Consider the following 71,831-nt stretch of genomic DNA (forward strand, 5'->3'; position numbering starts at 1 on the left):
ATGCATAAAGTCTGCAATTTAATGCTGTATCACTTAACTCCTGTTTTTAATGTTGGTCGTGGAATGCCATGGAGTTGGCCCTCAGGATCCCTGCTCAAAGAGGAGGTTTTGGTCCTAAGACAAGGAAACACAAGCCAACAATATGGGGCATCCAAGAGCATAGGAAAGGGTCAAACATGAAGTTCACTTAACCTAAGCTGACTACCTATACCAGATCAAAATAAAGATTGAAGGATAGTGACATAAGAATTGTTCTTACTCTGGGAGATTGATTCTTCCTGCTCCAGAGAGTTTGGAGTACGTGGAACAGTTCAGAAGAGGGGATGCCAAAGCTGCAGCTTGGTGTTTGGTGAGGCATCCCATCACACTGCCTCAATTCTGGGTCCTTGTTGGCATCGTGTGGCCAAGTTTCTTGGGAAAAAAAAATGCAGTACAGAGGGATATAACACAAAGACATGAGTTGCAAACAAAAGTAAACTTGGATACAAGGGTTCCCCTCAGTCCAGCAACACAGAAAACACTTGGAGTGGCTCCCTTCTCCAAACACCCCATAGAATGTGTGAGACTTGTTCTGGGAGGACTAGACTGGGTAAAACTGGATATGAGCTGGAATGTGTGGGCTCACAAATTGGGATTCCTGCTGTCAAAAACTGGAAAGTACTGGAGATAACTGAGTGGCATTTGAGCTGATTTTTTATCATGATTAGACAAATCAGTGTGTTCAGTTTTGGGCCCCTCACCACAAGAAGGTGCTGGAGTGTGTCCAGAGAAAGGCAATAAAGCTGGTGGAGGGCCTAAAGAACCAGTCCTATGAGGAGAAGCTGAGGGAGCTGGGGTTGTTAAATGTGGCCAACTGTTTGGACCCATCCATAGGGGCTCAACACATGTGGCTGAGCCTTCCTGACTTCCTAAAACCTGCTCCTGATGTCTTTGTTGCTGCTGGGTTTGGTGATTCTTCTCATTGAAGAATGAGCACTGGTGGGGTTGGGAAAATGTCAAATGACAGGGACAGAATTTTTGACAGGGACTGGTAATGACAGAACAAAGATTCAAGGTTTTAAACTGAAAAAAAAAAAAAAGGTTAGGTTCAGACTAGATATAAGGAAGTAATTTTTACAATGAGGATAGTGAAACACTGGGCACAGGTTACCCAGAGAGCTTGTAGGTGTCACATTCCTGGAAACCTTCAAGGTCAGGTTGGGTGGGGCTTTGAGCAGTCTCATCTAGTTGAAGGTGTCCCTGCTTACTGAAAAGGGTTGAAGTAAATGACCTTTAATGTCCCGTTCCAACTCCAATTATTCTATGATCCTGCAATTGTATGATTCTATGAAAAACCCCTATTATGTCTGCAGAGGTGGTAGGAAACTTAATTTACCAACAAACAATATAGGAAGTTGGATTTTTAAGAGAAGAGTCTTGGAATTATTAACAAACAAACAAACAAACAAAAAAGTATAAAATCATCACCAAAGCAATGATTTTGTAAATCCATTAATAAGCAGTCAGTAAATTTTAAGCTACATTTTGAGATACCTGCAATGTTATGTGATTTCCCCTGTGAATCAAATTGCAAAGCTTTTTAATAAAAATAACTGAATTCTGAAATACACGTGAGAACACGTGGAAGAAAATTGTCAAGGAAAAAAAAATAAAAGAGATAGTTTGCAGGCTTTTGCTAAAACTCGGAACTATGAAACCTGCCTTTACATGAGAGCAGCGAGCAGCAGAGGGCGCTGGGATAAACGGATTTGTTTTAAATTCCAACCAACAACACGGATCTGCTGAGAGCTGGATACTGAGGGAAATAGATTTTATTTACAGATATCCACATTGGATTTAAAAGGCAGAGCAGGACTGAAAGACCATTTCTGAAACGGGACCTTAACTAAGGACAGGAAAAGTTAAAAAAAGAACAAACAAACAAACAACAACAACAACACAACAATAATCTTGGAAACAGGACATGAAATGAGGGCAGCATAACTTGTTCACGAAAAGCAAATTTTTTTTTCGACTTCTCACAAAAGTGACCATCATATTATTGCAGGTCCTCTCCCTCCCAGAGCTATTGACAGTTATCTCATTGGGATGATTGGGATACTTGACCTAGTCTATATGCTAACCATCCTACAGTGAGTAATACTGACTGTATTTAACAGTGGGGTGTAAAAGATTCATTCTAATTATAAGGTAGAGGTTCAAACACTGAGTGGCCTGTTAATTAAAAATCAGTGTAAGTAAGAACCTGTAACTTCATCCTTATAGGGCAAACGCTCATAACAATGTCATTTCCAGCAGAGGAAATGTTTAGGTGATTGTGAATACCAGTTATGGATGTGGACCTTTTGGATCAGTCCAGAGGAGACCACAAAGATGCTCAGAGGGATGGAGACTGCTCTGGAGACAGGCTGAGAGAATTGGGGTTGTTCAGCCTAGAGAAGAGAAGGCTTCAAGGAGAACCTACAGCCCCTTCTGGTGCCTAAAGGGGCGGAGAGCTGGGGAGGGACTTTGGACAAGGGCATGGGATGACAGGACAAGGGGGAATGGCTTTTCACTTCCAGAGGGCACGGTTAGATGGGATATTAGGGAGAAATTCTCCCCTGTGAGGGTGGTGAGACCCTGGCACAGGTTGCCCAGAGAAGCTGTGGCTACCCCATCCCTTGAAGTGTTCAGGTTGGACGGTGTTTGGATCATCCTGGGATAGTGGAGGGTGTCCCTGCCCACGGCAGGGAGGTTGGAACCAGGTGATGTTTAAGGTCCCTTCTAAATCAAACCATTCCATGATACAAGGGGCGGAGGTGCGGCGGATTTCGGGAGCAGCTGCTGCGGGAAGGGAGTCCCCATCAGAGGGCGCCGCTGTCCCGCTCATCGCGCTCCGGCGCTCCCCGATCCCGCGGGGCCATCGCCCGCATCGCCGGAGCTGGAGCGGTGCAGGGGGGCTGGGGGGCTTCCTCCGGCATGGGCAGGGCTAGATGTAATGCTATCCTTTTAAAAAAAAAAAAAAAGTATAAAATATTCCTTTGCCATCGCAGCTGCCAGGCTGAGGCTGCAGTGCCCCTGCCCAGCTCACCGCTGAAAAAAACACGGGGTTTTCCTTGAAAGAGATTGGAAAAACACTCGCCAAACTGCCCGAAAACGGCTGTTTTCCACCTTTTATTTTGCTAGTCTTGAAAGTATAGGTTATAATGGTCACTATATGACGTGTCACCTCTTGGACTCAGGGTTTGTTGCACATTTGAGATATAAACCGGTGCAAGTGTCGCTGTTTGGAACTGCTGAATTAGACTGAAGGCAGCTGCCTGGGTGCGGGTTGCAAAACAAGCGCAAAAAAATTTGAGAAGAACCTTTGTTCGGTTTGATTTTCTAAATGATCTCTTGTTCGTTTGTCGTGTTTTGCAAATGCAAGAGAAATGTAATAACAGTGGGGTTTGAAAGTCAGAATTTACTGTCTATACCAATCTGTTTGCAAAGAGCCAGTGGACGTCAAGTCTATTTTAGCTTCTTTCTTTCTTTTTTTTTTTTTTTTCCCCACTCCTCTCCCCTCCCCCAGCACTCAGAGCATATTTAATTCAGGGTGCCTCGAAATTGAAAAGCATTAGCCGCCACGAAGCACATTCACTCTGCCCTGTGCCAGCCTTCATGACTCAAAGACTTTAACAAAAGTGATGGCAAACTGTCCCTTTATGAGCTTGGCATTTTTCTAAGAGGGTCATTCAGATCTATAGGTGGATAAGGGTGCCTGCCTGGGTATCTCCGCACATGCACATGCAAACCAGCACACATCCTTTCTCCTTTTTCAGCAGTTTTTACTCTGTTACTTCAGTTGGAATGATCAGTCCAACCCACCCAAAGATGTGCTCTTTTTCTCCTCCTCAGTGCAGCGCTGGCTGTGCTAAGAAAAACCTCGTATCTGCCTAAACAACTTCCAGCAAGACCGTTGTCCAGCTCCTCCTGTAATATCTGGCTGTTATTTGCCTCTTGCCTTTTGTGGGTCGAGGTTTTAGAAGAAGATGTACGCTGTGAAATGGGGAAGGGTGGCGGGGTGGTGCAGAGGCTGAAGGGAAAAGGGATGAATTTATACTTTCTGCCTTAATTTGAGGCCAAAGCGAAGAGAAAAAGCAAAGCCCACCCTTCCTACCAGCCAACCACGCACCAGCAAATGTGTCTCCTGATAAAGTTCTCTTCGTTTCCGAGATTATATATATATATAAAAGCGTCTTTACCTGTAGGACCTTTGAAAGTACAAAGGACACTGTGCACTTTCCCATAGGATCCCATGCAGAATAACAAAGATTTGTAGGAACCTTATAGGCAGAGCTTGAAATTTCCAGAGACAGGACCTTGAATTTAGAAACACCTTCTTTCTCTCTGTCTCTCTGCCTCTGTGTCTCTTTTCTCCACCTTTTTTTTTTTTTTTTTTCCCTCCTGGTGCACCAGCCCACTGCAAATCTCGATTGTTTCCTTTCAAAGGCAGAGATGGGCTCTGCTGCCTGTGCCGGCTCTTTGCCGTTCAACGTGTTAAAAAAATCGGACAATGCGAAGGAAGGTTCGCCCGGAGGGAAAAAAAAAAAAAAAAAAAAAAGGTTAAAACTGGTCCAACTCCTCCTCTCCCTTTCCAAACCGAGGGGTACCAGGGAAATGCATAAATCCAACTCTGGTTTTAATTGTTTTCTGAAAGTAGTAATCGCTATTCAAATATGTGCAGAGAAGGGTTTACTAAACTCCTTTCCTCCTCCTTTCCCCCCCCCCGCATAAAAAGTATCTCTGAGTTATAAAATATGCAGTCTAAGCCTGAAGTATAAGTCTTTTCAGTGGAAAACATTGATCTAAATTTACTCCTTTTAGATTTGCTTGAATGTGCTTTGATGAGACTCTGTTTTGGTGTTTAACTGCATATGAGAAGATAATTTCTGGACATGTAAATAAAAGCATATTGCATGGGGGGGGAACATAATATCTCGTTGTAAATGATGAATCGCTTAGTGCAGAGGCAAATTATTCTTTATTTTATTATAGGGAGGATCGAAAATATATTAATTTGATTTCTCCATTCTATCTATCTATCTATCTATCTATCTATCTATCTATCCATCCATCTATCTACTAAAATAGCTGATATATGCACTACATAATACATATATTTAATCCCTCTATGTCAACATATATATGTGTATAACTGAATACACAAATATGCATTTAAACACACTCCTATATAAACTGACTAGGTTTGTGTGTATATGTGCACATATAACGTGTAGCATCCATGTGCCTGCATGTGCAAAAAATATATATAATTTACATATCTAAATGTGGGAATTAGTAGGTCTATAGGTGGGAAAAGTTGTCCGTTCAGAGATCTGTGTGTGTATATGTGCATGTATGTGCAGTCTGTGTATGTGCAACTGTGTATATGTATATATTTTATATGCTGCACATAAGTCTCTATATGTGTATATGTCTATATCTAGTCACATATATGTCTGTAGCTATATGTAACTGTGTAACAGATAATGTTTTTTACTATCCCATTGAGGTAGGCTTGTGCAGCCTATTGTTTCAGACAACAGATATAAGTTGCGATGGAAGAGGAACGTCGGATTTGGTGTCTGTCCCCCATTTCCAATTATAGATGGATCATTACAGACAGAGAAGTACTGAGAATCCAGACATCTGCTCTTCACATGAATGCACTCACCTCCTAGAGAACAGCCTGCCATCATGCTCTGGAAACTGGTTGAAAATGTCAAGTATGAAGATATCTATGAGGTGAGTATATAATATGCATATGAGTAAGAGAGTATATGTATATTTAAATATACATCTAGTATATAGATACAGGCATGACTTTATAATACATATATACCTCTACATATACATCTAGGCAGAAATAGAGACATACACCAACACACACCAGTATAGAGATGGGAAACTAAGAGTAAATGCTTAAATGCTTATTTATTTGCATATTTGTATTCAGCATGCCAAGCCTTAAACTTTTTTTTTTTTTTTTTTTTCATGGAAAAGCTGTTTGATGCGGTTTAAAACATCAAAGAAATGATCTGGGGATTGGAATGAGGCAACTTAAAGGCAAGAGTTTGATTGTTTAGACCTCTAATTAGATATAATTCGATTAAATATGGACAAATGTCGAAGGGAGGGAAAAAAAGAAAATAGAAGAAAAACACAATCTGGTATTCAGGGACCGGATGCATTTAGTTTTTTCATTTTTTTTTTTTATTTTGCAATTCCAAACTAAGCTCAACCTGAATGTGGATTTTTTTTTTCCCTTTTCTTGTTTTCAGAATCGGATATTTTTTTTTACGACTTTTTTGTGCCTCTATAGCAATAGATAAGATGTGCATGTGTACATATACTCACATTAATTAAGTGGCACGCACATTCTCGCACGAATGTGAGCACACGCACCCGAACCGATACAGTCAAAGGCAGCTCCGCACAGTCCGCGGGCACGAAAAGTTGGGAGCTTTATCCAGACCTCATTTTCGAGGTCAAAAAGCAAACCAAGGGTGGTGGGGGGGCGAAAATCACAGCTCAAACACTGCGAAACCTTTCTTAATTTTGCACGGTTTCCTGAACCGGATCTTTCCCAAACGGGCTGCGGGAGTGTATTTCTTGTAAGTCAAACCAGCGTGCGGGATTTGCTCAGAAACGGGGGGGGTTAATATGTGTGTGTAAGTGAGGAATGGCTGTCCACAAAATGATATTTTTTTTTCCATTGTTTTTATTTTTTAATTAAGAGGAAGGCATTGGCTCAGCGATCTCGAGGTGGGGGAGATTTTCAGAAGGGCGCAATCCACCAGCTCCGGAGCGGGAGTTACTCCGTGGGGAGGTGGCCGGGAAGGAACGGGGACAGGGCACGAACCGGGGACCGGACAGGGGTCGGGGAGGGACTGGGCACTGAGGAGAGATCAGGAGTCGAGCAGGGACCCGGCAGGGACGGAGCAAGGACTGGGCAGAGACTGGACAGGAACTGGGCAGGGGCTGGGAATCGAGCAGGGACCGGGGACAGAGCAGGGACCGGGTACCAAATAGGGGCCAGGGAGGGACTGGGCACTGAGCAGGGACCAGGGAGTGCGCAGGAGCTGGGCAGGAACCGGGCACAGGGGCTGGGCAGGGGCTGGGGATCGAGCAGGGACCGCGGATCGGGCAAGGACTGGGGCTGTGCAGGGACTGGGTACCGAGCAGAGACAGGGCACTGAGCGCGGGGCTGGGTACTGGGCAGGGGCTAGGCAGGGACCAGGCAGGAACCGGGGACCGGCCAGGGGGTGGGCAGGGGCCGGGCAGGGCTCAGGGTACCGGGCAGCGGCCGCAGCCCCTCCAGGGAAGCGCCGTCGGGGCCGCCCCGTCCCCTCATCCCTCCCCTCCGGCACTTACAGAGGGGAAACTCCCGGGAAAAGCGGAGAAAGAGACCGAGGGGAAGGTACAGCTGCGGCTGTTCCCGGCCGGAGGAAGGACGGGATGGAGGGAAGCGGGGAGGGGATCCGGCGGCCGCACGGGAGAAATGTCTCCATTCCCAAAAGCTGCCGTCAGGATAACAATCCTTGGCAAAACCCGGCATCTGCAGAATGAACGCAGAGCGTGCACACGTGTGTGTGTGTGTGTGTGTGTGTGTGTGTGTGAGAGAGAGAGAGAGAGAGTGTGTCGGTCCCCATGTGTGTGTCCCCGCGTGTCCCCAGCCCGCGGAGCCCTCGCTGCTTTTCCCTCCCCATCCCCAGGCACAGCCCGGCCATTGTCTCTGCCCGCAGCAGCAGGCGACAAAACATCTCCCCTCCCCGGCTGCCGAGGTCGGGGATGAGGGGTTTTATTCCACCCTCTTTTTCAGAGGGATTTTTAAGGAGCTATGAACTGACGGACACTCGTGTTTGTAGGTTGCCGTGGGAGAGAAGTGGAGTTGGGGAGCGGTTAGGGGGGATTTGGCTGCGGGCTGGGTATTCCCGAACTTGGGGGTGCGCTCCGAGGCATCTTGTAACGTGCAGCATTAAGGGGGGGAAAAAAAATTGTTGCCGATTTTTTTTTTAAGCGCTGAAACTCTCTAGATTTATCTTAAAGAAATGTTTCCCTCTCTTCTTTCCGATTTATAATTAACAACACGATGGTAGAGGCGTCTCAGCCACTTAAAATGAATCTGTTCTTAAAACAAAAGTGTGTGTGTGCGTGTGCGTGCGGGGGGTGGGGGGGCTGCTCTGGGAAGTGTGAGTCTATTTAGGAAGGAACGTAAGTTGAACTTTAACAGAAATGGCAGACAGTCCAGTTGAACGGGTTCCTGCAACATCAAAAGGGTTTTATATCGCCCCTGGCTTTGCCTCAAAACTATAAATTTACTATCCTTTAAAATTCACTCCATACATTCGCATCTGGGTGAAAATAGGGAGATCTATGTACATATATATATATATATTTTTTTTCCATATCGGGCTGTAGAATAGGATTCGGGGAAAAAAAAAAAAAAAAAAAAAAGAGCCAAACAACGTAGATTCAAGTACTTATTTGCCTATTGCAAATAAATACGATCTGTAACACACACCAGAAGGGTTTAATCTTCGCTCTAAGTAGGCATCTATTACAGTGAGTGCACAGATCTTCTTCCATGTCTTTAAAAATAACAACAAAAAAAAGGATTAGAATAGCCTCTTTTTCTTCATTATTTGTTTAAAAAACAAACAAACAAACAACAAACTAAAAGAAAAAAGCACCAAAGGCAATCAATTCCTCGTATTAAGAATGTATAATTAAATATAAATTTAAAGGAAAAAAAGGAAATATGTTTTTCTTCTTCTCCTTCGCCTCTAGCATTGCTTCATCTCACTTCCTTGCTCCAGCTCAGCAGTGTCTACTTTCCGCATCTTCCTCCGCTCGAGTTAATTGAAGTTCTGCCTCTTCCTTGCTAAACTTTTTCCCCCCTCTCCCTCTCCCCAAACTCTGCCTCTGCCAGCCCCCCTCGTCTGATTACATCTAGTAATTCTCCACTGAATGAACGTCATTTACAATAGTAGGGGAGCTCTCGAGCTGGCTGCCAGCTTCACGCTCCATTTGGTCCTGCATTCTCCCTTTAAAGTAGTCGTGTAATATTAATAGTCATGAATATCAATTATTATGAGGCGGTGTAGAGAAGGAAAGGGAGGAAGGGGTAGCGGAGCAGTCTGAGCCTAGCCTTGGGTTGAAGAGGATTGTATTTGGGAGCTCAAAGGCAAAAAAAAAAAAAAAAAAAAAAAGGCAACAAAAAAAACCAACAAAAAAAGGAGGAAAAAAAACCGAGAGGGAGGGGTAAATCATATATGTAGATAGAGGTTTCCAGGCTCGGTTTTGGGGGCATTGGTCTTTTTTTTTTTTTTTTTTTTTTACCTTTTTTTTTTTTTTTTTTGATGGATAGACTTCGAAATATCTCAAGCTGTTCTCCTGTGTCCAACACGTCCCTGTGCAGATCTCCTTGATATTTTTCCCTCCAGTTATTAGTATTATCACCATTATTTTATTTTTAGCTATTACAAGACTTTTTTTATTTCCAGATGTTAGTCCACACCTATTCCGCCATGGTGAGTTTGGATCCATGTTGTACTAGAATTGCATGTTCTCTCTCTCTCTCTCTCGATCTGTTGTCTCTCTCTCTCCCTCTCTCTCTCTTTTTAAACGCCTTTGGCTTGGTAATTTAGCACAATAATTGGAGGAGGCTTGCAGCTGCTTCTCCCTTTTTGCATTGTGTGTTCTCGATTTGAGCGAGGGGAGTCTGGGGGGGAGCAGGGGGAAAAAAAACTTTTTTTTTTTTTTTTTTTTTTTTTTTTTTTTTACCATGTGTGCCATTGCTTGTGGGGGTTTGAGGTACACTTTGTGGAATAGATATTTTTGTTGTTTACTTTAGCCATCCCACCTTCAGTGCAAGGGAGTTGGACAAAACTCCTCTCCCACCTTTTCTCTGAAGCCTCTACACACTCCCCCACACACCCCCGTCCCCCCACACACCCCAAAGACTTTTCATTACAATTAACCCCCACCCCATACTCTGGAATACAATATTGGAAAAGGAAACAAAAGACACTGGAAGTTGCTGCAGAAATCATAGCGACTGGATTTGTTCAATATCGATGTTTCATTTTTATTTTGTTTGATTTCTTTTTAATTTATTTTTTAAGGGTTAGACTCTCTTTAAGCAAAGATCCCGCGTGGTTTTTATTTTGGGTTTCTTTTTTTTTTTTTTTTTTTTTTTCCCCCAAGTCCTTGTTTTGCACAACTTCTCGTCTCGGAGTCCTCCGAGAAGTGCAACTTTCTTTTTGGGCTTTCCCACGTGAAAATGGGTCGGTGATTTTGAGTTACAGGACTTCAGCAGTGGGAATAAACAAACGTTTGGAAACTTTAGGCAGGAGAAGGGGTGGGTTGTTTGGATGGATGGGTGGTGCGCTGCTCTTGATTTTTTTTTTTAAATATTTTTTTTTTTTACCTTTTTTTTTGATATGGGGGGCTGTGAGGGGAGAATTATATTACTGGACTGAAATTGCAGATCATATATGCATATGGAGCACTAGTCCTACAGTTTTAATTATGACATTTAGCAATTCTCCTTCACACCCCCCGCCCCCTTCCCCCTTCTTGATGGTGGGAATAGACACAATGTGGGGACTAAACACTGTAACATTTCTAATCCGTGGTGGGGGAAAGGGGCACATCTGAACCCCAGTTTCCAACTGTTTACAGTTTTATTTTATTTTATTTTATTTTGGGGTGGTTTGTGCTCTTTTTACTTTTTCTTTTTTTTTAAAAGGTCTTCTTTTTTGTTGTTGTTTTTATGTCATTCCGCTTGTAGGACCGGCATGATGGAGTGCCCAGCCACAGTTCCAGGCTGTCCCAGCTGGGATCCGTCTCGCAGGGACCCTACTCCAGCGCTCCTCCGCTCTCTCACACCCCATCCTCGGATTTCCAGCCGCCTTATTTCCCACCCCCCTACCAGCCTCTTCCTTACCACCAAAGCCAGGACCCTTACTCCCATGTCAATGACCCCTACTCCCTAAACCCCTTGCATCAGCCCCAGCAGCACCCCTGGGGACAGAGGCAGAGGCAAGAGGTGGGATCAGAAACCGGGTCACTGCTGCCACAGCCTCGGGCCGCCCTGCCCCAGCTCTCGGGACTGGACCCCAGGCGGGACTACCACTCAGTAAGGAGGCCAGATGTCCTCCTGCACTCAGCTCACCATGGCCTTGACTCCGGCATGGGGGACAGCCTTTCTCTGCATGGCATCGGACACCCAGGGATGGAGGAGGTCCAGGTAAGGCACCGCGTTCCTTTCTCCTGGGCAATTGCAGCTGGAGCCCCCATGCCTGGGCTGGGAATGATCAGTGAGGGATTTCCAGCGATATTGCTGTGGGTTGCCATTCTTTTTTTTTTTTTTTTCCTTTCTGGGATTATAACTGTGATACTCCCCCTCCCTCTCCCTCTATTTTTTTTTATATTTTGTTTATAAGAGAATTTATTTCCTTGCTGTCACGCACAGGCTGTGCTTTATAAACCCTCCCCTACATGGCAAGCCAGGAGAGTGCATTGGGAAGGCAGACATGCTGCTCCAAATATTCCACGTGTTTCAAAAGCTGGCAGAGTTCAAGGCTTTTCAAATTCCAGTTATTTCCCATGCAATCTCAGCTTCCACCCCACTCCACCCCCCAACCAATTTCCTGTCGTTCAGGGATTTTGATGAAACTGTCGAATTACTACATTTTTCATCCGGGAGGGAGGCAAAATATAAACAAAACCCAAACCAAAAGCAATAACTTGTAATCAGAAACAAGTCCTGTGTCCACCTCCCCACTCCCTCCTTATTTTTTAAGTGTAGTTGGTAGGGTAGCATCGATTTTAAATAGTTTTATTCCCTCCTTTGGGTTACAAAAGAGTTTCGCCGGGCTCAAAGCACAGTATTTCCCAGCTTTCTTCCATCCCACGCGAAACTCATCATCACGTGTTATTTCCTAAAAGCAGAAAGGGCTTTAACAGCTTCGGTGCTGGGCTGGTTTGCACCTTGCTGGAGCTGGGTATGCACAGCCCGTGGGGACCCCCGAGCCCGAGGCTGAAGCCTCCAGGGGCCAGGTCCTGCATTAGACTGTACTAACCGGGATTCTGGGGGTTCCCTTCAATTTCTTTTTCGTTTTTTTTTTTTTTTATTTCAGAATTTCTGTAACTCATATATATATATATATGACACATATATTTAGTCTTGGGATAAAGACAAGAAACACTGAATGAAATACGGTCTTCAAAGATACAGAAAGGGAAAAAGAAAGGAGGAAAGAGGAGCCTGAGAAGAAAAAAAATAGCCGTGAAAAAGGATGTGCTGAACATTATAGGAATCAGCGGCAGGGAAGCGCAGGGGATGTATTGCTTTGGCTTGTAGCTTATTTTGTTTTAGGGCTTCACGGGAAAATCCCCGAGCTTTGCTGAGTCGAGATGCTTTAGGAACAGAAAGGTTTTGCTGTTTGGATTTGCTTCTGCCTCCGAGCTCAGTGACCGTCGGGTCGCTGGTTCCTGCAGGTTTCCAAGGTGGCTTTGAGACCTGGGGGTGGCCCCTGACCCCCACGGGCGCGATGTGCAAGTCCCGTCTCGCATTCCTGGCTCAGACAAACTGGTCTGCAAGTCAAGGCGAGTTTTACCTCTGTGAATGCAGGAAGGAGATCGCTCTCCTTTCTCTCTGCAGCCGAAAGGCGTTAAGTGCTGCTTGTGCTTTGATATTTACACTTTCCCCGAAGAAAAGCCGGTAATTGTTGTGCTTTTGTGAAGGAAAAAAAAAATAGAGAGAGAGAGAAAAACAGAAAAGAGGAAAGAGGTAAAAGGGAGAGAAGAAAATGATAAAATGCAGAAAGGGCTAAAGGAGAAAGAAAAAGAAGAAAAGGTGGAGGAAGGAGAGAAGGAAAGGAGGGGGAAAGATAGGGAAAGGAAGAGAGAAAGACGTAAAGAAGGAAGAAAAGAAAGAGCGGAAATAATAGGGAAAAAGGACCTCAAATGAAGCAGCTTTCCATCCGTTTTCCAATAAAACATCCCTTCTGCGGGCAGGGCACAGTGCTGGCGGGAAGTGCCTCCCCCACGATGTCTCCGAGCGCAGCGGTGACGACCAGCGGCCATCCCCGACCTGCTCGCCCGGGCTGGCCTGGCCTAGGGGGTGGGATGGGATGGGATGGGATGGATGGGACCGGGATAGGATGGGACAGGCGAGGCTGTGGACCAGCAGAGCAGGGGTCCTTATTTTGGGGTCCTGAGACAGCAGGAAATTAAACAGACCCTTTATTTCTGAAAGTTTGGTGTCAGGTTGGGGGAGGAGGGTGTCCCAGGGAGAAACACATGAAGGAAGAGGTGTTCAGCTAGAAATCAACACAGGCAGGAGGGAAAGCAGCCCAGAATTCGCTCCTATCGCTCAGCATTTTCTATTCTTGTCCCCCCACTAGTGACAGATGAAGTTGGGCAGTTTTCCATCCTGATATTCAATACGGATTTATTCTAGATTCGAGGAATCCGTTCTAGCTACAGGGATTTTTATTTAGACCACATATACTTATTATCCGCCATCACTAGATAGAATTTCCAGGGAGGGTTTCAAATACTACTTTTTAAATAGTCCAGAAAGTTGAACCGATATCTGGATATACAGTTGGATAAAGATGTTTCTCTTTGCTTTAGCTTATGCATGTCTTATCAAATATGTGCCATGAGGATGGGCTGGGCTGAGGAGGAGACAGAGAAAGAGAGTGCGTGACAGAAAGAAACAGTGGTTATTTTATAAACACCAAATCCAGGCCATGTGTGAGCCATTGTCCAGGGCTAGAATTAAGTGATTGTAACACGATAGCGCTCTGTTATTGTAAACAGGACATATTGTATTGCTATTGCTGCCCCTTTCGAGAGGAATTTTCAATCTGCGATTTACAGCCTTCAGACAGGGAACAGAGAAGCCAAGACCTACTTATTGAAAACAAATTTGCATCATCTAATAGGGATTCTGAAAAAAAATTAAAAATCCACCATTGCAACCCCAGATATTTCCCCCCTCCCCACCGGCTGGGTAAAAGCAGGGTTATAGTAGTAAATGATACAATGAAGGAATTATGAAGGGGGGAAATTCAGACTCTTTGAAGGAAAACAAAGGCTGGGTTTTTCAGGTTTTCCCTCGGATGTCTCCGTAGCTGATAAATAAAATGATTATAGATAGTATTTAGGAAGATCCATGCTATCAGATTATTGGAGGAGGGGAGGGAGGGGAATCTTCCCCTCCGGATTTTCCAAGTATATCTGGAAACTCATCACCTTTCCCCTCCCTGCACACACACCTCTGCTCCTCCTCCTCCTCACTCACACTGCTACTACGTGCCAGCTAGAGACAAGGAAAGTTAAGTTGCACCAAAACACCCAAGTCTCTTATAAAGTAACCCCTGGTATCACTTTTAACTAAAGAAGTCTAGTAATTAAAAGTCTGAGTTGTTTTTCCACGTTTCCGCATGCAGTCCTAATTAAATCTTTACGATCCTCTCTGTGATTATTAACTGCCAGCATGCTGAGCGAATATCCTGTACAAAAACCCAGCAGGAGGGCGTAATTAGATAGAAAATCAGACAGGAGTCTTCTCATTAACTACAACAACTAACCCACGTTGCTGATGGAGCGAGTGGAGTGCACGCACACGCATAAAGGGTGTGCACAACCATCGACTCCAGAGATAGGGCGAGATAAGGAGGAAAGATGGGGAAAAAAAAATAAAAGGGAAGGTGGTGTTTCATGTTTACCTCCAATTTTGTGCCATCGAGGTGCGCCACGCTGCACTCCAGCAGGCTGCAGGATTTGCTCATCATCCCTCTTCGGGAGCTGCTCAGGGAAGGGAGGGAAGACTTTGTAATTTTATTTTGTGCCCTTTAGGTATGTAGGCTATTGATTATGAGAGAGAGACACAGCCATGCCCAAGCACATCACATAAGGCAACCCTCTGCGTGTGTGTGTGTGCTCGTTGGAGGGTGTATTCAAGGAAAATGAAAGGAAAGCTCTCATAGAAAATATTGTTCCGTCACGTTTTTGGGGAGATGTAATTTTCTTCTAAATCATATTCCATCTGGAATGTCTCCGCTGAGCACAGAGAGGAAGATAAGGGCTGGATCCGGATAAACTCAGCCTCTCGGTGTAGCAAAGATGAAGTTAAAATAATAGCGAAGAAAATCATTGCTTTGCTGTGAAGGTGTTTTCCTTATCAAGGAAATATGTAACAACTCCCCAAACATGCAATAACACTGAAAACCCCAGACCCTAAACAGTAATGAGAAAAATAAAATAATAAAACCAAGAAACCCACAGGTCCCTCCTTTCTCTAGAATTGGCCCTAAAACGGAACCTGTCGGGATTCTGCATTAAATTGCTCTTATGACATCTCTTCTCTTTGGGAGATGATTTTACTCTGCCAAACGCAGATTCAGGGGTAGTTTTGGTTGTTTTGTTTGGGGTTTTTATATATATATATATCTATATATCCCACTTTCGTATAGAGAAATGAAACCCAGCATTTGTTGTGTCCTCTGTGCCCGTCTTTGTTCTCCTCCCTGTCAAAGAAGTTAATGCCATAATAACAGGTGTGCTCCTCAGCAGGCTGAAAAGAAAGGGGGGGAAAGGGTGAAAACACGGCTTAGAAATCGGGACCGTTTTTCCTAGGCGATCAATTTGATGGTTCATACTTTTGATAATGTATATTCCCGCTCCTCCCTCCCCGTCCCCACTAATTCAGGACATGGAAGCAACCTCGGGAGCTGTAAATCTCTTTCTGCTCGTCCCCTGTACAATGTGGGCGTTGCGCTGCACTCAGAAAGGCTCAGGCTTTAATTAAAAGTCCATAATGTAAACTATGATATATAAAAAGTAAATGGCCCTTGAATTATTAAGATGTAGCAGGGTTAAACAAACAAACAAAAAAACAAAAAAGAGGAAGGAGGAGGGGGAGGAAAGGGGAGGGAGCATTTAAGTTGTCCTTAATCGCGTTCATTTATGTCATGCAATAGATCTTGCAGATGTTGCCAAATTGCCACATTTTCAAAGGAAGAAATATAAAGCTTTATGGAATGCAAAGAAGTCTATGTGATATCTATGTTTTATAAGATAACAAAATCACTATTGCACCCCATATGCTTCACACCTCCTTTTGTTTTATTAGAAGACTATATAATTTGTAAGAATTTCATTTCCTTGTCGATTTGGGGAAATAATAATAACAACTATAATAATAGTAAAAAAAAAAAATTCATCCTCCCCTAGTGAATTAATATAAATGGAAATAACAGGAACTCCAGTTTGGAATGACATGATTTATGTACGCGATTCTTTAATATCCAGTCAATTTGAATAGTGATGTTTTTATATCCACAGTCAGTTGAAGATGCCAATAACAGCGGTATGAACTTATTGGACCAGTCTGTCATTAAAAAAGGTATGGATTATTCCAACAAGCTAGACGAACTTTTACTGTGTAGCAATATCTTCATGATATATTTTGACTCTGGGGCAATTAATTTCTCCGGGAAGCAGGAATACATGGCAGCAAGATGGATAGTTGATTGGATCAGCAGATAGAGCGAGGGGATAAGATATGCGAAAAGTTTATATCCCCACCTCCCCCGTCCTTCAAAGGGTTTAGTGACACAAATGCTCTCTAATGGAACACCCCATGCTCGAATGCAGTTTCCACGGGCTATCCTCTCCTCTTTCCCCCCCTCACCTCGAGAGTCCTCGATGGGAACCCCTTGGCTTTTATTGGGGGAAGGTGGTTGATTCCCTTTGGGGCTAAAATGCATTTCGCAGGCGAATCAAACGTGGAGAGACAGAGATGCCCATGGAAAGGCAGCCCCGGCCCCCTTCCCTGCTTCCTCCAAGATTCCTCCCTTCCCCCTTCCTCCAAGATTCCCCCCTTCCCCATGCCCATTTTTTACATCTTTCTACATATGCGCCCATGATTTAGTGTAACTGCAGAATCACCCCATACTGTTAAAGGGAATGTGATATTAACAAATGTTTGCAGTCTCTTGTACAGCTGTAAGCAAAATAATTAACTAATTAAACTAATTAAATGTAATTACAATAACTCATTTTGGGCGTATTGCAGCTGCTTAATTTTTTTACATTTCTCTGACAGTCCCTGAAAGATGCTCGGCGATTAGTGTTGTGTTATGCTGATAGACATTAAACAGATCACACGCTGCAAATGGAGGGAAAGCTATCTTTAATTATCTAAGGAGTTTCTATTTCTAGATTCAATTTTAAGTACCAGAGATGAGGCTTAGAAATGCTGTCCCTTATGCTTACTATCAGCAGCACTTATCTCCAGGACCCTGTTGTTTGTCAAATGCTCGCAAATGGTTTAATAGTGATGATCTTGCAGGATGTAAAGCAAAATAACGGGGAGGGTGTTTATTTAAAATGTGTTGAAGACAGCACGAGGTCCTTCCGTGTATTTGTTGTTTGTTTTGTTGTTGTTTGTTTGGGTTTTTTAAAAATTTAAATTTTCATGTGAGGTGTTTCTTTCACACACATGATCAAGGTCTAGTTATTTGAGGGAGGTCAGATGAAAACTTGAAGACCCTTTGGCAGCACCATTTATGACTATTGGTTGAAATGTCGAAGATTGTTTTTTGGGCTTTTTTTGTTTGGTTGGTTTTGTTTGTGTTTTTTTTTTTTCCTTTTTTATTTTTTTTTTTTTTTTTAAGAAACAGAATGCTACTTGCCTTTAAAAAGTAAAAAAAAAAAAATTTCTTGTTTCTGCTGTTTTGGATCAGTTTGAATGTTTAGTAGGGTATCTACTCAGGGTCTGTAACCTGATGGTTTCTGATTGTATTTTTAACCTTTTTTCCCCCTCTCGCTCTCCTCCCCCTTCCCCACCCCCACTTGACACCTCATACACGGTGTTGTCTCTTGTGTGTATTTGATTTATTTGATTAATTGGGGCTTGATTTGTGGTCGAGAGACTCCTTTCTAACGTTGTTCCGCGCTGGTATTTCACAGAACACACAGTCCAAAATACTCTTTTTTTTTTTTTTTTTTTTTTTTTTTAAACATACATGTCTGTGTCTCTCCCTCCTTCAGCTGACGAGGACAGCAGAGACATTCCATGTCTGTGCTGGGTGGTACAGTTAGAGAGCGAGTAGCACTAGAATGTGACTGTCAATGATTATATCCATCAGGTATAGATTTTTATGTATATTAGGTATATATTTAGGTGCGCTTTTTATGTGTGGGCATTGCAACGGCCCCAGGTCGAGCAGCTGCCGCCTAAAGAGACCCCTTCCCTTCTATATGGGATTACATGTGCCTATTTGCAGCCAGAAGAAGAGATACTCTGAGTTTACACATGATGAGCAGGAGGCATGTGCACTTTGGAAATTAAGTTACTAAAAAAGACCCTGAGATGTGTTTGCAACTGTTTAAAAGTCACTGCAGCAGAGTTTTCTTCCTTAAAAGTAATGCTGAGCTCTGAGAGACTTTCCAGCATAAAGGAATATTGTATTTTTTAGCACAGCGATTTTCCTGGGTGCGGAGGAAGAGAAATGGGTAATAAATAGCAGGTCACACTTGTGGCAGTCAATATTTAATCAAGACGAGAGAAGGGGTAACACAGAGAGTGCTCAGTATCAATTTCGCTTTGTTCCCTGCAGTTTGTAGCTGTGAGGATGTACTTTGAAGCAAGAATAAGTTATTTAAACTCTATGAGTCGTTATTGCAGGCAGATGGCACAGATAGATAGAGAGACAGAAAGGTATTGACTGATTTTTGTGCAGTGGAACACTCCCATGATACATATTTGCCAGTCGAGGCTTGGAGGGGGTCTACCTCACCAAATCCTAGTTCAGCGTCTAAAATTCTTTAATTACAAAGCAGTGGGAGAAGTATGATGAAGACTTGGAGTCTCAATTATATCATCCAGACTGTGTCTGTTTATGATCTTTCAGGCCTGCAGAGGGAATTATCTATCTATGCAAAAGCTTTGGCAAATTATTAAGGAAATTATATAAGGATTCATACACGGCTATTGATTTATCTCACGTATCGATCCCCTACAATAGATTACACATACCCAGCCTCTTGTTATGTTTGCTATCTGAGCTTACTTGACATTTCTGAAGTAATTTAGTTAAGAGGAAATGAGTTGTTCCCAGTAGAGAGAGCAAACGAGTGGAGTGAAGGTAGCCAGCGTGATAAATGGCTCTTTCATTTGGAGATCTCCAGAGCTCGTTTAAGGCTAATTTTCTGTATTAGCCCCCTTTGAGCTATTAATGCAATAGGCAGGGACCGTGGCCCCTCGTCTCTTAGCTGCCCCATTAGAGCGAGCATTAAGCTACCAAGCCTGAACTCCACCGTGGTGGTGGTAGTGGTGGTGGCGGGGAAATAATGAAAGGTGCTTTTTAAACTCCCCTAATCTAAACTGGCAGAGGGTGGTTAATACGATTTGAAGGGGGCTGGTCAATGAACAATCAATAAACTAATAATGAGAAGGATGCGGTACATTAACAGCCTAAAAATGCAACGAGACATTAAAAAATCATCGTTAACTCCTAGTTCCATTAAGATTTGGGTGGTGGAAGTGGGAGGGAGGGAGCCAGATAAATCATCAAGATGATAATAATAATAATAATCACCAAGAGCATTAATATCAGTTATAACTAAGCTTTCAGAGCTTACCGGCTGCACTTTTAGAGGCCTTTCCCTCGATTTCTGATGAAATGAAGGGAAAGTTTTCCATGTGTCAGGCATAAAAGATAGAGTTCCCTTGTCAACTGCTCATCTGAAATCTGCTTGGCACCGTTTATGGTGAAAGAAGTTGTCCTCTTGCAAAATCTTGTGTGACCCTAGTCCCGAGTTAATTTTTTGTGACTCTGGGGCACAGTCAGAGTCTTAAAATTAATCTGATGTATTTATTTACTTTCAACTCTTTCTAACGATCGTCTGCACGCTCACACCTGATTTAGCATGAAAGGCCATTTTAAGTCGAACACCTTAATTCGTGGTCTCCTTCCAAGCATTGTTCCTACTATTTTGAGGAAACATATGAAAGAAGGTGTCTCAACCTTTTGCTTTTAACTCTAAATAACACAACACGACTTTCCTCCCCACCTCTTGAAGTTTCGGATAAATGATTAACTGAAAACCACTCTGGCCTCAGTTTTTCAGGTGATAGATCTGGGAATCGGAGATGGCGCTTTGCTGCCACTCAGCTTCGTGCTCATTCCTGGATTACCCACTGAACCTTAGGATCCCCTTTAATTGAATGCACAACAATTTCGAGGGAATACATTTCACTTTGAAATTCAGTCCCGGCTTGCAGAGGAAAGAGACTGCGGTTGGAGGAGAGGGGCGGGAGGAGAGGAGGAGACGAGGGCGACAGGAGGAAATGGGAGATGAACACACACTTTCCGTATTTGTTCATTAAAATTAAAATAAGATCCGGGTCTTTTAGATCCAGCGTGTAAGATGCTGCTCCGGAGTTTTTAGGCTTGGCCACTGAGTCAGATCAAATCACCAGTTACAGCAAAGTCCTGTTGTTATACCAGACAAAGACCTTTCTCACTCACTTCAGGCTCAGTAGGCAGATAAAAAAAGTTGAAAGCAATTTGGCAGTTGATTAGTAATTAATTTTTCCGTGATGTTTGTTAGTAAGAAATATAAGAAACATTTCCTCTGATTGATTGATTGGTTGACTATCAGATTATTCACCGGGGTTATTGCAATAATATGCATAGTTTAAACCCCTATTATTCAGCTATTTTCACGACATAAATCTATTATTTCTTTATATTTAGTGTCCATAAAATGGCTTTTATTTCCATTTCCTCTCGTGCCTTCACATTTGTGCGCATTTTCACACGTTTTTGGCAAACAACCCAGCAGAGAACCACCACCACCAAAAAAAAAAAAAAAAAAAAAAAAAAAAAAAAGGAAAAAAAAGGGGGAAAAAAAAAGAACCGTAAGACTTAATGTATGCACAGAAAATTGTAAACATGTAAAGAACTGAAAGCTTCACGCTGAGTTTCGCCATGCTCCATTTCCCCACCATTTCCTGCTGTCGTTTTAAAGCGATCTCACTCATCTAGAGATCCCGTTTGCAGGAACAGTATGCTTATAATTACTAACAAATCAAGCGGCTACTGTTGCTCTCCCGGTTTATTGATAAGCTGAAGAGAAATGGAAGGGGGAGAAATGACAAAGAGGCTGGAAGGAACCACAGGAGGAGAAAGGGGAAAAAAAGAAAAAAAGAAGGAGGGAGGAAAGAGAGAAAAAGGGATGGGAAAGGAGAGAGGAGAAAAGAGAGACAAAGGAGGTAAATAAAGAAATATAAAGGAAGGGAGAAGTCAGGGATTATAAAAGGGGGAATTATGTATTTGTGAGTGCTCACATACGCACAGCAAATAGAGTTTGGCAGTGAAAGAAAATCGAACAGTTTCTGCTGGGGATAACAAGGACTAAATGGGATGAAGTGAAAGCAGGAGTGGTGGGGACGCTGCGTGGATATGTGTGTGTTATTCTGTTTTATTCCAGCAGTTGTGGCAATCCCCAGCCAACTGGGAAAGTTGACATCGGCTAAAAATATACCCTGCGTTAGGGTTTATTTACATCCACGCAGGGATTTGACACATGCAGCCGCACACACGGATCTCTTCACCCACAAAACCTCCACGTTCCATTATCTCTGCTGCTGTCTGGGCTATATCTGAAAAGCTCTAGCCGTGATAAACATATAGATATGATATAGATACAGATAATTCATTCCATGGCAAACACTTTTTTGAGGCAGCATTAGGTAATTTACAGAAGATATAGAGCCTAGATAGAATACATCTCTCTGAAGCTATGAAATCGCAATAGATATGCTTACACCGCCTGGTAAGCCTCGGAAATGGGTTCAGAGTTATCAGGCTCCAGTTGGTGGGTATGTTCCTGCGGTCCTTTTCAGGGAAACAGTGGTAGGAAGAAAAGCTGAGGAGCTCCCAGCATAGCAGAGAAGGGAGCCAGCCTGCTTCCCAAAAGCAATTTGCAAGGGAAAAAAAAATACCGAGCACGTTAAAATCCATATTTCAAAGGTTAACTAATGTAATGAGTGCTCCGAAAGGCCAAGGCGAGTGGGCTGAGGTGCATTTAAGCATTGCACGGGTCCTTCTCTCTTTAGTGAGTTTGGACTAAGATCAGATGTTCGTGGAATTGCTGCCTCTTGTTTAATTTCTCAGTTCACTGGACAGTGACCTGATAAACTGGTCACTAAATATAGCCACGGTAAAGGTGTACTCGAAGCACTGAGCCCGTGTGTTTGTCCCAAGAAAAAAAATGCCAGTCATGAAAATCTGTCTGGTGGCACTGCTTTAAGCTGTTTTTCTTTTTTTAATTTATATATTTTTTTAACTTCACTCAAATAGAACGTGGTGTATGAAATAAGTGATATATTTATGTATAATGGGGGAAAATATATGTGATTTTTTTGCTCTGCTGTACTACCCCTGATAGACAAAAAAAAGTCTTCCTGTATAGAATCAATGGCAAAAAAAAAAAAAAAAAAAAAATCCTATTAATAGCAACGAAAGTAGGAGCGGGCCTCTAACTCTTTTATAACTGTTTCTGAGCCGTTCTCAAACTATTTGAAACCGCCTTTATGAGCTGCATAAAGTGCCTAAGTAAAAATAATAGAGAAATAGGAATCCATTTCACTTTCCGATTCCCTGAAGTCAAGCCACTCAAAATAATTTGTTTATACTGGAGACTATATACAAGGCATAAGAAGCAATATGTATATCTAAAATCGACATGCCTTTTGGTTTTTAGCTGTTATAGAGCTTTTATTGTGGGGATCTGGTCTGGCAGTAGGAAATGATCTGTAATAAAAACAGTGAAACACGGTTGTGTCTATTCCATACACTGAGGTTATAAAATTGGCAATTGCCCAGTAGTTAGCACTTGGTAATATATTAGGATACCCGATCTTATTGTTTAGCAGCTCCAGACGACTTAAATATCCGCTCAACTCTAATGGTTTGATTCTCCAGATATGTTGCAAATAAACAGGGCTTTTATGACTTAACTGACATGTATTATAAGTACCTAAATAGCTGGCATATGTGCATAATAGAACCCTATTATTTGCCGAATTGGTTTTGCAATTGATTGAGTGGAAACGGGAGATTGTGAAGTAGTATCTGCTCGAAGAGGGTGTGTAATCAATTAGTCTTCTCCTCTGAAACATGCCCGCTGGACTGCCAGGGCTCTGCCACCAGCAAAACCCTCAATTTTGGGGTATATTTTCTATAAGGAAACGTGTGTTGCCGTGAATCCAAGAGGAAGCAGCAGTAGCAGCTGTCAGCTCTTATTAACTCCTGCATAAAACATACCTTAAGTACGGTTTGTTATCAATTACTTGCAGAAATGAAACAACTGGGAAAATGCAGCGAGGCTCCCTATAAATTAAAGTGATTGGGTGATTGATTAGAGCACCTGCTGTAAATCATAACAGTTACACACAATTATGAGAGAGCTATTTAAGTTCATTTGTAAACAAAATTCATGTCACGGGGGAATTGCTCTCGGTTTTAGTTTAGCCAATTTTTTTTTGTTTGTTTATTTCTGAGTGTGTCTGGTTGCTATTATAGGAATTTGTTCATTATAATCCCCTTGGTTACTCTTAAAATAACCTCACTGGTTTCTCAGAGAAAAGAAATATTTCGTTTTATCTTAGTCAGAGCAACATGGTTTTATTTTGTTTAGCTTCACTTTATCGTTCTTTTTTTTATTTTTCCGTACAACTACCTTTAAATATGTGTTACAGTAACAAAACCAGCTTTATTTAGGGGCGGGAGAGTTCCCAGTAATTTACGGACAGCACAATATGATCAGAGTGGAGAACACCATGGTAGGAGCAGACTTTTTTTTTCCTGGTGTTCATTTTTTTCTGAAGGAAAAGACTCATTTTATTTCATAAACCAGACTTAATAAAAACACAAAGCAATAACAGAGCTGTCTTCTCGTTGCTGTATCCTCCAGCCTTGATACTTACTTAAGACAGCAACTCCCTTCGTGTGCTGAATTTACTCCTGGCTCAGCTTAGCAGTAATGGAAACATTAGCCAAAAAAAAGTAAATTTTCCTCTTTTTTTCCCCTCCAGAAAGGCGCTGTCCGTTGTACAAAAGGCATCGGGGGGCTCTGGGTGAGACACAGGCTCAAACCCGAAAGTTGCCAGGTGCTTGCCAATATGTATTTTATTTCCCAATGATTAAACCCTGCATAGAGGCTGTACTGTACCACCCTTCTCTCCATCCATCATTCATGGAGCAGTTTCCTAGAGGTTGGGGGAGCAGCACCCTTTAGGTTGCTGGAGGTAGCCAGAGATTCAAAATTCCCTTTCATTTTGCTGTTCTGTGCATGTGAGAGAGACTGTGGTTATCCCCGTGCTCCTTCGTGGCGTGATGATTTCTCTCTCCCCTCCTCCCCTTTTCTTTCTCCAGTTCCGGTTCCTCCAAAATCTGTTACTTCTTTGATGATGAATAAAGATGGCTTCCTGGGTGGAATTTCAGTCAACACCGGCGAGGTGTTTTGCTCTGTCCCCGGCCGCTTGTCTTTGCTTAGTTCAACTTCAAAGTACAAAGTAACTGTGGGAGAAGTTCAGAGGCGACTTTCCCCTCCAGAGTGTCTGAACGCATCCCTGCTAGGAGGAGTCCTTAGAAGGTAAGAGGCGTGACGATGACCACGTGTGGGGCTCCCTGCGCGGACCAGAAATGCTTGGTCAACAGTAAAGATGATTGAAAATATGCATTGGCTTCATTGTCATAGCCTGTGTGTGTAACTTTATGGATAAAGTGAAAATATTCAGTGTTCAGACACTGAGATGAATGTTTGGAGAGCAGAGAAAGATTTGGCCCTGTTTAGTCACAAATGAAGGAGCTGAGACAAGGAAGGTTTTTCCTCTTGTACATGAACAGAATTTCTGTCTTTTCTCCTCCTCACATTTCTCTCTTAGAAAGTGGGCAATATAAAATGCCAGACGGGGTGTGATTCAGGGTGAACTGGAAGTTTTTTAGGACTTGATGTATTTCTAAGGATTTCCTGGATAAATCCACGAGGCTTTCTCTATATGGCAATAACAATCAGACAATTATGTCAGCCATGAGACCTGGTGTCACACAAGACATTACTGAAATTGGCAGGGAACTAATAGGCAAGGTAAGGTAGGGAAGTACTTGACTAAAGAAGTCATCAACAGGTAGCTCTGAAAGTCAGAAACTTAGTGCTTCATGCAGAGGAGGTTGCTGGAGGAATCACTCACAGTTGGGCTCAAGGCCCTTGCTGTTTAATATTTGTGCAAATTACCACTAAAATCCTGGTGGATTTTACTGAAGACCTCAAAATATTTGGCAATATTGGTACTGAGGAAAATGGGGAGGTCTTACTCGATCATATCAAGTGGGAGATTGTGGTTTTATCTAAAAGAAACAAGAGTTTAAGCTCTGAGGTCGTTAACTAAGAGGGAGAAAGGCTTTTTTCTTCTTGGCAGTGATTGAGGGACTGTGAATTGTCATTATGACTTGTCTGTTAGAAAGGTGAGCCAAAGGAAGTCATGAGGTACCAGTATAAGGTACCAGTTCACCCACTCAGGCTGACAGGATATAAGACTTCATTTTCTATGGGAGAGGTAGACACCAGACTGGTAAGGAAAGCAGGACTTTTAGACAGGAACAGACTTTAGACAGGAACAAATGCATACAAATTGACAGTGAATAAATTTCGGATCATGTTTAAAAGTTGCTAATCTTAGAGGAGAAAATATCTTGACAACTCCTGTAGCCACAGCTGGGATGTGATGACTCTAAGGCGGTTTAAAATGAAGTTGATGTTTGGGGTTCTCCCCTTATCACCCCCTGATGGCATCAGGGTCTCTGGTTCCATGTCTGGAGATGAGAGGGAAAGTTCTGCTCCGTGCAGTCAGTCCCCCAAACACACACACGAGAATCAGGCTCTCCTAAAATAGATGCAGTTCCACGTGAATGTCTGTAATCATTGTTCAGCTGCGAGCCTTGCCAGTGAGAGCAGCAGAGACTTTTACTTACAGATGCTAAACCTTCCTGCTCCTTCTGCACAACCACAAATGGAGCAGGGAGAACATCTGAGAGATACCCTGTAGAAAATACAATTATCAAGGTAAAGAAACATTATTATTGAACTTCAGTGGATTTCTGGAGGTGGCCCAAGCCGTAATCATTGGCTGCTGCTGACTTCAGTTCCTATCTTGAATCTAAATTTTAGACAAGCTTTTGGTTCAGAGCAGATGAAATATAAAAAGCTGCTCTCTTGCAATTCTGCCATCCAGTCCGATTTACTCTGGTATAAAATAGTGGGATGCCACTCTGGCTTCTCTGTAGTTTCTGGTTTCCTTTTGCTAAGTGTGACTGCTAATTCTTAAACAAATTTTAAGTAAAGAACTAAGAGATAGTTGGGATAGACTCCGCTGTTAGGTGCCAAAACTCTCCCTGACTTCGCAGGTGGCAAGATTTCATCCCTGGGGCTTTACATATGTATGGGCGTTCGAACAATAGCTCTGTATTTCTCACCTATAGCTCACTCATCCTTTTATTGCCCTTATCAGTAACCTCCGACAGATACTCAAATCTTTCCCCAGGCAATCTATTCCCTCTATTCCCTCTGTATAACGCCCCCTGCCTCAGGTGAGCTCTTCCTCTCAGCATTGCCTTCCCGCATAAGAACACACACAAGCGCGCGCGAAATGGTTTAATAAATATTTTCCTCCTCTTCTATTTATCCACAGGCGCACACATTCTCCCTTTGAGCCTTTCAGATTTTTTTTTTAAAATTATTTTTTATTCCCTCTTCCCGTTCCGTCACTTTACTGGAATAACAGAGGATTGAATCCTCCTCTACCTTTCTGCCCATCCCTTTGCTCCATCTTAATTCAAGTTGGTGTCATACAATGGGAACTAATTTCTCTCTAGATCGGAATCTTTCTATTAATTATTGCTGTTTGGCATTATTTGATTTCCCTGGATAAAACAGGGAGAAAAGTGGGTTCATCCCCACCTCTACCCCTGGGAGAAATTAGGCAAATCTCAGCAAAGCCGAGCAGAAACCAACACCCCCAAAGTCCTTAACGTCGAGTGAAAACCCTCCCAGGCTCCGCTGACTGCACAGACTAAACGTTTCTTCCAGGAACACTGCGGGGTTAATCACGATGTTAATTTCTTTGCAATTCTAGAGCCAAATCGAAAAACGGGGGGAGATCTTTGCGAGAAAGGCTAGAAAAAATCGGTTTGAATTTACCAGCCGGCAGGCGTAAGGCCGCAAATGTCACTTTACTCACCTCCCTGGTGGAAGGTAAGCCGAGGGTTGCAGCTCCCTTCACACCCCTGCCTGCTCTGAACTCCTGTCTGACATTTTACCAACCAAAAAAAAAAAAACAAAAAACAAAAAAACAACACCCAAAATCAAAAAGAAAAAACATCACCAACTTTGGGGATCAGGTGGGAAAACCTTGCAGAGGTGGAACTCAGGGGGGGCTAGGAGACACACTGGCACGGTGAAGGATCCCATTCCCAAAAATGAAGTCACTGGCTGGTCTCGGTCACTTGATCTGTCTAGGTGGCAAGAATGAGGGAGTGTGTCTATGTGTGTACATGTGTGTGTGTGTGTGTGTAATTCTGCAGGGCAGTCCCATTCCTCCTTGCTATTAATTTCCAATCCGTGCCCTCTGACTCCACGTTTACTCCATCCTCCAGCTAATTCGCTCCTCCCGAGCTGATTTATGGCCACTACAAGATGCTCAACAGGAAAAAATAATACAAAATTACTTTTTTTAATTTTTATTTTTATTTTTTTTAAGAAATCAGAGCAATTTAAGACTCGCAGAGCTCGGTTTCCCTTAAGGTGGCTGCAGCTGAACCAACTATGAGAGACTATTCCCGAGGAAGGAAAGAGGAAAGGGGAAACTGAAGTTTCAATTCATTTCAAGTCAACTGATGGCATTTTGGTGGCCAGAAGTGTTTCTTTGATTTGTTGTTACTGTACCGAGAAGGAAAATTTAGAGCCACTAATAAGTTTAGGATATGTGCGTGTTTATGCTAAGAGAAGTTGGACCTTCTCCAAAAAAACCCTATCCGGAATAGTATGGATGCAATTATGAATTCTACGTATCTGCGCTGCACATACACACTGAGAGGCGTATAAATAATCCACTTATCTCTCCTGCATATAGGCGTTTATAAATATTTGTGCTAGATACTAACTTTTCAACTCTTTAATTGAGTTTCGGGAGCGATAAGACCTCTTACAGAGCTGAAGGCAGGCTCGCAGAAACACGGGGGCTGAGAGGCGGGAGCTCCTCCTGGTACCCGCGTGTAGGTGATGCCGAGCAAGGCACAGTGTAGGTTACGGATGTAGGATGTAGAGGGTCTCGCTATAGGAGATGTGAAGCATTTCCGGGGTGACAAGTGCCCTGGGGCGCCCGGCTTAGCGCGGCTTCACCCCCGCTGTGTGTGTGAAACCCCAATTCACAGCCGCTCTCCGAGGGTCGCGTGAGGTTCAGAAGCCGGCGGGGTTGTGTAGTGACGCTGAACTCTGTGCCGAGTGCAGTGCAGCAAGGTGTACATTCCCGTGCTCTCCCTATTCCCTCACAAATCAACAGTTTACCTCCAGGGAAATCCCTCCCTTTGGAATAAGCTGCACCTGACGGAGTTTGATTCCCCCTCCCCTCCCCCGCCATCAGCCAGGCTTTCGCTGCTCCTGTATCGCCAGGAGCAGGAATGGTCCGGTCGGTCCCAGCCTCTGTTGCCCTAACGCTGCCCGGGAGGACTCTTCTCGGTGCGGGGATCCCACTTCCAGGCTCTCCCGGGTGCTCTCGCCTTCATTAACCGGTTTGATCATTAGCGAGAAGCACTGGGAACCAGGAGATGACGTTGGAAAGCAACTCCTGATAGCTGAAAATAATTTGGTCCTGGAGTTATTAGACATACCTGTTTTGCGGTTTGGAAATCTTACCCCTCGTCCCTCAGGCGATGCTTTAAAGGGTTTAATGCTTTATTCTAGAGGGGCTGAGCTATAATCTGCTGGAATCCCCCTAGAGTCTGAGGGGTTTTTTTTCTCCCCTCCTCTTTTCCTCCTTTCTGCAGCTACTGTCTTCTTGTGGCATGAAGTACATCAGTAGGAGTTGGATGACACAAACCTCTGGAGGCAAGAAACCTGAAACCAGGCTGGCAGGAAAAGTGACAATTAGAATTAGAGTTAGAGTAATAATTATACTTTTTTTCACAGAAAAGGTTGCCATTAGTTATTATCTTTCCACTGGGCAGAGAGGAGTTCCTGCTACATGATGGTCAGTTAAAAATGTAGATTATTAAATTGCCATCGGGCTAAATGCAGTTATCTCCATAATTTTATAAATGTGGCACTAACTGTGATAACGATGCAAGTGCTCTGTGTGGATAAAGTGTTTATATAATGTCCCACAAAGAATTAACATTGTGTTCACAATATATCCACATCTCTGAAGTTTTGGACAATGATCTGATGTGTTGAAATAAGGATGGTTTCTCTGCTTTGGGGTTCTTTAGTCTTTCAGGATTCACTAGGTTTTCCTTGTGGGATTTTTTTGTTTGTTTGTTTGTTTGGGGTTTTTTGGTCCTGTTAATTTTAAAGGTTTTTTTCTGTGTGTGAGTGAGGTGTGTGTGTGTGTTTTCCCCTGTGTTCTGCACAACCATTGCAACAAAGACAAATTTCATCAGCTCAGAATCTGTCCCGTCAACTTCTGTCCCCAAATTAGGGCTCGTGGAGGGAAAACACATGCTTGGAGCGTGTCCCTAAGGTGGAAGGGATGCTATTAGCTTTCCAAACACGGCCCGAAAGAGCTGGTGTCTCCCAGGGGAGCGGTGGGCAGGTCGGAGCCAGCCCAGCCCGGGGCCGGCGGTGCCCGGAGGTGTTAATCCCCCTCTCGTTCCCTCCAGGTGAGGCCGTTCATTTAGCTCGGGATTTTGGGTACATCTGTGAAACGGAGTTCCCAGCCAAAGCTGTTTCTGAGTACCTGAACAGACAGCACACGGACCCCAGCGACCTCCACTCCAGGAAAAACATGCTGCTTGCTACAAAGTGAGTGCGAAGTTAAATACCCCCCTTCTGCCCTTTCCTTCCTTAAACCCTTCCTCTGAGCTCGCTGCTCGGAGAAAGCAGACGGAATTTCCAGCCCCCAAATTCCAATGGCCCCGCGGGGAAGAAGGATGCTCCTATCTCCCCACGGACCTCTGCATCCCCTTGCAGTGGGGTTCCTGTCAACAGGCTCTGCCCCTATAGAGGTTGTAGGCGACCGTTCCCTGTCTATTGTACATAATTTCTAAGCCACTCCCAGCTAAAAAAATCTTTAAGGAAAGAGGACCAAAAAAAAAAAAAAAAATCTATATTTTGCTTCCACAGCATGTCTGTCTGTCCCTCCTGCTGCTCACACACACCTGTCTGTCTGCCACCAGATTGCAATGTCTTTCCTATGGGATTTAATTTAAAAAAAATTTTAAAAAAGAGGAAAAAAGGGGAAAAAATAGAAGCACAACACCATGTACAGCTAATGATTCTTGGTTTGGCCCCTCCAAGCCATCTCTCTCCCTAGGGACTTCCTCGCTGAGTGTGCTGTATGTGATGATTTACACTTGGCTGTGCCTCCCAGGCTACTCACTGGGGGCTTCATGGTTTGCTCGGGTCCTCGGCAGTGGGTGCTGAGTGTTCACACATCTTCATCTATCTGGAAAAAGAAAAAGAGGGGGAAAAAAAGAAAGAAAAATACCAGCCCAAACAGTTCTCATTTATTTCATGCTCTGGGACGTGCCTTGCCTCCGATGACAGTGTAATTTAAAGAAATATATGGAGGGTTGAAAAATCATTTGCTCAAATTTGTCCAGATGTTTTTTAGACGTGATTGGAATTTGATTGCCCTTTCCGCAGGGTCAGAAGATATTAATGTCCCAGAACTTTAATTGCTCGCAGACCCTGCTTTGCTCTTTGAAGATGTAAAATGTTGGACTCATTACTGTTTGTTCTCTCAAATTCAAAGTTTCCTCTCTTGCACTTTCTTAATGGATAATACACATAGAAGTAGACCTTTATCTTTCCCCACCCTCTGAAACCTTTAACCCACTGGGAATTTCAGAGAATTTCAGAGGATGAGAGCTGAATGTCTTTTTTAAAGGGTTTCTTTTTTTTTTTTTTTCAAATTCTGGCCCTTTTTTTTTCCCCTTCAGTCCCTGGGTAGACATCTGTCTTGAAAAAAACCCTATTCCTTTGGGAACCCCACCAACCCCCCGGGTTTCTACATTGCCCAGGCACCTGTTGACTTGACGGTCTTGTGGACCAGAGCAATGGAAAAGTGTGTGTGTGTGTGAATTCATTAGAAAAGTCGAATCTGATTTTTCAAAGGTGCAGGCAAATAAACACGAGCCAGATGTCGACTCTGATGTGTTAATTGGGGTGTCATCCCCCCCCGAAATAAAATGAGAATTGCTCCTCATGCCATGAATAAGCCATCATAGAGTCCTAAAGTCCTGTTTTTTCTCAGTGAGGTGGCCCAGCCTCAGCAGCCTCAGAGGAGGCTCCTTCCCTACACCAAGTCCCTGTGCAGCCAGTAGCTCTCAGTGCATGGTTGTGCTCTGCTTTGGGAACAATTCACTGGTGGGAGCTCCTTTGAGCCACAGTCAGGCCTCCAGGAGGGTGGGTGGTTGGCAGAACCATCCTGGTTGTTTCTAGAGCCACCAAGCAGAGCTGGGTTTTCACAGTTCTTCGGGAGAATCCTCGTGGCTGCTGGAGAGATTTTTGTGTCCAGACTTGGTGTTATCCTGCAAATGCAGAAAGCTTTCACCTGAAGAACATCATTCTGAGCTGCTGGCTCACCACCATAGCTGGTCCCCAAGAAGTTTTGGGAAAGGAAGGTGACAGAAAGGTCCCATCTTGTGTCTTGGGATCAGCTTTGGCCTGACCCTACCCCTTCCTTCAACCTTGTTCTTAACGGAGGATGATTGGATGAGCCTAACGACCACTTTTCTCTCTCTCCCTTCCACTCTTTGCCTTTCTCTCTTCCCTGCAGGCAACTTTGTAAAGAATTCACAGATCTCTTGGCCCAGGACAGGACGCCCATTGGGAACAGCCGGCCCACCCCTATTTTGGAACCGGGCATTCAGAGCTGCTTGACTCACTTCAGCCTCATCACTCACGGCTTTGGGGCCCCCGCAATCTGCGCTGCCCTCACGGCCCTCCAAAACTACCTGACTGAAGCTCTCAAAGGCATGGACAAGATGTTCTTGAACAACAACACTGCTAACAGGCACACATCTGGCGAAGGACCAGGTAGTAAAACTGGAGACAAGGAAGAGAAACACAGAAAATGAGAGAGAAAGAGAGAGAGAGAGAGAGAGAGAAAGGAAAAAAAAATTAGAGAGAAAGAAAAGAAAAAAGTTAAATAAATAAGAGGAGAAAAGAGAGAGATAATCTTTTAAAACAAAACCGTCTTAATTTTAGCTTTAAAGATACTGGATTGGGCTTTGGAAGAATTCTATTAGGTAGGACAAAAATAATAATAATAATAATAAATAAAAATAATAATAAAGAAAGACAATAATTTAAGATCAGAGGAGCACAATGGCGCAAGACCAGTGGTTCAGAGTCTCTTGCCAGGAACATGTGAAGACAACCACCAGGATTTTTTTTTTCCCACTTCTGTTCTTTCACATTTTTTAAATAATGATTTGGGGGGGGAGGGGAATATAATAAGAATTAATAATAATAAAGGAAAGAAATTAATAACTTATTGGAAGAAATCGCAGAAACCTTTTTGGTGTCAGTGCTTTGATTTCTTGAGCTACACAGTCTGTCTTGCTTTTATTTTTTTTTAAATTTTACTCTTCTTTTGTTTGTTTGTTTTCAACAATGTCCTGTCTCCACCTTGACTAAAATGATCTTCCAGAGTGTTCCTTTCTGAGCAACCCCATCATTCCCCTCAACTCTTCCCATCTCATCTCACCACCCTGGTTCTGTCTAGACTAGGAAAGGAAGGGAGGTGAGCGCACAGGCCCCTCACCAAGCCATCAACCAGCTGCTTTCATGGCAGCATCTTAACTTTAGGTGCCACCAGAAGGGGAGTTTCAAGCCACTGTAGCTCAGCTGAATTAGCCAACTCTATTTTTTAAGAACTGCTTTGTTTTTCCTGGTCTAGACAGACTCTCTGTTTAGGTGACCAGCGTTTACAGGTGTGTCTGGGTGTGTGTGTGTGCCTCTGTGTGTGCATCTGTGGATGTGCACATGCACCTCCTTAGGGGGTTGTGTGCATCCTGTGTATGTTTGTGTATATGTATATGTATATATGTGGATATATACATATATATATCTCTAAAATATGTGTGTAGAGCCACACATATTAATGCATGCAAACATACCTTTGTAATTTAGTACTTGTCTTTGATGGTAAAATGCCTTGTCTATAATGGGTTGCAAAATCTGGAAGTAAGGCCTGGTAAAATGTCAGCACTATCTGATTTCTTAATTTTCTGAGATCTCCTCTTTTTCTCTAGGGAGTTTTATATTCCTAACTATGCCAATGTTTCAGTCCTTAATTTCCTTGACTAGTGTGTGTGAGAGATATCTTCCCCCATTTTTAAAGAACTGTTAACAACAACAAAAAATGAGTGATATGAGTATGTAATTCTTTCTCAGGAGTATGCACTATTTTATTTTCTTCTGTTTCCTAAAGCTTTGCCCGCTTGGCTTATGAGCTTCTTCAAAGAGGACTAGAGATCCCTACACAATATATCAGGTACAGAGAAAAAAAATCCACAATTCTGATATTCTGATACTTTTTTTCTTTTTTTTTTTTTGCTTTTTCAAATCAAAGCCAGTTGTTACTGAATTCTGTAGGTGCACTTCTTTAAAGAAGCTCAAAGGGAATAATTTGAATGAGATAAAAATATAAGTTGAAATCGAGGTGTACTGTTGCAAAGAAAATAAGAGCTGTGTTGAATGTTACCGCACTTGCTTGGCACTAGGGTTTTGTACCCAGGGAGGAAAGGGTTGCCATGTGAGCTGGCTCCTCGTGATGGGAGTGGGGAGGGTTTGCCAGGGAATATCCTGATTTCTGAGCTCAGTCTGAGGAAATCTGTTTCTCTTAGAAAGCTTTTTTTTTTTTTTTAAATGTCTTGTGACTCTTTGCTTTAGAACAAGTCGGTGTGGTAAGGGGGAAAAAAACCTTCTTAACTCCAATGTTCTTCTTGGTGGTTTGGTGTCTGACAGGATGTCTTATGCATATGATTTGGGCTGGTGAGGGTGGAGGGGAAATCTTATTTCTTTCCTCCCTCTCTTTTTTTTAAATTTTATTTCTTTATTTTTTAACATACATTTCTTTGTCTCCTCTGGTAAAAATAACTCTGAGGTGTAAAGGATGTGAATTTCTGTTTGGATTCTGCCGTCTCGGGTACTTGCATGTGTTTCTCAGTGGGGTAGGGTTCGTGCACTAACACATCTTTTTGCTTATGTCAGAACAGTTACTGGGTGTGGGTAAAACCTCCTGGAGTCACTGGCAAAACTCCAGTGGGGTCAGGCCTCCCCCCAGGATCCCTGTTAAAGCTGCAGGACTCAATCCCACCACCCCAAGCAGGCCCACCTGAACTCAAAAAGAGAGAGAGAGAGAAACAAAAGAGAAGCCTTAGCCTTGCTTTAATTTCTAGATACTTTCCAAAGTGGATTATGGGGGAGAAACAATTCAGCAATACTCTCAACATCCCTCAACAAAATTTTCTTAAAACATAAAGCAAACAATCCTCTTGTCACCTTTAGTGTCCTTAGCTCCCTGAGACACAGTTTCACTTGAGGGCCTGCTCTGCTTTTCAGGTCTTTGTGCAGCAAGGTCTCAGCTCTTGTTCTCTATTTGTGATTTGGGCATGTGTGTGGCAGTAGAAACCCAGGAATCATCCAGCTCCAAGGAGTGCTGACCTCTGTGGAGCTGCTCCTCACTCATGGACCTCTAGTTCTTCTGGGGCAGAGCGTTGTAGGGGATCTCCTGTGAGAAAAAGAGGGAACTGAGGCAGGCAGCCTTCTCCATGGGCTGTTGGGATGAGTTGCAGGTAGCCTTAGACCTTGGCATGTCCCTGCCCGTGGGTTTGGTTGTGGCAGGGATTGGCATAGCCCTGAGGATGTCACCAGAGGAGGTGTGATGGTCAATCCTCATGGACCCCCCCACCAGCAGGTTGGGGACTCACAGACTAAAAAGCAACCCACAGGCAGCTCCCAGTCCTCCAAAAACCTACCCCTTGCCAACTATCTCCAATTTCATCAGACCTCTAGGAAAGGACAATCCAGGCTCCAGTGCAGGGCATGTCCCAGCAGTGATGTGTGGGACAGGGAGAGGAGGTGTGAGTGCATCTGGGGAGGAACGAATGGCACCACCCCAAAGCACATCTTCCTCCTCTGCCTGATGAGAATATCCTGTTTATTGAAGCAGAGCACAAAGTGCTGGATGTTGCTTTGTCTGTCCTCTGCAAACAGGTTTTTTTTGGGTCCAGCCCTCCAGCATTACCCAGTAGGGCTTTTGGTAGTGGGGAACCCCCAAGTTGGCTCTCAGTCTTCCACCTCCCCAGCTACACACACAGGGCCATGGGGACCTGCTCCTTGCCACCCCAGAGCTTCCTGCTGAAGGCTCTGGGGGAATGTTGGGATGGTCTTTCCTTGTCTTTGGGAGAAATATTGGGAATGCTCCTTTTGACTGCAGAAGGCAGTATCCCACCACCACTGTGAGTTAATGAGGAGAGGGAACCTTTGGAACTTCTTGGGGAAAGACCTGCTCATATGTGTGAGGGCCTCATCCTGCTGCTGCTGAAATCTCCCCTAGGCACAGGTTTGGTCACCTGGATCAGGACCTAAACCTTGAGCAGGTTGAGGGAAGAGTTCCAGTCTGTCTCTCGTGCCTTCTACCTGGAAGAGACAGACTGGATGTGTCAGGCTGTGCATCACTCAGGCAAAATAAAGCCAGATTCCCACTGGTTGCAGTGGGATGTCCCCCATTTGCTCCCCAAAGTATGGAGACAAAATGCATGAGGTTTGTGATTGAAATGCAAACAGGGAGAAAACATGGCATAGAAGCACGTATCTCTGTTTTCCCTCTGGCTTAGGGCCGTTCCCAGAGGGAAATGTCCATTGCCTGGTGGCTCCTGTCAATGCTGAGAGAGATGTCCCCCCGAAACTAAACTCAGCCTCTCTCTGGAAGGCATTTTCCTGCTCCCCTCCACTTTCCCAGCCCAACTACTTGTGTTGGCGGAGCACCTCAGACGTTTATCTGATAATTGAGTTATTAAAAGATTTGGTTTCCTCGGGATCATAAATCAATAAACAGGAGGATTAACACGGCAGCTTTGCTTTGTAACTCAAGGGAAAAGTTTGAGGAGAGACCGTGAAAAGTTTGTTTTCAAACCAAACAGGTGGGTTGCTGTAAATTTTATTTCATTCTCAGTCTCGATTTTTTTTTTTTTTAATAACAATTCTCTATTTGCCGTTGGAAAGATCTTTGTTTTTGTACGCTCTCTGACCTTTTTTTTTTTTTTTTTTCCTGGTTGTTATTCACACAAGATGTGAAGGAAACAAGAAGTCAATTTTATGGGAATCCTTTTACAACCCGATGATTTCTTTAAAATCGGGTCGTGTCTTGTCCCACCTAATAGAAATTCTCTGTGAGAAGCTGTTTAAAGTCCCGTTGCATCCCAGACCGACCTCTCCCCAAATCCCCAAATTTGCATTTGGGGCCGGGAAGGAGGGGGGGAAGGATGATTTTAAGACCTTCAGCTGTGCCCAAAGGGCTTATTCCCTTTCCCTGCTCATCTCTTTCTGACCGGTTTATCACACAAACCTGTCCGGCTCTGTTTTAATGCGTTTCTCGGAGAATTTGGTGCTTGTTTCAGCTGCCGTAAGCGTTGCCAGATCGATCAGGCCAACCTCCCCCTCCCCTCCGGCTTCCCTGTGTGAGAGAGACCGTAGGCTTTTTACAAATAGTATATTTTCTTATACAAAGGGAAAAAAAAATAAAAGAAAACATCCCCAAACACACTGGTAAACGCCTGAACATTTCGAGAGACGAAACACTGTGCCAGCGAGAAATAAAGGAAAAAAACAACAAAAAAAGCCCCGAACAAATGCAAAGCTCTGAAAAAGCGAATGAGAAACTGGAAAGATGAAAGAAAAAATAATAAAAAAGTCTCCTTTTATGCCCCAAACGATCCCTTTCACCTCTTCTTCTTGAAAAATCTGACCATGCAGTGAGAAATATCAGTTTATTGACTCTTCCTGAGAAGAAATGCGGAGAGGCATTCAGTATTGAGTTTGTATATATTTATTTATGCTTAATTTAACGGGAATGTGTAAATATGGCGAGCAAGTAGTTTTTGGGTTATTTATCTGTGACTCTATACCTCTGTGAATGGGTGGGGGAATTTAAAAACAAAAAGTATATTAAAAAAAAAAACAAACAAAAAAGAAAGAAAAAATAAAACCAACAAAAAAAATATCCCGCTTGACTAGATAGTATCCTATCTGAATCTTTTCTGTTCTTTATAGACAAGCTGTTATGGTAATGGGTAGAAATTGGTTTCTTGTCCAGTGATGACCTGATTTACATAAATAATAAGAATAAGAATAAAAAAAAGAGATTGTTGTGTTTTGTTGTATTTTCCTCTTCAGTTTTTTTGAATGTTGGTGCTGCTTTGATTCTGCAGACGGATTTACTTATAACGCCAAGAAGTCTTTATTTTCCCGGTCTAGGCTTTGGGAAAATTCAAGACATGTCTCTACATTAAAAAAAAAAAAAAAAAAAAAAAAAAAAAAAAGACAAAAAAGACAATAAATATTGCTTCTCAGAAATGTTGGTATTTTATTTCTGTCTGACTCAAAAGTGTCCATATTTTTTCCCACTCTTACCTCCTCATTCTAAGCAGACCTATAATAAACCTCATGTCATGTTAACGCGAGCTTTCGTTTCATTTTGCTTTAACCAGCTGAATTAGGAGTAAATATTTTTCATTCTAAAGTTTGAGCCATTAAAAGGAAATGTTCTGTAAGACTGAAATATCAGCAAACTTTTTTTTTGACCCCACTGCTGTGTTACTGTTACTGTACATTTCACTTCTGTATACCTGGATGTGTGTGTGTATATATGTATATTTATATATACTCTTATATGGAGATCGAGAGATGTTCGTATTCACGATGGGGATTTTCTACCTTTGGGTCTCCACCTGCAGCACCAGCAATTAGCAAAAGAAAATATTCCAACGAAAACTTCTTTCTCCACCTTCCCCCCCTCCCTTCCCCTCCGTTCCCAAATCGCCTTTATTTAGGTTTGTAATCGCCGCGGAGCTGAGGGGAGATCCGGATCCCCAGGGCGAACCCGGAGCCACTCCGGAGTGACTCGGGGCTTACCCTGCGGTTGGGGAAGGAGGAGGGGGAGCAGATTAAGGCCTCAGGATTTTTTAATTAATTGTTTTTTACTGGTATTATAGAAAACACTTTTTTTTTTTTTCCTGGAAAGGACTGTCGATTTTAACACTGCGCACAGTCACCCTGAAAACAAACACACACGTGTGCTCAAACAAAAACCCTGAGGGTGTAAAACCGGTTTAAAGCCTCGCTTTTAGTGCGGCGAAGTATTTCAGTTAAATACCCGCTCCGAAGGCTCATCTGGGTTGGGGTTTATCTGTTGGTTTTTAGAGAGAGCGGTGGTTGGAGAGGGCAAACAGAGGCGCAGGAGCCCTAACAGGCGGTGGATCGGTTTTTGCAACTTAATGTTTCTCTAGGAGGGGATGGAGGAATAGCAAAAAAATAAATCCATCCCCACCTCCATCTCCCAAACTACCTCCCTTCTCCCTCTCCTTCCAGCTTGGACTACAGGAGCCGGCTCAGCTGATCGCCCAAGGTGTCCAAAATAAATCATCATCTTCATCATAATAAAAAAAACCTAAACCAAACAACATTGCAAACGACGGCCCCAAAGTGTGTTCTATGGGAAAGCTTTCGAGGCTCGGCTGCCTCGGCTTCAGCCAGGCTTGGACTCAGCCGTGACCTACTTTCTCTCCGTGGTGTGATGGCAAAAACGCCCGGAGCAAGTTTGTGGGGCCCGGGATGGAGGAGGCGGGTGGGTGGGGGACGGGAGCAGCAGTGCCCACGGTCCGAGCAGCGGGAAAACGAGGTGGGGGAGCAACAGAGCTGCGAGAAAAGAGCAGAGGGAATCCCCCCCCTCCCCCGGGTTTTCTCTCCTCCTTTTCACCGGGGCTTTGCAGGGCGGGGAGTGGGGAACTCTAAACCTCCCCTCCCCAACACCTCTGACCCAGCTGCGGGCAGGTGCGGGGTCGAGGATGCCGATGGGCTGGGAATACCAGCGGCGCTGGAGCTGATTCCCCAAAGCCAGGCGGTATGCCCTGCTTTTGGACTTGGTTTTGTTTGCTTTTGCTTTAATCGCACCAATGATATTATTTTTAGTAGAGCACATGTTTTGCATGAAACCTTTCAAAATAGCCCTCGCCGTTCCCAGTGGAGTCTGGAGGGAGGTTGTTTTGAGGGGAAAAGAGGGGGACCAGGAAGTTTCTCTGTTGTCCAAGAACTGTGCAACAGTTATGTAAAAAGGGGATTAAAAACCCCTAAACTCAAACAAAACAAATGCACCGGGCAAAGCTCTTTGGTAACTCTGCAGAAGGACTTGCTTATGGAAAACGAGGACCCCCTTTAAAACGCGACCCGCCAAGCCGAGGAAGGGCTCACCCCGGGTTTCCCAGGCTCCAGGCGACAGTGTTAAGGTTGCAAATTCAAAGCACATCTATATATATGTTTACATAGTTCGCTGCTCCGGGAGGCAGCGGTGTGTCCTGCCTGCCCCGGGCCGGGCTCTCCTCCTTCCTCTCCTCCTTCTTTCCTCGCCTTGCCCATAGCGGTGCCCGCGGTGGGCTCGGACATTGGAACACCGGGTTCTGGAAACGAGGTGGCAGGAAAGTAGAAATATTACAGCTGATCTCTTCACTACGTTTTCCAAGCGATCTTGAACAAGACAAGATCAGACTGATGCTTTTCTTTCTTTCTTTCTTTCTTTCTTTCTTTCTTTCTTTCTTTCTTTCTTTCTTTCTTTCTTTCTTTCTTTCTTTCTTTCTTTCTTTCTTTCTTTCTTTCTTTCTTTCTTTCTTTCTTTCTTTCTTTCTTTCTTTCTTTCTTTCTTTCTTTCTTTCTTTCTTTCTTTCTTTCTCTCTTTCTCTCTTTCTCTCTTTCTTTCTCTCTTTCTCTCTCTCTTTCTCTCTTTTTTTCTCTCTTTCTCTCTCTCTTTCTCTCTCTTTCTCTCTTTCTTTCTCTCTCTCTTTCTCTCCTTCTTTTCCTTCCTCTCTCCCTCTTGGTCTTTCTACTCTTCTCGCGTCTTGCCCAGCTCAGCTTAAACCCTAACGAGTAGCAGCGGTAATCCAGCAGAACCCCAGCTCAGTACCGCGCTGGGTTCTCATCTGCTTTCCCAGCCATGACCAGCAGGGACTTTCCCTCCCTCCTCCTCTCCTGCCTTGCACCATTCTCTTCCTAGAACTCCAGGTAGTTCTAGTTTCCACTATAAAACTTCACCGTGATTTATACAGTCATAAACATCAGTTTTGTCTTTCATCCCTTTGGGGTGAAATCTTTTCTTTTCACTCCTCCTTTGGCTTCCCCCCCACCCCCTTCCCCTCCCCACCTGCATGATATGGCCCACATTAATACGAGACCTCATAAATAACATCTGGTGTCCCTATGATGAAACTAGTCAAATGTCTTAAATAATCCCCAGGACCGATACATTCACCGGATTCCTTTGTTTTCTCTGTCTCCCTGGTAAACAGGCATCCACACATATTTTCTCCCTGTAGCTGGACGTGTGTCTGTGTCCGTGCACAGCTGTACCAGGACACTGTGTCACACGTCGTGTCACAAGTGCTCGTAGCTCGAGTCGGTTCCATTCTCACACCACCACTGGCTTTTAGGAATTAAGGGAAAAAGAAGAATGCTCCTTGTTTTTGCCTTGGGAATTTAACCCTTGCAACAGAGTCCAGCCTGTGCAAGGGGCCGGTCCTTCTCGGCGCTCTCTCCTCAGTGCAGGGCTCTGCTGCTTCCCGCACATCCCGATGTCCCAGCACAGGAAGGGCTACCCCGATTTCCCTTCCAGCAAAATTCCCCCCCTCTGCCTGTGAACGTTTTCTGAGGCAGGGAGTAGTACACCTCCGAGGGTTTAGGAGTTAAGAGTGTCTTTATCCTCTCTCCTTAATATGAAGAAGAAAAAACCCTCAGAATCTCAAGCAATTACAAAATGACCGCAATTACTTTGGAGCTTCCTCAAAACAACACTAAAATTAAAAAAGTGTATGTGTTTGCACATGTATTTCTCACCCAAATTTTCAGAAGCAAGAATCATTTTACCCCCGTCCGGCCACGGATGGGACAAATATTAAAAAAAAAAAGCCAAGAAACATAACCAAAAAAACCACACACAGAAAAAAAAAAAAAAAAAAAAAAAAAAGAAAGAAAGAAAAGAAAGGTTTAACATTTGCAAGGTGTTCTAAAAGCAAAAGCAAGCACTCTCATGAGTGCAGTGGGACCTCCACGGCTCCCCAGCGTGGGGAGGTGCTGTGCCGGTGATTATTAGTCCTGATAAATACACAGCGAAATCGCCCGCATCTTCTGACAGCACGAGAGGAGGATGCTTTCCTCAGGTCCAGAGGAACATTTCCTTTAAAATAAAACCCACTGGTCCTTCCCAGATGATAAATTAGTGAGTGTTGAGATTACGAAGAGCAGTGTTTACAATTGCAATTATATCCAGAGTTTTACTCGTTTAAAACGCCAGGGTGAAGGAAATGCGTGTGGGCATTTCTTTTTCTTGTAAAAATCCATCAAAGGACCAGGGGGGATCTTTTTGCCTCATGAAACCAGCCCTAACAATAGTTTATCTCAGTGCACAAAGCATCACCTGGTATTTTTTTGCTCCTGCAAAACTCACGGTGACTTAACCGAAAGCTACAGTTTTCCCAAAAAGCTGTAAGCAACGATCGGGACGAGATAAGCCCCGCTCACCCATAAACTCCGCTTTATTCCAGTGCAGAGTGGATCCTGTTAAGGCTGGGAAAAAGGAAACCTGTTTCCAGCTCTGTATAGAAAATCACAGTACAATAACTGGTAATGATAAGAAGTGGGTGGCGGTTGCCGGGGGAAGAACTGCAAATGGGGCTAGAAAACGGTTTTTTTGGGGTAACTGGTTTTCCCGGAAATAAATGGATTTAAAAATGCATTTTTAATTGGTATAACGAGAGCAGGAAGGAACGAGGTGAAATATTTGAAAACGAAAAGTTCTGGGTTCGGTTATTAAGATTAAAGGGTGAATGTGAGATATTCCTTTCCTCGAGGAATAAACCTGCCCCAAAGCCGCCTGTTCATCCCTACACAACAACGCAGTGCGGCCAAGTGAATAAGGAAGACTGAGAAAGTGAAGGGGACTCTCGTCAGACTCCTCCAGTCCTGCTTTCCCGGGATCTTGCCATCGCAGCCGGAGCCTGGAGGCTTTTTCTTGCGCCCGGCGGCTGCCGGGGGAGTACGGGGGCGATGGCCGAGGCGTAGCAGGGACCTCCTTCTCCTTACGCTTCACAGGTTTCTTTAAACTTTAACTTAGGAGTGACATGAGCGAAAGCAACTGAGCCCCGACCTCGTATTTTGGAAACAGTTTGTTTTTCTACTCCCTTATTTTTAATATGTATACGTTGTTTTTCCTCACCCCCCTCCTTGCCTAGACTTAGGAAGTTGGGCTTGTTTGGGAAGTTTGGAAAAAGTAACCACTAAAAAAATAAAAATAATGGGGTGAGTTGGTTGCAGAGAGTTTCCCTTCTGGATAAAATGTAGTAATTGTAGCGGATTTCTTGCCCATGTGGAGCAACACCACCATCCCAAATAAACACCCGGAGGACGGGTGTGAGAGTCAAGCAGGGATTTCCCCCCTCCTCCAGCCGTAAAAAATCGTGTCTGTATGTTTGTGTACATATATGTTCTGGTGTCACTGACCTGCAGGAAATATTTTACAGCTACTTATTTCTCCCAGTGCAGAAAACGAAGGGTACGGGGTGGTTTTCTCCTTTCCGCACTGCTTTTCCCACCTCTCTGTTTCTATGCCCCATCCCGTGCAGGCAGGCTTTCCCAGGCTCTTTTATTTGCTAAGAACACCTGACATACGGCTCCAGGAGGCTCTTTCTCTAGTCTGGGCTCCAAGCCTCGCCGGGAGGGATGGTCCCGCTCCGAAACAAGCTCGGACAGGGCTCATGCAAGGCGAGAATTAAAGGTGATGGGGCCGGGGGGAAAATTGGGTTAACCCCAGTGATAGTCAGGGTTAAGGCAATCCTGACCAGGATAAAAAAAAAAAAAATACCATCAATATAATAATAACGAAGTTGGCAGAAGAGATAGGGAGAGCTAAGAGGGGGCTCACCCTTTTCCCAGCCTCATCACGACCTCCCTCAGCCCTGCAACCCTCTCCCCTTTCTAGGGGGGTCTGCACAGCCCCAAAGCGGCCCCTTCTCCCCTCCGTGCGGGGTGATAAAGAGATTGCCCTGCCCGCTCTGCTTCCCCGACCTCCCCCTTTCCCCTCGCCCCCTTCCCAACATCCTGTCAAGCAATAGGCTGTAAAATAGTTATCCAGCCCAGCACACAGGCAAGTGCCGTTTGAGAGTAATTTCTGCCCCGAGCACTTGGCCGGGGGCAAAGCAAGCGTGCTCTCTAACTGATCAACCTGGATATTTCATTATTCATTAATTTACTGTTTAACCAAATCCCACTCATTATCAGAGGCAACGCTTGGCAGAGCCCAGCGAACAGTAGCAGTTGGTGTCAGGCGTGGAGAATTGGCCCATTTGATCCTGGGCTGTTTTATTATTCAACACCACTGACTGAGAAAAAGGCCCATGAATAATAAAGAGCCAAAGCGTGTTTGAACTGAGAAGCATGACACAGCCTTACAAAACAGCAGTTAGGAAATTAAAGGCGAGGTGGCCCAGGCTTTGCATTTTTTATCCTCACTGTGGGCACAGACTTTGGGATCCCACATTTTTGTTGCTCCTGTGTTTATTGTTTCTGCTATTACTATTTTCCCACAAGCTGTTGGAGAGGTGTGAACCCAAAATGTGAATTGGGATATTTTTCATTGCCAAGTTGCTCTCTCTGCCCTATCCTGATTATCATTTTGGTTTTAATCACTGCATAGGTTGTGCTGCATGATTTTTCTCCCTTCCTTTAGTCCACAGGAAACAAACCCACTGTAAAACATCAGATCTGGATCACTTTGAGCGTAAATGTACAAAAACACTCTCAAGAGAAGGTTAACTGAGCACTGGGATGCCAATAGTGCCACAGAAACTTTGCTGAGATCCCTGTGGACCATCAGGGCTGGGACTAGTCTGTCAGGATCAAACCTCCAGAAAGCTACTACTCTGAAGGCATTTTTCATATTTTAATGAAAAATTAAAATGGACAGTGACTGATTACCAACTGAAAAGCATAATACACCTCTTAGACAGTAACACCATTCCAATTTTTTTTTTCAAGTTAGTAGCAAGTGATACAATAGTAGTTCTTATTGTCACCTTCATGGTTTTCACTCTTCTGAACCCGAATTTTTGCCTTTTGGCCCTGATCCTTGCCTTATGTAAGGCTCACAGGTGTTATCTCAGTCATGTCAGGGTCAAACTGCATTTTCCAAAGCACTTTCTCTTTTTGTAGGATGCCTAAGACTGTCCTATGGAGTGGTGACACTTAGCACGGCTTTTAAAGAAATGGTGGTTAAAATATGGGGTCCTGTAAAAGAAGGAGGAGCAAGAAGTCAAAAACACCTTTGAAAAACATTGCCCAAAATGTCTCTGGTTTGTAAAAGAACATTGGAGCAAAATAATTTATCTGAAGCCACAAAAATTACAGGGGTGAATCTGGAGTATTCACATCAGCCTGGCCTGAATCTCACCCTTTCAAATATGACTTTTGCAAGGCGTTTGGTCAAAATATCCTTTCTGTATTGCCCTTTTGATCTTTGTTGATTATGAAAATGCTGTGGTGGAATACTTCCTAATTTCCTTACATTGCAGTCTAATTTCTGTTAGAAACAACATCTCTAGTGTCATCGGAGTGTGGCAAAGATCTGCCTTTTAATCTTTCCATGAGCAAACGGCAGGATGCATTTTACCCCTCGTACTTTTCTCACTTCCTTCTGCTGACTTTGCCAAGAGTTATGGTAGGAGCAGTCATGGTGTTTCAGTCCTCCCTGTGTGCAATGATGGGCACAGCATGGGCGTGGAACGGGGGTGCCACACTGAGACTGGTGTGTCCCTCCTCTCTTGTTTGCCTCCGTTCAGACTTTGACATCGTTTAAGACGTTTGGATGATGAAAAGAGATTGTTCCCCCTGTTTGTGTCCCTCCCTATCTTCTCCCTCATCTTCTCTCCTGCCCCTCTGGGATACACAGAAGTGGGATTTCTCTAAGATGTGCAGGGAATGACAATTGTAAGACCAAGTGCAGGTTATCTGCACATATTAGTTCTGGTCAGGATCAACAAAGACCTCCTAAATGATTTAGAGTTACTTGATGTGGATCAATTGTTTATTTAATAAAAAAGTGGCCAATTCAACCCTACACCACATGTCTTGTTTTATTTGTGGCCTGGCTCCCTGCAAAGGCATCTTTGAACAGGCTATGTGTATCCTATTGTGGTGGCAGGCACTTATCCATAGATTCTGTCTCGTTCTTCAGGGTTTTTTTTAGGTTTGGGTGGTTTTGGTTTTGCTATTTTTAATTTTTTTTATTATTCTTTCTCCTTTCTCTCACCACCTGCTATTACTTCTAGGAATGAATTTAGTTTGGATTTTGTCTTGATTAATAAAAACCCAAGTCCAAGTCTATGTCAGGAATATGCAATTGGAAATTTGCTTCTTAGACAGAGCTTTGCCTTATCTTTCTAAATCAAAACATACTTTAGAAATTGCTTCACATTGTCAGAGCTTCCTCTTAAGTCTGGTTCAGACTGACTGTGGGTTTTAAATACTGGAAAAAATAATGCAGTGTCTGTGCATGAGGGTGCACATGGGTTGGTTCAGATGATGCTTGCTCTGTTTGTGCCTCCAAAGTGTCTGTACACAACCTTTTTTCTATCCTCTTTTCTTTCAGATCTTTTATTAATATTCTTGAGTATGGTTAATGTTCCTGGAATTGAATTTATCCTGTGAAACCAGTCCCATAGCAGCCAAAATTTCTTGTTAACATCTGTGTGGGCTTCACACGCCTCCAAGGTGGGTCTTATCTTCATCAAGACCTAATGGGCTTAAGGGAAAGGTCATAGAAGCATGGAATCATGGAATGGTTTGGGATGGAAGGAAACTTAGAGATCATTTGTTTCCAAACTTCTGCCATGGGCAGGGACACCTTTCACTAGACCAGGTAGCTCAGGGCCCCATTCAACCTAGTCTTCAACGCTTCCAGGTCTATGGTCACTGAAACAACCTTTTGTATGACTCTAAGAGAAGGATTTTACCTGCACATCACCATCCCCAGCAGCTCAGGATGGGCATGCAGTCATGCAGGAGGAACTAGACACACAGATCACCTTAGGTGACTGCAGACTGCTTGGGCAGCCAGGCACTGCAGCAGTGAGTGGTTGGCCACGTGTCAGGGAACACCAGGAATTTGCTTTCATAACACTTCCGTGGATGCAATAAGGAATTGAGCAGGTGACCATATTCCTCTGTAAGAAACTCCATCAGTTTCTCCAGATGAAAGATAGATATAGCTGGAATCTCTTTAGGGTTGGAACTGCCTTTTGTTTCAAATACCCAGTATTTTGCAGAATGGCACCTTGATTTAAATTGCTGCCAGGTACAGAAATAAAACCAACCAGAGCAGACATTTTTCAGGAGGTGTAAAATAAGTATCCAAGGTGATTTTCTGGGGTGGCAACATTCCACAGGAACAGTGGGTCCTTCTGTTCCTCAGTAAGAAGTGGGTGCTCTTTGTGTCACTGAAAAGAAAAACCAAAAAACTCACTGCACTGTCAGGATGAAGGAGGGAATGTGGTGTTTCCATGCGTGCAGGAATGTGACGAGCAGACGTGCACCCAGTGAAGGCTGTTGAGTGTAAGTGGATGTGAATGCCAGGGAAGGATTATACTGTAGGTGCAGAATTGCAGGTCTAATCACATGTGATTATAATTGAATGTGGGGGGAGGTGGGTGGGCAGCCCTGGTGGTGTAACTGAATGGGGAGTGTGAGGGTGTGATTGTAATTAAGTGTGGGTGTAACGCTCTGGACATAACTGGATGTGAGTGCCAGGGCTTGGGTACGTAACCCAATGTGAAAGTGTCTCAGTGAGTACATGTTAGTGGAGGGAGCAGGGCATGATTGAAGCTGAAGGTGAGTGTGGCTGAGTGTGTGTGTGATGGGGCTGGTGTGTGAAGGAGGGCTCTCAGAAACCAGGATGGCAGCAGTAGAACCACAGGGGATCAGCTACATGCTCGTGTTTCTGGAGTGAGGGATGTGAGAGGTGAGCAGGGGGTGTGTGTAAGCAAAATGCAGCCTGGGCTTTCTATCCTGCAGTTTTAGCTGGGACAACCCTTCTGCTGGTGTCCTCAAAGTCACAAGCAATCCCACTGGCTTTACTGGAGCTGCATATGCATGAATAAGTGCTCAGTACCAGCAACAAGGACTGCAAAATTAGTGGATGCAATTAATGAACCCAGTAGTGAACAGTGCTGGACCAGTCTACGAAACATGGCCTATTTGCTCAAATAAAATACTATACTTAATTTTGCCATGTTCATACTCCTAGTGCATTAATTTTTTTTACATATAGTTAACCTGTAAGTTTACTGCAGGAAAATATGTACAAACAAGGAATTTCCAATGACTGTTAGAGGATGTTTGTGGCAGAGGTATTTGAAAAATACTTTTTTTCATGTGTAACATGTGTTTCTAAGAGCTACATTAGTTCAATCAAGGCAAAGACCTAACACATCATAAACCATATGTAAAATCAAAACTAATTAGCACAGCTTGATTTTCATGTATCAAACATATACAATCAACAGCTCATAGACCTGAGACTGAGATGCCTCCAAGAAATTATTTGGAATGTGAATTCAAATAATGACAAAATTGTAACCTCGAAGACCATGTGTGAATGAAAAAAGGAGGTGAATTAATTTAATCCTTCTTTTCCCCTCCAAACTAGTTGTGCAGCTTCAGTTGTTTGTGTGCCGGAATGATTTAAAATGATGCTGCCAGCAACACACTCATTGCCTTTTACCAATACAGGCAAGTTTCCTATTATTTTCACCTTCCTTTTAACAGCTTCTCATTGAGACAGGCACACAGTTCTCTTCACATGCCTTAGGGCTTCTTGACACTTCAGAATTTACCAGAATAGCTATTCCAGAATTCGGGAATAAAACTGGCTTCATGGGGGCTTTAATTAAGCAACTACTTGTGAACCATTATCCAGAAAAAGTAAATTTCCAGGAGTAGAAAAGCTTTAGAGAAACATTGCGGCTTAGTGAGTAGAGACATGGCATGGGAATGAGGAAAAAATGCTGTGTTTTCTCAGCTCTGCTGGAACAGCTGCCTTAACCCTCACTTTTTGTATTCACTAATGGGGATAGAGAACTGAGGAATGAAGTTAATCTCACTAGGTTTTGCTTGGCTCTAAAGGAGACACCTGTGTAAGTTGCAAAGGTTCTCTCTGCATGAATGGAGAGAACTTCTTCCAGGGGTGGCCTGTGTGACTCTGACCTGGGTATCCAGATAGGCTGGATGAACATCATCTGTACATCTCTGTTTCTCAGTGTGCTTGAGAGGGACCCAGAGGACTCAAAGGAGATGTTATGAATTGCCTTTTATACTTAATGAACAAAGGGGCCACATCTGATTGCTAAATTTGACATAGCTGAGTGGTAAAAAGATGTATGTTGTTGCTTATTTTATGCTGAGAAGCACTTCGAGGTCTTCAGATATAAAGAACTGCACTTCCCCAGCAGTCTCAGTGCTACTATAGAATTTCCTCCTTCCTTGTGATGTGCTTCTTTGTATAAGTGGATTTAACTTCTGGCACAGCAGGATTCAGCTTTTGTGGCCTCATAGGTAGGACAGGAGCTCACCTTTCTCAATATTTTTAGTCACAGATGTGCTCACCACATCCACTTTGCTCTGACACCATTGCAGTGCCTGGTGTTGCTCAGGAGGAACACACAATGTCCACTGGCAGCAGAGGGTCTCTGAGTGTGGCCTCCACATTTAACACTTGCCACTGTTTGTGATTCAAAGGCATTTCTAGGATGCAAAATAGCTATCCACAGGGACATTGTACCCCCTCCCGTTTCCTCACTCCTTCTTTCACAGTGGCTTATCTCCAGCACGAGGAAAGGAGACTCTTTCTTTTTCTAAAGTAGCCTGGTGGTTTAAGAGGTTTTGTTGGGAGACAGGGGCCTGAAATCTTTTAAGAGGAGCAGGGCACTAACCTCAAATTCCTTTTTCCTGTGAAAAACAATGCTTACTTCAGCTACACTTCGAATAAAAGTAGTTATGAATCGGAAGTAACACCACTTGTTATTCACCACCCTGCTCAGATCAGAATGCCCTTGCTGGATTGGACCCCCCTGGGATGCTCAGGAGCACCCCTGTTGTGAGCCTCAGCCATGTGACATGTCAGGCCAGCTCAGGTCAGTGCTGGTGAATGCAAGGGTAGTTCCTAGAGTCATAAATCACAGAATGGGTTTGGTTGGAAGGGACGTTAAAGATCACGTATTTCCAAGCCCCCTGCTGTGAGCAGGGACACCTTCCACTAGACCAGGTTGCTCCAAGCCCCATCCAACCTTGAACACTTCCAGGGATGGATCATCCACGACTTCTCTGGGAAACCTGTTCCAGTGCCTCTCCACCCTTTGAGAAAAGAACGTCTTCCTCACATCTAATCTAAATCTCTCATCTTTTAGGATAGACAATAGTTTTGAAACCATTCCCCCTTGTCTTGTCACTATCTTTCTATGTAAAAGGTCTCTCTCCCTCTTTCATAAGCCCCCTTCAAGTACTGGAATGCCACAATGAAGTCTCCCCAAAACCTTCTCCTGTCCAGCTGAACAACCCAAACTGTCTCCGCCCATCTCCATAGCAGAAGTGCTCCAGTCCTTTGATAGTTCTCTGACTTGTTATTAACTTCCTTCTCTGTTGTAGAGGTGAGCTCTTGGATCATTCTCCCAGCTTTTCCTGAGGTATGAGAGTCTGAGGACATGGATTTTAGTCTGGTCTGTGGGTGTTAAGTCACTGAGTGTCTGCTTTAACACCCATCCGTCACTGCTAAAGTTTTCAGTGACATCAGTGGCCCAAGACTGGGGCCTTCAAGTGCAAATTTTAAGGAATGAATCAGTGCACACTCCTATAAAGGTTCCTGCTGGAAATGACTTGATTAAAAATAACACACTTAGCAGAGGTGTTTCAGCTCCAGCCAGACCTCATTAACAGAATCACTCTTGATGTTCTCCTTGGCAAGCCTGGCGTTAGGTCTGCTTGGAACTTGTTTATGAGGTTGTTTGAGGTTTGTGCAGCACACAAGATCTACAGTTGGAGAAGTGTCACTGCATGAGGCTGTAATCCTCGCTGTGGTCAACGTGTTGAGAGTTTTATATTTCCTGACCGCAGGATCTTTCCATAAAGTGGAGGGGGGGAGGGAGATTATTGTGATTAACCAGCTGGTTTATTAAAACTTCTGGAAGCCACGGTGAAGCTTTAATGAGATTATTGTGTCCATAAACTGCAAAGTTTCTTCTGCTCTTTCTTGTTATGGGGAAAAGAGGGGAACTGGCCAGGCCTTTCTCAGGCCATGTGAAAGGTTTTAGAGACCGTAACTCTGGGTTTGAATGGTGGCAGTGAGAGAGGGAGAGGTTTTCCTGATGCACTCACCAGCTGAAAATTTGTGAGGTGTTTTTTCCCTTCCCCATGGTCTCTGGAGGTGTAAACTGTAGCAGGAGCTTTTGGCAGCTGCTGCCAAAACTAAAAACAGGGACAGGAATCCCTCCTACCCTCAAATCTCCCTGGTTAAACCTGTAGGCTGAAACATGAGCAAGTTTTCCACAGGCTGGTCGTGATCTGTGGTTTGAAACCATGTATTGCATTTATAGACCCTGTTTTGGCAGGGTCCTTAAGCACCTACACAACAGTATGTGTGTGACCTCAGCCTGGTCTGGCTGTGTCCCCAGTCACAATCACACCAGGCTCCCTTTTCATCTCGTAGGATGGATGGAGCAGCATTTTTCACGTGGTAACAACAAAATTTAACATTTGTGTAAGACAACATCTTTTTGCCTTGTTTTCCAATATCAGCTGACTCATTGCTCTGCCAGGCTGCAGGAACAACATGATACAGTGCACAAGGAAGAGGTTAAGTTTGGCCTGGATCTGAGGAACAGCACTTATAAGGTCAGCTGTAAGAATTTCTTGGCCTTTCCATCTTGATTCCCCCATTCTTTCTACTAACTTGAAATGAAATGTGAAAAAAATAACAGGCCAACCTAGTAATTTCCTAATCTTCTCACTGCTTTTTAATTATATTATTCTAGATCTTAATGTCCTCATTTTAATCACTCTTTCTTGTTTTTTTTTATCCACTTTATTTTTTTTCTTTGCTTTCACAGTCTATTAAAAAACAAGAAAAAAGCAGGATGGCATTTAGCCAACTGTCATTTTGTTTGAAGAGGTGGAAAAGACACTGGAAAAGCTTCACAGGAAAGAAGAAAAATATGCCAGGTTGTGTCCATTCTGGTGAGTCTTTCTGGACATCAGAAATAATAATAAAAAAAAAAAAAGACCCAAACAGTAGGAAACTCAAATATTTGTAACATAAGGAGTTATAAGTCCATCCTCTTCAGCAGACAGCTTGGAGCTATCAGACCCCACTTCCTTGGCATCTGGCCCAAATGGCACAATCGAGTCATATCAGTATCCATATGGGGCAGATTATTCTTCATTTGGGTGACTTTGATGCAAAAATAGACAATATCACACCTTCTGGTGTCAGGCTACAGCAGACAATACCTCCATATCCACCTCTTTGTAATCATACCAGTAATTGGGTTTTTTTTAACAAATCAGGAGGGAAAGTGCTGATACCCTTCAGTAGAAACCCTCTGTACATCCCAAGGTGCTACAGGTCCTAGGAGCCATGCTGATAATTTTAAGCCCTGATCAAACATTTCTAAAAGAAACTAGTGTGTGGTCTGTTTTATAATGAGTACAATAAAAATTACTGGACCCAATTTATCCTTAACAAATGCAGGGCCAGAGGAGAATCCTATTTTTTAGTTGCTACTGTCGCAAATATTTATATTATTATTTTTTTTTTAGGCATCAGCTCAGCAACTTCTGTTTATTTGTAACATAAATGAAGGGGAAAGGATGTTGTTAAATGAATAAGCCATTTAAATACAGGCATTATAAAAACACAGGGTTGGCTATTAAAGTAGTTATGAAGTCTGATTCAGCTTGCATTTCAATCAGGAGCAAAATTATAATTGATTCAGTAGAAACAGGGCCTGGCCTTAATTTCTTCAGTGCCGTCCACTGTAAAGTAGTTGATTCACATTTTTGCCCTTTTGATGCAACACAGAATATTCCTTAAATTTTCTTAGCAAGGACCCACTGCTGCCATTTGAGACAAGTTAGAACCAGTGTGTCACAGGATCTCCTTCAGGGATGTGATTTTATTATTGTTGTGTAAATAAATTTATAGTAGTATATAGATGGGGGAAAAAAAGGGAAATTTTGGAAGTAACCACGTCAAATTCTGATGATGACCACACAGGGCCAGTTTGTTAGAGGGCAGAAACACCACTAGCACAGGCAGGGCTGGAAACACAGGTGAACTTTCTGCAGTTAGGGAAGGCTGATGGGCAGGAGTCTTTTATCCTCCTGGCCTTGACATGTTTGTACTGGATATGATCTTCAACAACCTCAACCCGCTTCAGGAATGAACCTACTTGGTCATACACTGTTCAGTATCCAAGAAACTACAGACTTTCCCTATCTCTTATCCAACTACGTCCAGAGATCCAGCTTATTTAAAACACTCTGGGAGCAGGACATGAGTGATTTGACTGCTGAGCAGTGGTGACATGGTACTTCTTCTAAATCAGGAATCTCATACAGAAGCACTTGATGATTTGTATTCGGGTTGCCCTTGAGGTGACACTGAAGGTTAAATTTGCTCATCTTTGCCACTGATTCTCCATGCAAAGCTGGGGCCCATGTGCTTGAGTACACATGGTATAGGAGCACACAGTCATCAGATTATAGCATGATTGGTTTTGGAACAGATCTGAAAGGCCATCCAGTTCCAACCCCTCTGCCATGGGCAGGAACATCTTCCATTAGACGGGGTTGCTCCAAGCCCCATCCAACCTGATGGGTTGAACTTGAACACTTCCAGGGATGAGGCAGCCCCAGCTTCTCTGAACAACCTGTGCCAGGGCCTCACCACCCTCACAGGGAAGAATATCTCCCTAATATCCCATCTAACTCTGCCCTCTGTCCCTGTGAAGCCATTCCAGGCCCTTGTCCAAAGTCCCAGCTCTCTTGGAGCCCCTTCAGGCACTAGAAGATGCTCTAGGTTCTCACCAGAGACTTATAAGTGGTCTACAAGAAGTTCGCACTGGAGCTGTCAGCATGGAACATGGAAACATCCTGCGCTTGTAATCTGCTGTAGACACAGCCCTGCTTGGAGAGTGTCTGCCTCATCTCAGAGCCTGAGAAGGTATGGAGTGGACCTTTTATACTGGGTGAGTATATACATATATATAAAAAAAAAAATATATTTTTTCCCAAAAGACCAGTAATCAATTTTTCCAAGTGAACCCTGATGTTATATCCAGGGACAGGGTCTGATCTTAAGGTGAGTAATAACACACTCAATTTTTCACTTGCAAAAAATGCTGCAGAGGTTAGAGTAATAGAACACCCTGAGCTGGAAGGGACCCACAGGGATCATCAAGTCCAACTCCTAAGGTTCATTTATTTAGAAGGCTACCACAGGACGTGTCTGGTTCATAAATGGTAAATACATCATGGAGGTGGAAAAGTTCTTCCAGTGCCTCCTGCCCCATGCCGTCCTTACCACGGCTTCCTGTATTCACCTGTAAAATACAAATCCAAGTAAAACGTGTGCAGAACAGCAAATTACTCAGTTAGAAACCTTCAAGAGTAAGACATGAGGTAGGAATGACCTTGAATCACGAAGTTCCACATGCTGGTTGAGGGAATGGGGAGTGTGAGGTGTTTTCAGAGGAAGTTTCCCAGTAAGAGATGAGAATGCCCAGGGGTCCATCTTCACCTTACTGTATTCTGGACCCACACGACATCAGGGGTGCCTGATATTGCAGATGGTCTGGGAAAGGTGATGTTAAAGGAAAGGGATTTTTTTCCCTGTAGTTATCAGGCTTCCAGGGAAGCTCTGCATGTTTACACTCATCCCCTGCCAAAGATAATTATATTCCCTCCGAATTCCCAGTTAATTTTTGTTGGTTGAATAAAGTTTGTGCCTCAGATTGTCTATAACGTTGCATTGCAGCAATAGTTGTCCCCCCAAAAAAACTTTACAAGGAAAAGGTGTTTGGATGGGTGTGTTCAGGGTCTGTGTCCCCTCCAGGCGAAGAAATCACCGGTCACTCTGTGGGACTACCTGGTTTAGTCCAGGACTGTACATCTGCATATAATACATGTTAAAGCCCATCAGTCCCATCCCTTCCTCCATCTTTAACAGCACAGAATTATTCCACAAGTTTCTATTTTTACTAATTGGCAGGAGCTCTGTAATTATGAGATAACTGCTCCAAATGAAATATTTGGGATTGGGTTTGAAATATTGTCTCTTCCTACCTGCCTGGGGGATTTATGCAAATGCAGGAAAAAAAAAATCTACCCTAAGTCAAAAGATTCTGTGGTCTTATCCACCTCTTCCAGGACTTTATGAGCAGGAAGGAAGGTTAGGGCAGTTTTTCATTTCCTATGTGAATGTCAGAGCTGAGAACAATAATGGGGTCTGGAATTGCTCTTAATAAAAAGTATGTTGGAATTATCAGTAGAATGGAAGGGAAATGCACCAGGTGAGATAGGAGATATAAAAATAATTTTCCTGTTACAAAGTAGTTTTCTCCTTTTAAATGGCATGAAGGGCTAATCTGTTTAGGATCCAAGCAAGCTATTTATCTGGTAATTTATTTTCCTTCAAAAAAGTCCATCTGATATTATTAGGATATAAACAGACTGTGTATGTACTGTCAATTTTTTTTCCTTTTTTTCTTTTTCTTCTGGTTTCAAATAAAGCAAAAAGCTGATTATTTCAACTGTGCATCTGTCAGCCACTGTCTGCAGATCAGAAGCACAAGATACAGATCAAGACATCTATAAGATTCATCAGACGAGATTAATTTTAAGTGTGAACTTTAAAAGCCTCAGCTTACTAAATTTGGAAGAAAAGATGACACAAGTTCAAGGGTTAACATGACTTGAGTATCCCAGGGCAAGCTAATACAGCATCTGGGAGAAGGTGTCTTAAAAATACCCTTTAGAAGATAGAAATAATAATAATAATATGATAAGTTCCATCAGTTTACCATGGTCTGAGCAACCTGGTCTAGTGGAAGGTGTCTCTACCCATGGCAGAGGTGTTGGAATGAGATGATCTTTAAGGTCCCTTCCAACTCAAACCATTCCATGATTCTATAAATAGTTAATACAAAAAGTATACCATGCCTGGAATTCTGTGCAGAAATTTGGAGACTTTATCAGATTTCCCTGTTCACAGGAAAGCAAACAAACCCAAATGCCATAAAATACATGAATGCTGTTGCATTACACATGCAGATATAGTTAGTTATGTGTATAATCTGTGTGTTCATATACATGCACAGGTGTTTAAAGAGGGGAAGTGGAGAATGACAATGAGTCGTTGTTGGAGAAAAGAGGTACACCAGAAATCAAAACTTGCTTCTGGGAAGCATAAATATGAAAAATCAGTATTTGTTACTGCAACAACAGTCATGAGATTTGTAAAGAGATACTGAATATCTGGGGGGTAGATTAGTCTCATGTAATGTTGTGTGTCTAGACGGTGGGTACCCAATCTAAGCTGGTTGTCTGAGCTGTTGATCATCTCTCAATAGTCAATGGGAGCAGACAGGACCCTCCAGAGCACAGCTCATCTCACACTGGGGTGGGCCTTTTCCAGAGGTTTCTGTCTTTCTTCACTGACTGCAAGAGGAACTGATTAAATAGTGCAGACAGATGTTTAACTTTCTGATGGTTAAAGTTAGGAGAGGTGAATTTATTCATCCTGTGCTTCCAGGTTAATGCCTCCAATCCCAATAAACTGCTGTGGTGTTTGAGATGCATTAGGTCAGATTGCTAATCTAAATATTAGGAAACCAAAGGCTTTGGGCTACTCAAACTTTTCTACACCTCCAATCTGTAAGCATTAACTATACATTCTCCATTATTTGTCCTTCATCTGTCCTTTTGTTGCCACTAATTCAAATTCATGGAGCATGAGACCACATTCCCACTGCTTGGATAACACCTAAATCCTATGGATTTATTTTGGCACTGCCTACAACCCAGTGCCAGGTGAAGCCAAGCATGCAAGTACATAAAGTATCATTCAGAGATAAAGAGATCTGGGACTCAATTGGAGGTAAAGGCACCTCAGTGTTGTTTTCACCATGCAGTGCCTGTGGGCTCTCCAGGAATTAAACATCCCACTATGGGAAATAGTCAGCACTGTCAGTGGAGCTAGAGAGAGTGCCAGCCCACACTTACATTTAATTTTAATCTGATCCCACAGAAGCTCGAGTTCAGAGGTCAAATGTAGGTTATTTTGTCCCACTCCTGACCCTGGATGGCACTCACAGTTGTAGCCGATTTCGTGCAACTCCTACTACCTGCCCACCTCTCGTTTGTCCCTGAATGATACCTGGAGTTGTGTAAGTTTCTGCTGAGTCAACTGTTGCTGTGCCTTATTCTTGGGGTCAGGTCTCCAAAAACCAGACTAACTAAAGTTCCTAACTGTGACAGGATGAGTTCAGCTAAAAATCGTGGCCCTGAAGAACACACTGATTGACTTGCCCAGAGGGCATCTTCCACGTTAAAATCTATTCTATACCATGAGATCAAGGGCAAATGAGGAAAATAAAGGAAATAGGGATTTATCCTACATTCCTAACACCAGGCATAGGCTGTTCTGCAGGGAGGAATGCAAAATTTATGGTACCAGGGGAAAAAAGAGGGAAAATTTCTTTACACCTGGCTTGTGGTCTGGGATGGAAGACTCTTGTCATCATGTGTGCACTGTACACTGAAAAGTCGTAGAGTAAAACATGCTCATAGTCCCTGGAGAGCTCTGCATCAATCCTGGTGGTGTCAGCTGACTCATCAGGCAGCCTAAATGTCATCATTTGGGTTACTTCACCGAGTGAATACCTGCTGCTTTCTGTGATGGCTGTTTTGGGTGTTTGTAGTAAATGATCTGGATAACATTCTAAGATCTCAATCCAAGTACAGAGGAGCACAGACTCCACCAAATCATTATGGATGTGGAGCTAAGTGCTTCATCCTTTTTAATAACAAAAGGATTAGGACACTTAAAAAAATTAACCTAAACTTTATTTATTCATGTTCCGAAGTAGCTAAACCGAAGTCAGTGAAGTACCACTGGTGTAACATCAGTGCAAGCAAGGTCTGAAAGAGTCACAAAATCTGATTTTAAGCTCCACTAAGCCTTTATGATAATTCCCATGCAAATCATCCAGGATACCTTGCTTCTAATGGGCTTTTGCTGAAGCTGTAACATTCTGCAGTGTGTTTCTCCCAGGCCTTGGATTTTCTGGCAGTGCACACATGCTCACTGTTAATGAAAGCAAATGGCTACAGGGGATTCCAAGTCTTAAATTTAATAACAAAATTAAAGCAAACAGTGATTTTGCAGTGATGTGAAGGGCTCTGCAGTGGACATGCCAATGGTGAGCTGCAGCTGAGCCCAGACCTGGGCATGATCTGATCAGCACCTGGAATGGCAGAGAAGGGAAAACACATTTTCTCCTCACCATCTCCTCTTCCTCCTCTCAACCTCTCCCTCAGTGCACCTGTGAAGTCTCAGACTGCTTTTCCCCCCTCTCTTTTTTATTTTCTTCCCTTTTCAACTCTCCAGCTGATGCTGAAAAGGGAATTTCCAAAGCACCCAGCATCCCAAGAGCACTGTGCTAGGAATAAATAGCACAAAGATGAGTCATTCCATGGCAAATACCACTCAGTAGGAAGCAGGAAAGCTGGAGCAGTAAGTATGCCAGTAATTCTAATCAATATGCCCCCTTTGCATGTCAGGCAACAAATGCAGAACAAAGTTGGTTAAAATGCACGTCCTGGGACATTTTAACATCTGGAACTTTTTATGTATTCATGAAGATTGTGAGTCAGATTCAAAAAGCTGTTTAAACAAGTGTGTTGATACACATAAGGTTTACTGTATATATAGAAAAAAAGCAGCATTGTTAACATGTTTTTTTGTATCGCTGCCAACCTCCTGCCAACTGGGGATGGAGTGTAGGTTGTTGGCATGGATTCCTAAAGCTCTCATTGGAATGGAAACTTCCTAGTGCTGGTTCAAAGGTTAGCTGGTTGTTTGATTTAAGCCAAAGAGCCTTTAGAAAACGGGGATTTATTTTTTCATCGAAATGAGCGTTTATGTTGGTAATTCTCACATTTGGTTTTGGTTGTTACTGGAGATGTTTATTTGGGCTCGAAACGAGTGGTCTGGTTGACTTGGTGCTAAAAAAGCCTGATTTAATTTGGGTAAGACTTGCATTAGGGCAGTATCTGATTGTTTATGAAGGGATTAAGTTCTCTTCATGCTGGTTGTGTGCAGATTAGACTCCTAGTTCTGGTTAATCAGCTAGCAACCTGCTTTAGGACTGAATGATTCCCTGTCTGGAGGTTCCTACCTCTTTTACACTGAATCCACAAGCAGAAACTGGATAGCTGGTTTGGTCCAGGTGCATAACACCGACTTAGGTGTGATTAGTGCCGCTCTTAACAGGTGTTAGTGAAATGAACTTTGTGCTTCAGAGATATAAACGGTTCCAATCTGTTGAATAATCTCCAGCTACTTAAGAAGCAAAATTTAAGTTTGTCTCCAAACTCCTTTTGGCTTTAATAAAGGGGAGTGAACTATCTGTTTATTTTAAACCCACGTGGTTGGAGTGTGAAGCTACTCTTCATTTCATGAACCCTTCCATCAGCAGTCTCACATATCCACAGGTCAAATGAGTTGAAATGAAAAACTGTAGCCTGAGCCTTGCGGTGCACTATGGAAGTATCTTCTTGGGGGTAAAGCAGGAAACAAAAAGATTTAATTTTTCCACCCACTTGTTCACGAACCATAAGGGACTCTGGGCCTCAGGGAATCCATCAGGTGGTTTTATATCCAGAGAGAATGAGTTTGAGCTACAATTAATTGATTAATCAGTATAAAACACGCTGAGATTTTGCAAGGGTTAGAGGCAAAAATGCTAATGCTAAGGTATATGGCAACCATTAAGATAGTGCATATGTAGAAAGAAATAATATTTTATGAATGTGTTTACAGTATCCTCATTTAATATCCATTTGGTTTGATTGCCCTTAAAAAAAAATCTTTATTCAAAATGTTACATTCTGTTACCTCCTTGTAGACCCATAAAACTTAAAATGTAAGTCATCCATTCTTAAATTTGTTATTTCTTTCTTTAAAAAAGCAGTTTTCCATAAAGAAAGACCTTATTGTAAATATTCTGTCAGAAGGTGCTTGCAGCCAGCTCTCTGGTTAGGGTTTAAAGTGTTAAATTATGCCTCAATTCTTTTCTAAGATTTAATTTACATGTCTATAGGTTAAAAGCCTAAATTTAAGGAAGTTCTTATGGATTTCCTTTGTATGCAGTGGAGAAGACAGATAATTCCTGAGATAAATAGACCTAAAAGAAGTATTTTATGTAGGTGAGATGAAAGACTTGCTGAAAGAGTCTATTTTTCTCTCTCAGTTAGGAAACAGTTATAATTGCACTATAAATTGTGCAAATCAGTATACCTTTAAGTACATTAGTAAGACTAAAGCCATCAAGACTTTAACCACACCGAGAAAGGATGAATCCCACCTCTGGTTTCCATTTTTTAAAATGAGACAATGCAATGGATTTCTCTATTTGACCATGTTTGATTCACAATAGTTTCATATGCCTTCTCACCACAGAAGCTGGACAACCTTCAGTGCCGTTATCTTCACATCTAGATGAGGCCAATAAGACAATTAAGTTCCATGGAAATTAAAGCGTATTGAGAACTGAGGCCCAGCATCCAATCTGATATCACAAAGAAAGGCAGTGATACAGGAGACGGATGGATTTTGGTTTGTACTTAACTCCACATGCATTCCAATCCCTAGAAATGTTTAAGGACAGACTGGATGGGGCTTTGAGTGGGAAGGGACCTGGAAGATCATCCAGTTCCAACCCCCCTGCCATAGACAAGGACACATTTCACCAGACCAGGTTTAACCTCTTCAGTTGGGCAGTTAAAATCAAGGTACACTCATGACTTGACTTGAGTTATTGACTTATGTGTTGGTCCAGATCCCTTTGAGAGGTTCCAGGTTATTTCCAATGACTATGGAGCTGTTGGATGTGACAAAAATGATATTACACACAGCTGTTTGGAGTGGAGGCTGCATACACCTGTTTGTTGAAGTCTTGGACTTGAATTGTGCAAAAAAAGGTCAATATTTCTGTGAGAAGATCATCTCTTAAGAGATTTCTTCAACATCTGCTTCTCATCCTATCACAAATGCTGCCCATCTTTGGGATGCTTTGGCATTTCCACTTCCAGTCGCAGCTTGCGACCAGCAGTAAAAGAACAGAGGAACTTGATGAAGTCTGGTTTGAGTTTAGGTGTAAAAATGACTGAGGCTCATCTGCTTTCTATCTCCTATGAATTGCTGCCTAGTCCTTCTCAGTCAAGATGTTCAAGTGAAGATTATTACATTTTTAAGGAGATTGTGTAGGGGCCTAGAATAGGGGCTGGGTTAAAAGAACCAGGAGATCCTTCTCCCAGTGTCTCCTCTATAAATCTCTCATTATCAAAATAATGTCTCATTTGTGGTCTTGGATGGCTCTGCCTTGGATGAGTCATATTTCTTTTGATACAGATGATTCATATCACTTCTTGTACAGCCCAGGCTTGATCTGCACAAAAGCTTAGCAGCAGAAAAGCTGTAGCAAACAGGCTCTGCACATGCTCCAAGTTTCTGATAATCAGCCTTTATTTAATTAAGCCTCATATCTGTCTTGTGAGGTAATTATTATTATTTTACAAGTTGTACTTTATTGTAAAAAAGGAAAAAAACCCCCAGATATTAAAAGATGGATGAAAGTGATGGGAGGTGTTATTGTAAAGATCTGGATTCAGAAGTGTCTGTCTTACTATTGCTTCTAAACAGACAATGCCTAATGCATGTTTTAGATGCAACTTCAACACAGCCAACAAGTGTCTTTATTCGGCTCCTGTTGCACACCGTGCTCTGATTCAAGGATGACAGATTGCTGTGTCCTTGGTTTTAGTGATAGAAGTGTTTGTGTGTGCCTTTTCCAAGGGACAGCCATCAGGAAGCAGAAATATGTGCCTTGGTGGGACTTTGCAACCAGACACAGGGAATTCTGAATATGATTTTTTAGCCTCCAATCCCCTTCTATCAAACTGCGTGGCTTTGGTTTCTTAGGCTGCTTCCTTCAAAAGATAATCCCTCTCATTCTCTGCCAGTGAACAGCATTTAAACTGAGAAGAAAAGGGTGTTTTCCAATTTAGACTTCAAGGTTTCTGCACTTTTCCTGCACACTGCTAAGATGGATCATGGTTTCTTGCTTGTGGGGGAGCTACCAATGGTGCAGTTGAACTGGATTCAGCCTCTAAGAGCTCTAAATATACTTGAGGAGGAAGAAATTGTGAATGAAACCCAAATGAGGGAATGCATATTTAAGTAGTGATTTGATGCAGTTTGCCAGTTGTGACCCTCTTTGATTCTGCCTCAGCAACATAATCTTCACAGCTGAACCTGGCAAGTAAAGATATGTGTTCTCTTGAAAGAACATCTTATTGTGTTTAGACCTGAAAGCAAACACTGAAAACAGTTTTATCCTAAAAAAAAACACCAAAAAAATAAAAAAAGAAATAATCACGTGTTAATTGCATCTCTTGTGTAAAAATAGTTGAAACCATAAGTACCTGTGAAAAGTTCTACACCTTCCCTCATCAGAAAATACTGTATTTTTGGCTTTTTACTCCACATGGTTTTTTATATCATTAAAACAAAGATAAATTAGCCTCCAAAGTCTGACAGCATTGGGTTTTTTAATAATTTCTCTCTTGTACTAGCAGACGTGATCCAATATTAGATTTCATCCTATTTACTCCAGATTCATTATGAGGACACCTTCAAAGATAAAGGTAGAAAATTAATCAGGTTGAAATGAGAACATAAATAAGATACCTAAGTGATGTGTTTATAACATTACAGAAAGAGAAAACAACTTCTGGGAAAATCAAGCTGCCCTGTCTATTCAGACACCCAGGCTGGTTGAATTTATGGTTATTTTCCTAAAAGAACTTAGAAAATAGGTGTAATCTTCCTATACCAGTATTTCCATCTATGCATAAATGGGCACTTGGAAATAAATGACTGATGAGGTGATACATCAGACATCATCTCTATCAGATGTAACAATGCTAACCAAGTAAACCATAACAATATTTGTTAATGTAGCTGCAGTAACAACTCCCAAACCCTCTATTTCACTTGGACCTTCTGTTCTGATAGGTTACATTTAATGCAGTGGATTATTAGGTAATAGAAACATAGAATTGTTTAGGCTGCAAAAGACTTCTGAAATCAGTGAGTCCAAACCTTTCCCCAGCACTGCCACATTCACCACTAACCCACGTCCCCAAGTGCCACATCTACACATCTTTTAAATCCCTTCGGGAATGGAGACTCCACCTCTGCCCTGGGCAGCCTGTGCCAGTGCTTGAATAATTTTCCTGTTGCTGTTGACTTTAGGTGAGAGCCATTAAGACACAATAATCTGAGGTAGTTAGCTAAAACTAGAAAGGCAGTTTGATCTTCTAATTAGTATGTATAAATGTTATCAGGAAGTTGGTTGGTTATAAGGAAGCTCAAGTTCTGGATCACTGAAATTCATTTTTTCTATAGAGCTGTGACCACCTGCTAGATTACATGGAATAAATTGGCTTTCCCAATGCAGTTCCTTGCTTACAAGCAGCAACATCACAAACATAGTCACTGGAATCCATCACATTTTGAAATACTTAGTCATACTGATTCTAGTGAAATAGATGCAAAGCCCTTTTTCTTCTAGGTAGAGGTTCGGAGAAATATCTCAGAAGGAGATGGCAGACTGGAAATTTGTAGAGATGTTGTGTCTGTTTGCATGGATAAGCAGAGATTAATTTTCCAGGTCAGCATCCTTTTGCAAAACATGCAATTCATATTGAAAATACACCCCCCCCAACAAACAAACCAACAAACCAAAAACAAACACCAAACTTCTGAAAGTGTTGAAACAAAACACCATTGTTTTGGCAAGAAAAGCCAATTTCCAGCTAATAATCTAGATAATAATAGCCAATATCTAGCTAATAAGCAAGCTAATTAGTATCAAGCTAAATATCTAGAGAGAGACAACTGTAATTAATTCGATGATAATGAGGCAACAAATACATCGACACTTTCAGATTTGACAAGGATGATTACTGGATCACCATTTATCTCCCGGGTTTCCCAATACTCAGTGCCTTTAATGAAAAGTCTCCTTTGACTCTTTTCCATTTGATGTTTTAGCTTGTTTGAATTATTAGCTCTAATTTTGTCAAGCTGGAATGTTCCTGAGAAGGCTGCTGGGATACTGCAAGATTCATGGGTTTTGGATATTGTACCACAGTAAAACAGCTGGAGGGGAGGGGAGAACCGGTATGGTGAGTAATGGCAAATGCATCCATCACAACAAAGAAACTTCTATCAGCCCCACTGGCAAAACAGTGAGTTACTGAGCTATCAAGGATATCAGGCTGAGGTTTTTGAATGATGGCTAAATATACTTTCCCCTTAGAGGAGTGATCTTGCTTTGGACTGATGATATTTGTTGCTATCAGTGATGACAATGAACATCTGTGCTCGGTGGTAGCTGCTTGTAATTTCTTTGCCAAACATATCCACTCACAGGACAAATAGATGCATTTTGAAATGAGCAATAAATAAGACCAAAAAAGCAAGCAAGATGTATAGAGATGTGGCACTGTCCAGCCACCTTTGAAAGAGTTATTTTTGACTGACCTAGTAGCATCACTAAGTCTATTTATACCATCTCCTACGGTTTATTCTAAAGCTTTTTAGCAGTGACATACAATGTTCCCATGGGGTAAAAGAACTACCAAGCTATGAGCTCTGTCAGCTCATAGTTTGTCACAGAACAGATGCCTTTCTTCAAAACCATATCAGTGCATGTACTAAAAGCACCAGGAAAGAAATTGTGGCACAACTGAAGTTAATTGTGAAAGTCTCATTGACTTCAAAAAGGACAAGAGTTCAGTCACTGAACACAGCTCTGAGGTTCTCTCCAGTTTTGGTCTGCCTTTGGAAACAAGTCTTGCAATAGTGAATGGGGTTGAAGCACTAAAGTCTGTCAATTTGGTATTTAAAATCTTAATTACTTTAGGGATGAGTATGGATTTAAAATTTTGAGCTGGCTTTGATTCACAACCCTTCATCTTGGTTTAATCATTTTGTCTTCATCATTACATTGCTTAATAGGTCTGGGGAAGGTTATATAAACTATCATGTTACTCACATGGCTTTCACATGCATATGCAAAGTCAGGCTGGATAATTGTAAGGGGGTTTTTATTGTCTTAACCACCTCTTTGTTTAAGGTTGTAATTCACACCCATCCTCCTTTTTTTCTTCCCATCCCAGCTTCTTAACTGAGAATTACAAAGAAAGAGGGAAAAACATAAATGTGATGGGAACATAATGCAAACAGCAGTGAGCACATCTCAGAGCTTGGAAAGAACTTTTAAGGAAGACAAACACCGAAGAGGGTGCACAGAGACTATTTCATGCTTGAACTCTGCTGTCAGGGGAGCAGTTACAACATACCACCCAAAGTGCAGCTGTAATTGTGAGAAGTGAACTAATAATGGGTAAGCATATAAAAGCAAAAACTGGAAAGAGACTGTCAAAATAAACTAGGAAGTGAGGCCACTTAAAGCATGAAGATAGACATGGCACAGGCCCTTAAGGACTCCTGTAAGTTTGTGAGGGACAATTGACCTTTTGTTCACACCACTCAGGACCCTCTAAATCTGCTCCCGCTTGGTTTTTGCAGTGAGAAGAATCTTCAACATGAAGTCTTGAATAACCTAAATCAAATTTGGATTTTAAGTAAATTAACAGCGTGTCATGGGTTTGTAGGAGCCACAGCCTGTGTCCAGTGTGAGCAGCCACTGCTGCAGGGGAAGAATGGAAGTCCTCTAAGTGGGATAAAAGTTGATGGCTTTGGTTTTGGACTTTGTTCCTTGCCCTCTACTGGTTTCAGATGCACAAAATTATTGGGAACATGGTTAGGTATTGTTTTCTGTGGGAATAAGCAAGACAGAGACAGACATATTCAAATGGCCTCTTGTGGGTCTCTAACCTGACTACAACAACATCTCAGCTTAAAATGATGGGTTGATTCAGAGTGTTAGTAGCTCTGAGGAATCAAGACCTGCTCTCGATGTAGTAAAATGAGAGAAATTTTTACAGTGTTGGGTTTCTCACTCCAGCAAAGCCTCTGTTAGAAGTTTATTCTTGTCGGCTGCATCAGGAGATGGTGTCTCTTCTTTGTCATCTTCTTGAGGTGGTGGAGGCAGTGGTGAACTCAGAAATTCTAGTATGGGACTCCCTTTCTGATTAATATACATAAATCTAGTTGAGATTACTAAAATCCCAAAACATGTTTGATTGACCTGAGTCCATAGTGGTATTAGATTGCTGGACAACCAACTCAAGTTATTAAATGTTGAGCAACATGCTCTAATGGAAGTTGTCCCTGCCCATGGCAGGGGATTAGAACAAGATGATCTTTAAGATCCTTTCCAACCCAAATCATTCTGTGATTCTATGGCATGACACAGGACATATGAGAGATCTGAACTCTTTTGTTTAAATATCCTACAGTATCACAGGTGGCACTAGACACCAGTGGCTGAGTACTTGAATCAAACTCTTTGTTAATACAGTCATTGGAGATTGGAAAGAAATTAAGTTTTTCTTAAAGTAGACATCTAAGCAACATCTATTCTAGGAAACAAAACACTGCCAGAGTTCAGGGGTGAAAATGGTTTTGCCTGTGGTCAAGATGATACTCTCACAAAATATTCTTCCAGTAAATTAGAATTCTTCTAATTCTTCTAAGGTGAATTAGCACAAACCAAAGAATCTTCCCAATGGAGAGTTTGGATCTGCCTATCTCATTTTGGATGCTAGAAGACTTTAAATCATGACCATGACCAAAATGTGACAGTTGGCAAAATGACCCTGATAAGATCCTAACTTTATTGGTTATATGTGTACTGAAGATGGAAGCAGAAATCCCTCTTTCCTACTTTGACATCAAAGTTGTATGTCTTAGTCTCAACTGAATCCCACCTCTGGAGCAGGATGGGGTAGAGCTGGGGACAGCAGGCACCTCTGTGGGGATGGAGACATGAGGCCAGGAGCTGGAGTAAAGGTCAAGACCACTGAAGGTAACCAGGATTTGGCACACCTAGGAAGAGCCAAGGTCAGGTCTGAATGCGCTTCAGTTCCTGTCAAGGGGAAACCAGCACTTTTATTGACCTGTTCAGTCTGGCAGATGTTTGAATAAGATATTTGTTTGTTAGAGCTGTGATCTCACAGTTGCTCTTAACTGCTTAAACTGGTCTCTGGATTGTAGTATGATGACCCTCCACCTGCAGCCACACACACTTCCCTCCTCTCTTTCATGCTGTTTGTTTGGTTTTGTGTTCTTTTGTTGTAATTGTTGGTTTTCACTGAGAAGTCATAGGAAAGATTTAACCAAACTTTAATGGTCTCCCCATCCTCTTCCTGTTCAGCAAGATCATTTTGGGGATCCAGCTCAGAGTGAGGTTCCATAGTCCCAGATGGTAACAGCAAAGGAAGGGGCAGAGAAGCACAGTCTTGGGAGACACTGCCAATTTTTGTGGACATGTGTTCTTGGGGTGGCTCAAAGCAATGGTGAGCCCTGGTGTGTGGATGTTGGATGCTTCTTGTGGTGGAATACAGCTGGTGTCTCTGAGTATTTATTTAATAGTGCTTTTATTGGAATTTCACTGGTAGCTAACACAGGGTTTGACTCTAGCTGGAGTGAAAACTTGTAGTTTAGATTCAATGAAGAGAGAATGGAAAGTATCAACTCCAAAACTCTCACCCACTAACAGTTGATGTTTAAGGCATGCTAATAACCTGCTGTCAAGATTACAAATTAAATTAACTACTCAGTTTACCTTTATGCTGAAAAAAAAGAAGAAATTTTCGTCTCCCTTCTGTGCACTGATCTGAATTGTGTGGGACAGTCAGGCCTTGCACCACTGTAATTGGGATCCCATGCCAATCCATGTATTTCACTGCCACTGCTCCTGATTTACATTGGCAGCAAATGTTTTTCCACATCACTAAGAGATACAGTTCTATTTAAGACAGATTTATTTCACTGGAAGGGGAGATGAAGTACTCCCATGAATACTACATGTAAAAAAAAAAAAGCTTTGCCTCTTTGCCTCCTTTCCCTTCTACCCCCTGCCCCCTCTCCTTTCTGTAATGCTGAATGTAATGAAGCAAAATTTGTTGCAACAGATCTAAACATGACAATTCGGCAATTTTTATTTCCTTAGTTCAGCTGAATTTGTTATTCTCATACAGTCCTGTAATTGCCTTTTTCTTTTTTCCCCAGCTATCAAGTTCACACAGGTAGAAAAAAGACTGCTTTAGATCTGAACTTGATGCTGGAGGTCGTTGGGAAGATTATGTAACACGACTCAAAAAAAGCTTTACAAACTGTTCAAATAGCAGAACATTTCTAGTACAGTGCAGGAACATAAAAGTGAAACCAAACAAACCCAAACCGTTTTGCAATTACTGACAAAATCATGCACTGGCAGAAAATGTGAAAGCACAACAGGAGTGGAGTGATGGAGGTTGTTTTTTTTTTTTCCTCTCTTTTCTTTCCCTTTTGTCCTTTTTTCCCCCCCTTCCTTTTTTCTTTCCTTTGGTACCAATAAAGCAAATGTATCTCAGTTTTTGAAACAACTGCAGACACGTCCACTCCTCCTGCCTTACTACTTCCCTTTGTATTCCTAGCACCAGGAAAAGATAAAATAGCATTAGCTTCAAGTGTAAATTAAATGATGAATGTTACAGTTCCCTTTTTCTGAATCTAACTCTTTAAACCTTAGTTTAGAGACTTAAATGTGGAATGAGGGACTGTGTCCTGTTTCTCCCTGCTGGGTTCATTTAGGATAAAACCCAGGCTGTCCTGCATTTTAGTTGGAGACTTGCACACAGTGGGGGTGATTGGACTTTCTCTGCCCAAGGCACAACATATGCTACTTCCCATCACTTTAATAGGCATTAGTTCCGCAGACAGCACTGGTCAAATGTACATTATTCACAATCACTTTAATGCAAATATGCAGGGATGAGAGAGAAAATATGTCACAAAGAAAGAATCGGCCATTTCCGTTCTTTTCTGATTTTCTCCTTCTATCACAGCATCTCTTCTTTCAGCACACCTGTCTGTCTACACATACACTGCATTTTTTTTGAGGATTTTTTTTTTTTTTTATGGTGGGTCTCGACATTGTTGGTTGAAAGTGTTTAAATGTAAAATATCAATGCTACACTTTTACTAAAAGTGCTACCTTATTATTATTCTTAGCACTCACAGGACTGCGCTTTCTTTTTCATTGTCAGCCTCTTCTGTCTTGGAGATTTCATTCTAATCATTATTTTTATTATTTTTGGTCTGCTGAATCCTTTTGTGCACCCTCAGAATGACCTGTGTCTGTAACAAATAAAGCTTCCTAATTAAATTATTAACACCAGAAATGCATTCATATACTTCTGCTTAGATGAGGAATATTTTCACGTTCTTTGCATTTACGCCCTGGTTTCTTTACATTTTTATTTTAGCTGTGTGAATTACACCCAGGGCTCTGCACACTGCCACTGTGCTATAAATCCTGTTATGGTACTGCATTATAAAGGAAACCACAAAGATATTCTTAGTATCTGCTGCCTCTTTACCTGCCTGTCCATCTTTATTTCCTTGTGATGGTCCTGAACAGATAAAAACTAAGCAATACTTCTTCTTTGGGGATCTCAGACAACCCTAAAAAGATAATGAGTACAATTCAGCAGCTTATTCAGAATATGATGTTGCAAGTCAAAATGTCTAAGAATTTACCAGTTTTTGTTCTTCTTTTGTTCTCATTTCCTTGCCAAGTGCAATAGTTCCCTCCCACTCTGCCCACCCCTTCCTGCAGGTGTCAAAGTTTTCCTAAGTTATCACACTTTTGATTGTTTCTTTCCAACCTACTTCCTACAAAAATCCAATGGATGTTTGGACTGAGTATGGAGTGTGAATCCAATCTTATCAGGCATTTGATAAAGTGGGAAGATGTTGCGGTGTGGCAGCCAAAATCAATCTAACCTTTGGCTGCCACTGTGTTCCTTAAGAGAGAGGAATTGTTCCTCTCCTCCCAATAATCGAGGACAATGGTAAAACCTTGGCCAGACCCCAAATGGAGAATATCAGTTCATGAACTGTATCAGCACAACCTGAGTTGCATCCCCAGGGAGGTTCCATGCCACAATGGAAGGATCTTTATTGTAATAAAGAGACAGAGACATTAGATCCAGAGATCTTGTGCTTGAATAAATTGAAACCTCAGATTTCAAGCCAAGAGCTCACCAGATCCACCAGGATAACTTTCCAGAAGTGGTAGCTTCTGCAGATTTTATTTCTTTAAGGCTGTTTATTTTTTCCTAAGAAAATATTCAGGCTCTACCACAGTTTCCTGGGATCATGGCAGGAACTTATTACCAGTATTTAGGATGTTTGGAAATTAAATAAAATACGGTCAATGGCATAGAACATTGGGGCATCAGAAAGCCAAAACTATGAGTCCCCTATAAGAAATGAATTGGAAAAAAAAATAAAATTGTTAGGGAGTCAACTGTGAAACTCAGAAAATATATTTTTTTAAAATAGATGTATTCCCATGAGATATTTTAATTCAGACAAACTGCTGTTTTCTGAAGAGACACTATTGCCCTCTCACACACACCAGGTATGCCCAAAATGTTCACTTTGCTCGTTTCATTAGTGTCAAGTGATTAGGTATCAATTGCAAAATTTAACATTGCATCTAGTTTGCTTTCTAATTGATGGCTTTTCATGGCACAGTGCTGTACCTTTGACTTCTAACTGAATCTCAGTTTTGTCTTTATAAGTGTAGAAGGAAAGACAAAATAATACGTGTGTGCATGTATTTTGAAACACAGATAAAGCTTTTGGCAACCTGCTTATAGCATCCCTTTGAAAAACAGTATTCAGTGCTCCAAAGAGGATTAAATGATGGCAATGTGATGGATGAAACTTGGTTCTTTTGATTATTCACTGATACTTTATTGTAACCTCAACGGCATCAATTCAGATTTACAACACCAGAAAAGGGAAAACAATTTTGCTTTTGTTTTTTTTTATGTGTCATCATATTGGAAAGTTACACAGATCATAATCAAGGCTGGGCAAGTGCCAGATACCAGGGAGTCCTGGCCAATGATCTACGTGTTTTCCTAGCCTAGTGAGATAAATTGCATCAATTTTGTAAGGAACAACAACAAGGAGCAAAGCAGCAAGCGTTGCATCTGGACACCTTTAACTTCTCAGTCTAAATGAGCTCATACCCAGTTACATCTGGATTAGCCAAGAGGTTTTTGTATTATTTCTAGTAGTCTAGTAGTCTTTGTCTCTCTGTGTGTATAACAAGGTGTTTTATTGGATCTGTCACTATCTCGCAGAAAAAAATAAAGCCCAATAAAAATAACAATTGAAATTACTATGCTCCTGCTTCTCCTCCTTCCTCTGAAGCTATTTGCTTTATTTATGCTTTTACCAATACCAGAGGAGTTATATGAGTTTTTAAAAAAGGTTTGGAACTAGCCAAGCATTGCTTCCCCTTGGAGCAATCACTTCATGGACCACTTTATTTACTATACAGTTCAGATGTCAGATATTTACATTGTAGGGGTTTTATTATTAATAGATTTTTCAATTGGGAAAGCCTGTGTTCCCTGAACTTAGTAGGACTTTATCTTTTCTTACCATGGTGATGAGTGATTTATGTGGACAGCTCCTATTAATGTTAATGGAAAGCAAATGCGTAAATCTCTCCACAGCACACAGATAACAATCTGACAAAAGTGGTCCAAGCAATGGGTCTAACTAGCAATTAGCATAAAAGATTGACATCAGCTCCAACTCAGTATTTATACAAGTACTGTTAATCTAAATACAGAATCAAATTAAC

General features: G+C 42.5%; 1 protein-coding gene across 5 annotated transcripts; it reads left to right on the forward strand.

Moving 5' to 3' along the window:
• The first annotated feature begins 5,593 nt into the window (after nt 1-5,593).
• On the forward strand, nt 5,594-39,006 carry TFAP2B (transcription factor AP-2 beta). Of its 5 annotated transcripts, XM_050316188.1 has the most exons (9): nt 5,594-5,766; nt 10,817-11,275; nt 16,387-16,447; nt 24,492-24,711; nt 27,251-27,369; nt 29,991-30,132; nt 32,111-32,370; nt 33,770-33,832; nt 38,932-39,006. In XM_050316188.1, the coding sequence occupies exons 1-8, from the start codon at nt 5,686-5,688 to the stop codon at nt 33,808-33,810; spliced, it is 1,383 nt and encodes a 460-aa protein (XP_050172145.1). In that variant the 5' UTR covers nt 5,594-5,685; the 3' UTR covers nt 33,811-33,832; nt 38,932-39,006. The 5 variants fall into 5 exon arrangements, with proteins under 5 accessions (XP_050172145.1, XP_050172148.1, XP_050172144.1 ...); XM_050316191.1 differs by lacking the exon at nt 38,932-39,006 and adding an exon at nt 9,528-9,554 and having other exon boundaries at nt 32,111-37,093; XM_050316187.1 differs by lacking the exon at nt 38,932-39,006 and having other exon boundaries at nt 33,770-37,093.
• Nucleotides 39,007-71,831: the final 32,825 nt, after the last annotated feature.

The sequence above is a fragment of the Myiozetetes cayanensis genome, unplaced genomic scaffold (genome assembly GCF_022539395.1).
Source record: "Myiozetetes cayanensis isolate MyiCay16 unplaced genomic scaffold, myiCay2020 scf2-11, whole genome shotgun sequence".
In the NCBI taxonomy this organism is placed as follows: domain Eukaryota; kingdom Metazoa; phylum Chordata; class Aves; order Passeriformes; family Tyrannidae; genus Myiozetetes; species Myiozetetes cayanensis.

Bases quoted from the DNA above. Each gene is read 5' to 3' on its own strand.
- TFAP2B (XM_050316191.1), top strand. From the start codon at position 5,686: ATGCACTCACCTCCTAGAGAACAGCCTGCCATCATGCTCTGGAAACTG. The intron at 9,555-10,816 runs GTGAGTTTGGAT...TTCCGCTTGTAG, and splicing joins TCCACACCTATTCCGCCATG to GACCGGCATGATGGAGTGCC. The intron at 30,133-32,110 runs GTGAGTGCGAAG...TCTTCCCTGCAG, and splicing joins AACATGCTGCTTGCTACAAA to GCAACTTTGTAAAGAATTCA.